Genomic DNA, 72089 nt, shown 5'->3' with positions numbered 1-72089 from the left:
TAATAATAGTCACTTTTTGTGGACAAATATGATAGATTTCTTAAAATATATTATCTCAATTTTCATGGATTAAAAGTGTCAATATGCTAAATAAAAATAAATAAAAACGGTCTAAGATTTATTAAGCGAATGAATCTTGTGCCTTCAACTTTTTTGACCATAGTTTTATACGTATTTTTTTAATTAATTAAAAACATTATTTGACTGGATCCCATAAATTAGAGATAAAAATTGATAATATTTAAATTATATATATTTTTAATCAATTCTTAATATGAATACAATTTTTTTATACTTTGAAAGAATTATGTGGGAGCATGTACATTGTACCATAGAGAAAAAAGTTGCTCATAGTCTGTAAATAGAACAATTATTTATTTAATTATCTTTTTTGCCAACAAATAGCACAATTATTTATAAATTGTATAGTTTATATGTATGTTGATACTGATGTGTACCTTGTAAATATTTATTTTTAACAATGCATTCATATTTTTTATATTCTGAAACAATGTGAACCTCGGGTACGTTTATTGCTGATCATATAAATTTTAATTTTTTAATTTTTATATAAATTATAGTTCTATGGTATTATTTAAAAAATTATATTTATTTAATACTGATATTCATTGAATTTAAACAATTAGAAAATTTACAAATTAAATTTAGATCTACGAAAACTCATGGGATCCAAACAAGTTACAAGATGGGAATAGCTGTTACGAGCGAATATATATAAATTTGTGTCAATTTTCAAAGATTGAATTCAATTAAAAATTAATATCATTATAAATCAATGTACAACTTATTACAATTTACAAGGGGCATTTCTGCAAACCATAAATGATATGAGATCATATTTCGTATATCGTATGTGAAAAATACATTAAAATTGTATCTAGCTTAACAATTTTTTGTACACAACATACATGAATTTTAAAAATGACCTTTTTCACAAAAATAAGAAATAAAATGATCTGATATTGTTTTGTTTTTGTTTTGTGTTTTTTTTTATAAAAAAAGTAGCTTCTCAAACTCATGCGTAAATATGGACTGTACAAAAGTGCCAAGGTACAGTATCGCATTATTGGGTGGCAAAAAACAGGAGAGGTCGGGCCCACAGAGAGACGTGAATCCATTGTCTAATGTTGTTTAATAATTGGCTTCATAAACATATATGCCCCACACTCACAAGACAACTTTGCATGTGAATTCCCATTAGCAAGATGACAATTAAAGACCTTATAAAAAACATATTGATGATAATTAAATTCCTTAAAGTATAGAAATTCAAACAAAAAATCATGTCTTTGGATAATAAAATAAATAAACAAATACTTGTCTTATTCTAAATGTAGGAGTTAGTTAAAGATCAACTTGATTTTGATTCTAAATATAATATTTTAATCTATTTCATTTATCATATTTATTTTTTTCTTAAACTAATTTGTTTAAGTTATAAAAAGATATACTGCCTCTAATCTTAATTATAAGACTTTATTTGTAGTTTACAAACAAGGTTTTATAATTATGATTGGAGGTAGTATAATTTACTATCATATAAGAGTAATTTACAGAGATCATGTCAACTTTTCTAAAAGGATAGAGATGCAATTTTACTGCAAATCTTATTTCTCAAGTGTAATTTTACTCACGATTTTTTTAGTGGTACAATTTTATCCTAACAGTAAGTTAATATCAGATATTATTTCCAAGTGTGATGCGAAATATTTTCAACTTATTTTTCAGCTTTTAGCAATCATAAATTCATTTTAGAATAATAATTAAATCTTAAAATGCTTTAATGACCCAATGTCTTACCTCGCAAAATTTAAAAAAAATTTAACTTATGTTTCAGTTTTCGATAGTCATAAATATAGTTCAGAACAATAATTAAGTCCAAAGCTCTAACAAGTACTATTTTCGACTGGCAAAAAAAAAAAAAAACTATTTTCAAGTGGAAAACATTTTTTCAATTAACTTGTAAGTGGATGGATTAAAAGTATAAAATAATTAAACTTAAAAAAGCATCGACCTTCGACCCCCATATGGGAAGACTATTCAGTAATCTTAAGAAAACTTACAAAATTAAAAAATCTTATTAATTGTTTTGAAAAAAGTAAATTAACAAATAACAAGGCATCACTGCATGATAAAAATGATATTGTTTATGATGTTTTTATATCATATATAAATATATGGATTACTATTTTATTAAAATATAAAAAATACTTTTTGCCATAAAACTATCACACTGTTATGTTATTTTGTAATATACTTTCCTACGGTTTCCATTCTTTATGTAATATAAAAATCTTATAAAACTACAATTTTCATCGTTTATAAACATTATGACACAATTTAAATTTCGTATAAACTGAAAGCCAACAATAATCTAGTAAATCATGAAAATACGTTGGGGAAAAAAATAAAATCATTAAACTACTAAAAATCTAATTAAAAAAAATCTATTGCCCATTTTAGCACTTAATTCCACCAGGATTGAACAGTACCTGTATATGCCTCTCATCTTTGGAGTTCAACAAGTGGACTAAAATTTTTAGGGTCTTTTTTTATTTCCTTCGGTTACCTTTTTAGGATTTAAAAAATAGTAAGTTGACTCGAGAAAATAATTGTAGCTCAAGCATTAAAAAAAATAAAAGTAATGTCTTTACCCAAAGTGGCAGAGGTAATGCTCTAATCAACCAAGATTTCTCTCAATGCAATTTAAGGGACAACAAAACTATAGTGGATTCCACTTGTCATCAATCCAAAACCCTAGTTTGTATATTTTCCCCAGATTATACGGATTGATAGGATTGAAAAGGATACATACTACATGATGTCTTTGGGATTGCTGTGTAGTGCTTTCCTTCAAGAGAGATTATATGGTCCTTACTAATCTCTTTTCTTTAAAAAACAGTTTTGAAGGATAAAATTTTAAGTTTTTAATTAACTTTCTTAATAAAAAATGATCAACTATATTATATGCAAAAAAGTACATAAAAATAACCGCACACCGTACAACAAAATCAAAAGAAAATTTACAATGCATGCCTGCCATGGAAGGCAACTCTGAAGCGAGAAAAGACCAATACATGCCGAAGAATTAAATTAATTACTTAAGTTATATTATTGACAAAAATATTCATGACAAAAGAAATTCAAATATCAATATATTATAAATTTTAAGCATATACAAAAAACGATATTATATATATGCATGATAAAAATATAAAGCATGGGTATGACTATTTTTAAGAACAGCACTAAAATTGTATAATCATTTGAAATAAAAAATTAATATATTGTAAATTAGGAAAAGCATACTATGCTTTCTCACAGTTTTTTTTATCAAGATTTTTTTTTCATCACGTCAATTAAAGTAATAACAATTTAGAAAATTTTGATTGATGCCTTACTATGTATGTGTATGTGTGTAAATCAAATAAACTCTCAATTAATAAGAAGTATTTAAAAGAAAAAATTACAAGCTGTGCTAAAGTGTGAAAACTAGATAACCTTGTAAAGAAGAAAAGTATGACCCGGACAGTAAGTGAAAAACAAACACACACCAATCACTGTTGAATTAATAATAGTACTACGGGGATATATATATATATATATATATATATATATATATATATGACCCTTATCCTACAGAGTTCATAAAAGTGGCTAAATTCCTCTCTTATCAAAGCTCTTTATTTTTTTATTTTATCAAAGCCATTGAAGAGCTCTTCAGCACTGAGATTCTATCACTTTCCTTCACTTTCTCTCCATCTCTCTCTCATTATAAGGACACTCCCTCGTTCTTTCTCTCTGTCTCTATCACTCGCTCTGCAGATTGGTATATACCCAGAGAAGAAGAAGAAGCTGCAGAGAGATCATCGATCGCCATGGGAGGGAAGCTTAGCAAGAATGGAGGAGAAGGAGGAAGGTACTATTACAGCTGCGAGAAGGAAATGATGAATCTGAAACACAGGGTGAAGGTTCTGCAAGAGGAGATAAAGAGCGTGATGGCGGAGAGGGAGAGAGAGTACATGAACTGTGAGAGAGAGATAATGATGTTTGCTATGAAGGAGACTGAGTGGAGGAGAGAGAAGGAGAAGCTGAGGCAGGAGGTGGCGCAGCTGAGGAAGACGGTGGAGGAGAGAGAGGAGAAGATAAGAGAGATGATGAAGAGGGACAAAATGGGAATAATGGAAAAAGGTGAGGATAATAGTAGGAAAGAATGGGAATTAATGGGGACGAAGCTTCTGGTTGAGAAGATGAAGGAGGAAAGAGCAAGAAGAGATGAAGCTGTAGAGAAGTGGAAACAACTTTATCTGGAAATTAAGACTGAGTTGGATGACCTCATTCAGAGAACTTATAATGGTATGTGTATATCTGAATCAGATTCTTTTAGATTTGAGAATTATTATAATTATGTGTAATCGAGTCCGTTTCAGTCTACCCAAGAGATTTGGGCAAATTAAAGTTTTTGCATTTTTAGGTGTAAAGAGATTCAATTAAAGTAGTTAAGGAGCGGCAATTTTGGTTTCTTGAATTTGTTCGTATTTATAAGAGGCACTAATAACTTGTTTGAAATCGTTGGTATCATTTTTTATTATTACCTCATTAATTATTTATTAATTCTACTAAATTAATTATTCATGCTCTTTCACATTCATACTCGCCCTCTATAATTAAAGATGTTTTTGAAAACATAAATTATATTTTTCTTACATATTTCTTATTTTCAATTGATTCAACTTTTTAATTTATGAAGTTCAGTTATTTGTATTTCACAAACACACCGGAGAGAGTAATGTTTCCAGAGCTTAGCTGAGTAATGTTTATGTTGAACTACAGAATTTCTGGAAAGTAATTATATGAGTTGAACATTTGTATGTTTCTTTTTAAATTAAATTAAAAAGGCACACATTAATTAATTGATTGAACAGATTTATAGTATTTGCATTATTTTGTGCTTGAGTTCACCCTTTTAGGTAATAATTTTACTTGGCATTCCCTTAACTATCATTGCTTAATTACAATGGTACGTCTGTTCCTATTAATTTTTTTGTTTTAAAATAACTTTTTCTTTTACGGATTTACATTTTTTTTCCTTTCACTCTATTCTATTCGATATGCAAAAACAACCCAACACCTACCCGTAACTGTAAGTTGATTTTCCGTTTCAACTAATTAAATTAATAAATTCAAGCATTCAGTAGTTGGGAGGTTGGTTGCCTTTCACTGTCCTTCTTTTAAGTTAGCCTTGAAAGAAGAAAATGTACCATTGAATTTTTGCGTGTGTATTTTTCCAGAAGCCTAGATCCCTCATACAGCTTTATATACGAACCATTCAATGTAAGTTTCAACAAAATAAATTTTTTGAAGTAAAAAAAATTAGTTAAAAAAAGGAAAATTAATAAAACTTGGGGGTACGGATCTGATATGACGGTTTATATTAAATATAGATATTTATTGAATTCGAGTCATTCCTGCGCATCTTAATTATTTGACTTTTTGATGATATGTAGGTGATGGATTATGCTGGAAAGCAGAAGAAAATGAGGTGCATATTGAGAAAATGAAGACAGAATTAGAAGATAAGGAAGGAACAATCAAGTCTCTAAAATCTCAATTGGACTCATTGGAGCAAGAAAAGATTAAAAAGGAGAGAGAGTTTGATTTGTTGAGACAAAGCTTGAGAATCATGAATGGCAATAAGAGTTTACTTCAGACGAAAGAGAAGCTCTTGAAATCCAAAATTGTCAGATAATTAAGATTAACTTGTTGCTTTAACTTGTAAAATAAAATTCTCTATAATATTTTGTCAGTTAAGCAAAAAAGTTGGTCCCGCCTATGTGAGATTTACATATGTAAAGGTCAGACTTTACTTTTCCCTTCCTTTCCCCCCCTCCATTTTGCCTTTACTTGTTACTTTCAGAGATCTTAATTCGAATATGTATATGTATTTTTGCATACGTACTTCATGGTAATTTTATTATTTGCATAAAAAAGTGCAAGTGAATTCTATTTTTTAAATTAAAAAAAGAAAAGGGTAATTTATTTCTTGGATTGTGAGATAGACAAGAAAAGGAGAAGCAAGATAATGATTTTCTATTTTTGTTCTTTTTGAAATTTCCCTTACTTTCTTGTGTAGATGCAAACAAATTCATATCTGAGAGAAGCTTCCATTCACCTTATGATAGAGCAATAAGCTAAAAGTGTTGCCATGATTAATAATTAATTGGCCATTTCCACCTAATTCTCTGTTCATCTTTCAGTTATCATTATTATATATTTTTTAATGTGGAAATAGGTAAATGAGGCATTAATCCAACTTTGAATAACAAGAATAAAATTATTTTCTTTAATCAACACTATTATTAGTCAAATAGAAGGGATTTGATATTGTTTTAAAGACTACAATTTATATTTAATCCTTTAACTTTACACAAATATTCAATTTGGTCCATTAACTTTAAAAAATATATTTTAATCATTTAATCCTAAAATTATTAGTATTAATGATAATTTTTTTGGTAATAATCATAATTATTTTAAAAATTAAAGTTAATATGTTAGCATTTGAGAATATTTTATTAACATTCAAGATATTAATTTCATCATTTTCTGTTAATAATTTTAGGATTCAAGGACTAAATATACTTTTCAAAAATAAGGAATCAAACTGAAATTTTTTATAAAGTTAAAAGACTAAAAATATATTTTATCTATTATTAAAAAATTGAATTATAATTTTAGGAAACTACGATAGTTCCAAATATTGCATAATTCTTATAATTACAAAAAAAATCAATATAAATTCTACTAATAAAAAGATGGTTCAATTATTAAAAAAGAGCATGGTTTAAATCGCACAATAATGGGTAATTTATAAGAATTTTGTTTAGCACTTTAAGACACGTCTCCTTCTTTCTTGACATGCCTTTAAATCTTAACTTTTCCAAATCAGTCATCATCAATATTTAAGTAAAGCCCAGGGACTTTCACTGTTTTACTATTAATTTAATTTTCTAATTAATAAATAGTGGTTTTCCAGTTAGTCTAAACAATGCTCCAATCTGACCCTCTCAAATAGTTATATGAATATATATATATATATATATATATTGTTATTCGGACTAGTCATGTTTTTAAACGCAACAATTACTTTTATTTAGTAAAAGAAAAATAAATATGTAATAGTCAAATTAAATGTCAACAGAATGATAGATTTAAAGCAATTTTTCATTGGGATCGCATCCAAATTAAGTAGAGCTAATAATAAGTATTGCTTCAGGGGCAGAAGATGCTTCAATAGTCACTTGTTTCACAAAACAACAAACGAATTATATCTGTCAAGAAGGTCCCATTTCTGATAAAATATGTGTGTGAGGAATCTAAAGCATTATTGCTTCTGCTTTATGTCAATATTTATTTTAACTTTTTTTAGTACAAAATTAGCTTTCATGTCCCATAATGCTTTCTAGCTATCACATACTCGTGACAAGTTTCGCATATTTTGTTTTTTCCTTTTTTCTTTTTGCAAAAGTTTAAAATTCAAATTAACAAATAGTAATTCAAATCTCATTCTCTTGTGTACATATAAAGTAATTGGGGTCATGCTGACATCATTTATAGGGATCTGAAGTTTGACTGTTTAAGCAGTAGCTTAAAAATTAAAAAAAGAAGAAATATGTAAGTTCAATAATTTCACTATATTTTTAATTATTTTTCTAATGTTTTATTTTTTTAACCAAACTTGTAATTTTTTATTTGGTCCTTACAATTTGTTCAATTATAAGTATCCGTCTTTATATTCATAATTTATTAGTGATTTGTAAAAGAAATAACGGTAGTAGCTAATGATGTGCCTCCAACTTGGCATATACTAATTTTGCCACACATGTCCAAATAGAATCAAAATAAATCAGCTTACATATTATTTATGGATATATGGAGAGGGTCATGAGTGTAATAAATTTTTGTATTTTTACGTTGATCATAAATAAATGGGTAAAGTTGCATCAGTACTCTCTGATTTCATTTCCTAGGTACATATAGTATCCTGATCTTATTTTCTTAGTATATACAACATCTTGATATTATTTTTGAGTTACATCTAGTACCTTGATCTTTAGAATGCTATATGCACTAAAAATAATATTAAAGTGCTGTATGCACCATAAAAACAAAATCAGAGTGCTGAATACACCATAAAAAGATTATGATATAATAAATGCATCCAAAAAATAAGATCCGGGTATTGGATTCACCTTTATCCTTAATAAATTTTATTTTTCTAAAAACACTTTATTTTTTATTTTGTCTTAATTTACATATTGCTTAATTAACATTCATATCAATTATGATTAATTGATTCCTTATAATTGAGAAAACCGTAAAGATCTAAAGATCTACAGAAAGGGGAAAGAAAACATGATTAAAAGAAAGGTAAGATTATAAGACCTCATAAATTTAATTTCCACAATGTTATTTTTTTTAACACTGTCCTTAAGAGTATTCAAGGTTTTTATTCAATATAATTCAGCCCTAGTTGGTTTTAGTTTATTGGATTCTTAACACTACTTAATTTCTTGATGTATTTGTCCAAAGTTAATTAAATTTCCCTGTGCCGAAATCTATTGTCCTAGATTTGAAACACAAGTCTAGTTTTTTTTTGGTCAAAAAACACAAGTCTAGTTTATTTAATAAAAGGAAAAATATAATAAGTCAAATCCAAACATATGGACAGCTATCAATTTCCTTGATTGCGAACTATTGGAGGTATATTGGGTGAAAGGGGACATGTGACAACAATAATTACGAATGCCGTGAAATGCATCTTAATATGGACGGCTAGCTTAGTAATAATATTACAAATACTTTAGGGTGTTTTATGAACTTTAACTCAAAAATTCTAATACAATGTGATTTTTTTTTTTATGAATTAATACAATGTGGTTTTAATGAGTAAGGAGGGGGGGGGAATCAAAAGTCCCTGCTCAGCACTGAATGTCATTATATCAGTTGAAACAATGGTTTTTTTTTTTAATTTTGTTTTTTGGTCAGAGAAACAATGGTTTCAGAGTTAAGAGTTTAATCTTATTTAAATCGGGATCAACATAATTATAATTAAAATGATATGATGCCTAAAATATTGAAAAAATTATGTATAACCTTTAAAAAGTGATATTTAAATAAAAATATATTAATTCACAAATAAATAAAATAGTCATTATAAAACCATATATAATCTAAAGATACTGTTATTGAGGGCTGGCTTGATTTTTTGTTTTCAAAACCGTTTTTAATTTTAAAAAATAAAAAAAAACAAATGTTCTGAAAAAACAAACGTGTTTTTGGTTGTGCTGTAAAAAAAAAAAAAAAAAGAACTCAAAATTATCTTTTTCATGTATTTCTATTTTTTGTCTACTATATTAGAGACGAGGCAAATGACATTGTATTTTGAGAAAATTAATCTTTTACTGTATTTTGAGAAAATTAATCTTTTACTCCTTTAAATTTTAACTCATTTATAACTTAATCTCTCAACTATGACTCGGTGTAACTCATTCCATGAACTTTTAATTTGTCTATGACTTAGTCTCTCGAGTTTTCACTTTTTATATTATCATCGTTATTATTTATAATTTCATATGAGGCGGCGAAAATTCTTTCCAATTGAGTTACAACTGAGCTCCACATGTTCTTTTTTTGAAAAATTAAATAAAAGAAGCTTTAAGCTTCTCATAACTCCGATTTTTCGCATTCCATTCTGTTTTATGACTTGCACATCATGAAACCTAGACTTTATATTAAACCTCAAATTAGTTCTTAGTAACTAAGAACCGGATGTAGTATTAAGAAGATAGAGTTATAATAGATTAATCATGGTGTCCTAATCTAACAAGGCATAACGAAATTTAGTTAGACGACTTGGGTTTATAATACTTGCAAGAATTGAGTCATTGTCTGTTAGCCTATTCTTTTTTTCCCTTCTTTTCAAGTTAGAGTGACAGTCATTAATAAACCGAAGTTACAAGTAAGGATAAACCCGAAACTTCTCGCACAAGAGTTTTGGTTTTGATAGCCTACCTATTCTATTCAATATAAGAATGCAAAAGAGGCCTTTTAAAAAAATTATTCACTAATTTAAAACACCACTAATCCAACTATATAAGAGAAGCAGTTTGATAATTATTTAGTCAAAGATTTAAATTGAAATAATTAAGGGCACTTGGGCCCTCCTTCCTTGGTCTTCCAATTGTTATAGCAAGGACACTCTTCCTTGTGACCATATGTTCCTGAAGGCACACATAAACACTTCAGGCAACATTTATTGCAGAAAGTCAAACATGCCTTCTTGTACTGTGTATCTGAACATCGATAGTCACATGCCCCAGCACATTCTGAATCATTCCAAATTAATTAATTATCATTAGTATAGTTATATAATTCGCCGGTCAAAAAGTATAGTTATATAATTCTAATTAACCAATTAAAATATCACATTAATTGAATTTTATCAACATTTCTTATATATATGTAAAATTTTTATACTTACCTTCTGGGCGAAGTGATCCTTCTCCACCAGCCTGAACGTTTTTAAGAAAGGAAATTTAAGAAAAACAAATTTAGATTTGCAGTCATATACAAAGATATATATAAATTGCATTCAAATTTAAAATGATCAATAAATGTAATGATTGATTAATAATTTATTAAGGGTTTCAAACACAATGGATTTAGTAAATGTTTTAAAAGAAGTTACAATTTTTATCCAAAATATTAATAACTAATATGTGTGTGTAATATAATTATTGGGTTGGATGGCAAAAAAAATTATCATTATTGGATATATCATGGCTTAAAAAATGAAACAATAAATAAATTACATATTAAAAGTCCATAGAAACAAATCCATAAATTCTCAGTGGATTTGGATTTAGCAAAAGATGAATAGAACAAAAGAGAAGCAGCTGCAAGATATACAGTAAAAAGCCAGCCATTTGCATTAGTAGAACATTATATTTTACTTTGAGCAATTATGAAAATTGGTCTCTTATCAAATCCAAATCCATTCGTTATTACATGTAAAAAGTTAAAGAAAAAGCCCTAAAAAATAAATCCAAAAATAAATAAAACACTAAATTAAAAACAAAAATGAAAGGAGAGATCACAAGAATGGACTCACATGAGCAACCTGAATGACAAAAGAGGCAGACAGGAATACAAGAAGAAATGTAGAACGAAGAATCACAGAATTTGCCATAATGCTTCAATAACTCAATTTTTTTTGGCCTCTTCAACAAAATTGAGACTTCAAATATTTCAGAATGATCAATTTATAGAGGGGGAATGAATTGAGGAATAGTTAATAAATTCATTGGTATTAATGACAATAGATTTTCAAAATATTATTTGACTTTCAACCAAAAACAAATACAATGAAATTGTTAAAAATGAATTTTTCATTAAGAGCATTAATTACAAGATTCAACTAATCAAGGAACCCAAATAATGACATACACTGAACAAAATATAATGAATCTATGGACTTATTTGTTTTTCTTTACCATTACTTTCAAAGAAAATGTTGGAATTCCTTTTATATTTTCAAAAAAAAATCTTAATTCATTTGATGAATTAATCAATGCTGTCTTGAACTTTTAAATTTGGTGAATATTATTGGAAAAAAATAATAGTTAATGTTCTCCTTCATTAGATAAGAAGTCTTCTATAAGAAAATTTTGGTCTAAAATATAAGAGGTTGATAAAGTAATTAATAATAGTTTTTCATTTTTATTCTTTGTTACGAGAAGGAGAGAGGATAAAATTTTACAATCGCATTCTTTAATAAGGGTAAAATAGGTAACTTTTATCAATTTAAAACACATTTGATGGTTTAACTAACATTCCTTAATTTAGAAGAGGATAGATAATATTATGAACCAGATGGAGCATTTTACAATTTAGAAGAGGATAGATATATAAATTTCTTAGAGAAATAATTAAGAAACGGACGAACAATTTCTCTTATTCAGCACTAATTTTTTTTGCCAGCTCTTGTTCAGTAATCACTCCCCCTCTCTCTATTATAAAGTATAACTTTCGGTCCTTAATATAAGAGCTAGATAACTAGTTTGCGAATATTAAAAAATTAATTAAATAGTTATTTGTAACAAATGATTATTATCTTTTCTAAAATACAATTGTTAATTATGTGCATTAAATTGAAATCTTTTAACATGTGCAATCACTATAGAGACTACTTGAAAAAAAAAAGATTAAATATAGAAAACACATTGAATTAGGTCTTGCATTTAGAACAAAATTAAATATCTAACTAGCTCTTATATTTAAAACTAGAGGTAGTAGTTGTTATGGCTAAAGGAAATAAACATCATAAGGAAACATTAAATTGTTTAATGTCTATTATCACCCATTAATTGTTAATAAGACATATTTGTTGTGTAGATATATAGTATAAATGTTTTTGAAAGATTGTAATTAGTTTTGAACATTGAAAGCTTAATGATATGCACAAGAAAAAGATTAAAGGAATAAATTATATAGAGCCCATAAATATGTGGAGAAACTAAAATTTTAAAATAACAATATTATCCATTAACGTGAACAGTTAATGTCACTATTTTAATACTCAATGTTAGGAGTAATATTACTACAATTTTAAACTTTTGAGGTAAATTTGCACCCCAAAAAAACTTTCAAGTGCCTAGTACTTCTGAGTAAAATTTTTATGACAAATTTACATTTTAACCCTTGAAGAACGCAAATATAGTTTATGATTAACAACCGATATGAAATACAACTCCATATAATTTTTTATATTTTTTACCGACATTTTTCTAATATTCTTTCTTTCCCCATTAAGGGAGGCAATAATTAATAAGGAATAAATTGGCAATAAGGTAAAAAACAGTTGCTTTTACCTTTGTAAAGTGACAACTTGTTTCTTTTCATTCTAAAGCTGGAATTTATATCCGTCTTCCATTAGAATGGTCTGAGCCAGTTGACTGCTATGCATCTGAATGCATCTGAATAATTCCTCTTTCAAATTAGAAAATACCATTAGGCCTTAGGATTTTGCTAGAAACTTACTAGGGTCAGCTGTGAGGTAGTTTTTTTTTTTTGGGTCAAAAGCTGTGAGGTAGTTATAGGCCTTTGTCTGATTCTGTTTTAATTCTTTTTCAGAATAGTTTTATGAAATTGTTTTTTTTTTCAGAATAAGTTTTAAGAAGAAAAAATTAAAAAAATTGCTTGGATGATTGTTCTAAAAAAAAACATATTCATGAGTAAAAATTATAAAAAATTGCTTAAAATAATTGTTCTTAAATCAATTTCAGCATCAAGCAAACTGGAGAGTAGCGAGTTCTAATTTAAAACACGAGAGCTCTAACCATCAAGCGTTAAAAGTAGATAGAACTTCCGTTTATTATCCAATTTTATAAAACAAAAAAAAGATTTTACTGAACAAAAAAATAAAAATTGTTCTTATGTTTTTGTTTTTTGAAACAGACTATCGCTTTTTTTCTTGTTTTAGAAAACATTTAACTGAAAATTAATTATTAAACAAGATTTTTTTAAAAACAAAAGACTGTTTTTAGCTTCTGACTGTACCATCTTAAATTCCTCAAACTGACTCTTCGAATAATAGTTGTCACTCACGAGCACGTACATGCTATTACATGTAATCAAAGTTATTTGTAATAAAGTGAAACAGCGTCCAATAACTTTATCTTATTTTCTAGACGCATGTATCACCCTCATCTTATTTTTTTACGTTTCCAACACCCTGATCATATTTATAATATATTCAACACTTTAGACCATAAATAAGATTAGTGTGTTAAATATAACTGAAAAAATAACATCGACGTGCTGGATGCTTAGAAAAATAAGATCAAAATACCACGTGCTACTTTATCCTTCATAATAGCGAAGTGTTATTTCGCTGGAGCTTCCCCCACCTGAAATTCTTGATGGTAGCTGTCATTCACAAGCATGTACTTATTACATATAAGCAAAGTTGTTACATATAATAGTGAAGATTCAGCGAAGTCCCCATACTGATTTTTGGATAGTAATATTCATTCTCAAGCATCTACTTGTTATTACAGGAAAGCAAAATTGTTATTCCTGATAGTGAAATTGTTATTTAGCTGTAGAATGCTACCACGTTAAAATCACTAACCTGAATTTTTTGAATCTTAGTTGTTGTATTTTTTATTACGTGTAAACAAAGTTGTTATTTGTAATGTAGAATTTTGTTATTGAATTCAAAATTGCTACTGAATGATATTTGCCATACACAAGCATGTACTTGTGATTTCCTCTTACGGAAGCTGTAATCCTTCTTCTGTAATTATTAGTGGCCCTATAGTCAAAATACTTTTCAGGAACGGAAAAGCTGCGGAATCATATTCCACCCACTCACCCAGAACAAACCCTTCCTTAATAATTCTCTAGTCCCCGGAGAGCTCCAGCCGTAGGCGAAATCCGACGGCCAAAATTCAGGTGTTAGTGTCGGAATTTCAGCCGTGGCAGCTCCATTTAAATAAAATAAAGGGCATTTATATAAATGTGGTGAATATTTTAATTCCATTTAACTCCTAAAGATTTTATTGGTCTTAGGCCATTTGGAAGGACTATTTTGTCTATTTGCCTATTTCAGCCGTCCTTATGTGTCATTCTCTCTACGAAATGAACATCGACAAGGAATACAAGCAGTAATGAAACGATATCCCATTATCATATCAACTAAGCACTTCGACTACTAGTTACTAGACTACAAAAAGCATGTCCTGTTGCCCATATTTTATAGTATTGAAACTGAGATCAGTATCCTGACATCTAAACCCTAATAAAAACTTAAGGTCCGCACTGTTCATTTTTCTCACTTAGCAGGATCACTTTTTTGCTGTGGAGCTGCGACAGAAGTGGGTGAAAAAGGATCATAAATCTGGTCAGAAGGATGCAGTGGTCTACCAGAAGTCGCCAAATGATTGTTGCCGAACCTCTGATTTGGAGGCAAGGGGATTTCTGGCCACCTCTGAGCAGGATGATTCTGTCGAATCTGCATGTTTCCGGCCCTTGGAGGTCCAGGACTGGGAAAATTTGCCATTTGAGGGGAAGGAAAAAAATTCCTCATGGCCATTTGTGGGGCTGCAGACCTAGGATCAGGTTGACTGGCAAATGGTAATGCAGTGGGTCTGGATGGGATTGGGAGGGAACCGGGTCCACCTCCAAAGGGACCCACATATGGAACATTTTTAGTTTGATCCACCTGGTTGTGCATTTGTGTTCTTGGAAAGATTTGATTGACGGGTTGATTAGGAACAGCAAACCCAAAAGATGGTGGCCGAGGACCAGAGGATAGCTCTCTTCCACCACCCTGGGTAGCAGTGTTTGGTCTGGAAACCACTTGAAAGTCTGCATTCGGCCGCTGTGGTCGGAAAGTAAAATTTCCAGAATTTGGACCCGACAAAGGTGGCGGATTTCCGGGGTTATGATAAGTGACTCCAGAAGCAGGGCTAGGGATTCCAGACTGCTGAGATAACGGAAGTGAAGTAGGTACTCTAGGCGAAGGGAATAAACTGGATCCCGATAAATGATGTATTGATGAATAAGTTGGCCCTAGTGGCTGCATTGGTCCCAGAGAAGAGGGCAATCCAACGGGAGTCCCTGCATGATGGGGTGGAAAAGTGGTAGAATGTGATGTGCTTGATACTGGTGGCTTAAATGCAACATCAGGTTGTACATGTAGAGAAACCGGTCTATGAGGAGGAACCACTTGCCCCATATTGCCAGGACGAGGAGACACTCCAGCTAGTCCAGAAGGGGCACCAACAGATGTCAGTGACCGGTCAGGTACCGGTGCAGGCAAAATACCAGACATAGGTGGAAGCATCAAAGGCACTGATGTCTGATGTCCTACTGGTGCTGGTTGGCTTCGATTTAAGGGAAACGAAGCTGAAACATTTGTTGGAACCGAGGAAGTCTGCCTAGATACCACAGAAGGATTTCTTGGCGGACCAGTGAGTCCCACAGGACTTGTCTGGGTCATATGTGAATGCTGGAGATGTTCTCTTGCTGGTTGTGATTGCACAAGAGGTCGATTTGGAATAACTGAGTTGAATCCAGTGACAGTTGCATGTTGAGCAGCAAAATTTGAGGTGACGATTGAAGAATTCATTGATTGCGATGGGAAATGGAGGGGCCTTGGAAGGCCTGAAGGATTTGGAGAAGCTACGTTACCAGAAGGAGCAAACGCTGGGTTTTGAGATGAAATGGCTGAAGACCATGGACCGGAGTGTTGAAAATGAGCTCCAAGCGTTTGTGCAACTCCAGCTACTGGTTGTGCCACCGCCATGGCCTGGTTTTCCATTGATACAGAAACGAGATGAGAAGGGGCATGGTTCACGTTTTCACCAGGAACATTGGTGTTGTCCACAGAAACTGACATTGCGGTTGCAGAAGCAGTAGCTAAATTCCCCTGCACAATGGACTGCAACTGTTATTCCGAGCCATAACAATCAAAATAACAGAACAATGTTGAAAAGGATAAAAAAACCATGTTAAACCATAACTAAGACAACCATAAATAGTAAATCATAAAGCTTATCATGTAAAATTGTGAAACTTACAGTAACAGAGGTGATTAGCAGTTCAATGATGGACACTGCTGCATCCACTTTTTCAAAACTATCAGCTGATACAATAACATGCATCTCTTCATAAGTGTCGTGCACATCGTTTCCTGGTTTAATTTCAGCCTAAAATTGAAACAGTTAAAGCATAGGCGAAGTTCTAGTTACTTCTTATCAAGTTAAATTACACAACATCAAAATAAAATTGAAAGGATAAGTGACAAGATAATTTTTTTTTTTTTTTTTAAATATTGTTTGGAACAAACAAACCTTCTCTCCTGCTTTGATCCCATGAACTTCAATCTTGGCCCCAGTTTCCTGCGTACAACAAAGAAGAGTAATCTTTAAATTAAAACATATATCAATTTAGTAATCTCAATCAGTAGAATATACAGCCTGCAGACTGCAGATCATTAATATTACATTTAATGCAAGGTAGCATGAATTATAAGAAAAAGGAACTTAAGGGTGTTACCTTTTCTACCCGCTTATGATTATCACCTTCAGGCCCATATATTAGGCTGATAAAATTGAATCCAGGATATTCTTTTACCTGTATAAATAATATTGCGCATAGAATCGTGAATAACTAGAGCATTAGAACTTCACACTCAGATAACTGAGACATTATCCATTTGACAAATTGCTACAGATTGTTTTCACATCAAACTAGATAAAAACATCCCATTTACATTGGATGTAAGTTTCAGAGTACAAAAAAACAAAAGGAAAGTGTAGCATGTCGCTTCAGAGAAATTTAATAAAATATCGAACAGTTCATAAATAGTAGTAGGATTCAAGTCTAAGCATGTCAAAAGTGAAAGAGATGTCATAAATAGTATCAACTCTTCAGAGCAATAATTATATCCTACCAATAATATTGCAATCATGGAGAAGGATGAAGAAGTTATAGCACCAGCATGCAAACAGCAAGCAAGATCAAGTCAATGAGCAGTCCTTGGTCTTTCAAGATATTATTATCATGCACATAATGACTAATTCTACAGTTACTGTTCCGTTTAAGAGTCCAGCTCAATCACACATACAGCCAAGTTTTCAATATCGCCTCAACTCTCGAGAATATAATAAGCAAAAACATGAACCTTCAAGAAAGCAATCATGGAATATTTATTGTAGATATGGGAAAAATGAATGCAAATAAACTTGCCTACACATCCATGGATTAAAGAATACTAGAAAATTAAGAAATACTCCTCTGGTCCTTAAGATAAGACCTAATTATCAAGTTAATTTTGATCCTAAATATAAGACCTATTTATCATATTTATCAATTTTTCCTAAATTACTCCCAGGAATACTCCCTCAATCATAATCAAGTGAGTGAGAGAGGGAGGATATTAAGAAAGATGATTATGATGTTTTAGGAAAAACATTTAATATTTCTTATAATTAACTAACTTATCTAACTTCCTTAATATAATCAAATTAGTTAAATAGGTCTTATACTAAGAACCGAAGGAGTACCAAGTATTTCAAGAATAATAAAAATACTGTTTCTCATTGACCTTCATATTTCTGTCAATAAAATCGGGCAGTTTATTCAGAAGCAAATTCTTTTCTCCTCTTTCTTTAAATCTGAGAAGGGTGATGTTATCAATGACTTAACACTCTTCACAATACTTATAGCAGCCACAGACGACATGCATGGTTTGAAAAAGATTATAGGAACAAATTTATTATGCCATGCTTGTTACATTTAAGTTGGAGTGACAGTGCCCAAATGAAATACACCAATCCACCGATGTTTAAGCTAGACCAAAACAGTCTCATAGACATGGAAAACTATCTCTAACTAGTCGTTTTCATGAAAATCATCATATCAACTGAGACCACATGAAGTAGTAAAATAAGGCCCAAAGAACCTCTCCCTTGCCCTTAATGATCATAGATTACATAAATTCAAAAATAGAGAAATACTCAGTATCTTGGCAGATCAGTTCAAGGAAAGAGAGAATTATGCAGGCCATGCTAGGCACATAGAAGATTAAAAAAAAAAAAAAATATGGAAATGTATCTTTATTTTCCATCAAAAGGGCAGGGAAACAATGGCATTTAAATAGAAAGAAGATCCAACAAAATTGTTAGAATAGATACTTACAGGCAGCGGGACACTGGCTTCTTTCAGTAATGGTTTAAAATCGAGTGGAGGCTTGTAACTTGGATCTAATCTTAGTATTTCACCTGGATATTATTTAGATCAAGATTATCCTAAATGAACAGCATAGGATTCTAAGGAATATATATATTTATTTAAAAACAAAAAAAAGAAACTCTTTACAAGTGCGTCTGTGTGTGCGTGTAAAGAAAAGATACATTTCAAGGAACACAAACCTATTGCTTCCCGCTTTTCATGCTCAAGCATTTCTGACTTCTTATATAGCTTATTCATATAAGAAAAAAAATACACATCAGTAACTTAAATAAGAAGTAAACAGATAGCAATAAAAATTACAAGCAGAAGAGAACATGGTCGACGTTTAACCTTGTCATCAATTTCAGTATTGGGGTAGCTATGAACTAGATCTTCAGCTCCTAATGATGAGCCTTCAGTATCTTCAACCTCTGACTTCTGTGATTTTAACTGATGTGAAATTTGATCCACACGAATCTAGAAAAAGGAGAAGCAGTGTCCTTATTGATGGTGTAAAAAGAAAAAAGGCTCAGCTGATTACTTATGCTCTCTTATTGGCTCCAACTTGTAAGGAAATTTTAAGAACTAGCAGAGGAGCATTATACATTCTACACTGAAGCATAACAATGAATACATCTGTACCAATCTTAATCAAACCTTTTCTCTTTTTAGCAAACGAAATATTTGAACTTGTGAAGATAACAAAAAGTAACTGATGTAAAGCAAATGAAGTGGTGCAGACAAAGATGTGACTTTCACTCCAATAAAATCAACAAAATGAAATCTCAACCTTTCAAAAATATTATATTAAAGAAACTAATAATGGAATATAAATAAGAAAAATGAGAAAGACCTAATGTCAAACTAAAACAGAAATAAAATAGAAGTTAATAGAAAGAATTCCTAAAAGGACCTTTAAAGCTAAAGTTCTCCCTCTTCTAACAGCAGCATCCTGTGTCAGATCAGGTCCCCATTTTGTTTTCCTATGAATTTGTTTAGAACTTTCTTCTTTGGTAGTTCCAGTGGCCCCGTGATTCTTGGCCCCCTTGAAGATTGGAACTAATGAACCAGATAATTTGTTTTTTGGAATGACAAATCCAGATTTGGCAGCAAGCATGGAAAGCCTTTGGCCACCATTAGGTGCCGCAGATGAATTGAACCCAGACATCTTTATAACATGAGGTTCAGCAGATGTTGAATCAACCTTTACATATATTGCTTTATGCAGCCACTTTGCACGTATGAGTCCAACAAGCAAACCATCGGCAACAAGGGTAAAGTCAACCTGCCATGGCAGCACATTAATTGTCACTTAGGCAAATGCAAAACAGCACCAATCTGAAAAGATGCGCCGATGAGGATTATATCCAGTAGTTCTTCCACCAAATGACTTGCAATGCAGTTTGGTAGATTGTAAAAACAAGAAAAATCTTAAAAATACTGAAGTTGGAGATTTGATATTCAAGTGAGGTTTTGGTATACCACAATTCAGCGCCATAACTTATATATGTTTGGCAACAAGCTCATCTCAGAAAAATCAACAGTTCCCCATGATCAACTTCATCCAAATTCATTTCCTAGCAATTTCTGTAAGAAAACTAGTCATTATTTTTTTTGGGGGGGGGGTTTTAATGTTTGAAAACGAATGCTCATGTTAAAAACGTCACATTAAACCAAAAAAAAAATAAATTTAAATCTAAATTAGAAGACCGACGATGCACAAATCAACATCATGGCTTATGCATGCATATCGTATGGATGCTAGAAAAAAATACTGACAGCAGAAGCAGACAAACAAACAGTCACATTATCAAATCATGTCACAGCAGGCCAAAGAATTGGCACAATTATCATAAGGAATAAGAGTTTTAAAGTTCCTCTTTTCTTGTTTCATTTTAGGTGTGGCACTAAGAAGCTTACAACTAGCGTCTTTCTTAAGCAGCAAAAAGTGTAATAGTCATCGTACAAGGAAATATAAAAAATTTCATGCCTGAATAGATTTAGAAAATAATTAGCAGCAGTGACCATAAAATACAAGTTGTGATTATCCCTATTGGCTCTGGGCTTTAGCACAAATAGAGGGTACAATGGCGATGTTATTAAGTAAATAATGGAGTATTTCAATTTCTTTTAGTATCCTCATGCAGGAAATAGCCTTTCTCGCAAGAGTTTCAGAAGTTCCCTGGAAAGACGAGAGGATCTTCAAGGACCACACTGCAAAATAAGAATTTTTTGGAACTACGAGACAGGCAAGTTAAAGACTCTGATGAAGTCTTAAAGGCTTGAGTATGGCAATTGGAGATGATTAAGGGGCAAAGGTTGTGCTAGGAATCTCAGTGAGATGATTCCTCAGGCTAAACCCGAATAGGGACCTAAATGTAAATTTAAAAAGTTTTACGCTGAAAATTAAGCAGTGATGAAAGCGGGCCTAAATATTTCAAAAAAAATTTAGAAAAATAGGAAATAAGGTTCTAAGACACATATGGGGTTAAAAATAATGAAAATGCCCATTGAGCAAATTGATAAAATTCTTAGGGTTTTTTGACTAATTATGAATATTAACCGAAATTAAATTATTTAAAACACGAGAAGGTCTCAGATAATTAGAAAAAAATGGGAAATAATATTTGAGGATTTATTACAAGTTTTAAAAATGATTTTACCCCTAGAAAGCAAAGAGGTTGGCTTTAACAGAATTTAAAATCTATTTATACGCTATTCAGGAAAAGTCAGAATAAACCGTCAAGAAGTTACTCTCTATCATTCCTTACTTCTCCTCTTTGGCAATTTCCCCTAAAGAACTCATCTCAAACTCTTAACCTTAGTTGGACCAATCCTAGTAACCCATTACTTTCTTAGGTAGAGTTTTTTCTCATACCAAGCTTTGCTTGAACCAGTACTCCGTTTAAGCTGAGAGAGAGTAATAGACAAGGAGAAGAACTAGATACCAGGAGGGGAGATAGAATGCAAGGTCTGCGGGAAGAACCATGGGGATTGGTCATGCGTGCTAGGACAGTATGTGTTATAGATGCAGCAAGCCTAAACACTTCGCTAGGGAGTACACCCGAGGTCGAAACATTTTAGACCCCAGCCTTAGGGATGAGTGTTTGCTCTCGTGCAGGAGGCTCATAAGATGCCCAAGAGAACACAAGGTACGATTTGTATTAGTAATTACCTTATGTGTTTGATGTATGATTTGGGTGCAAGCCACATGTTTATGTGATGTGAATATATAGGGCAATTGGGTCTCACTGTGGTCCCTTGTGGTGTGAATTATTTTGTCCACTCCCTTTGAGGTTAAAGCATGTTTGAATTGCATTGTCCAGTATGATCATTGTTACATTCCCCTAGCTTTGATATGCATGTCATCCCATGATATGGATGTTATTATTGAGTTTAGTTGGCTGTCTTTCCTGATAAACTCTTTGATTGTGAAAGGTGAGACTCCGATCCTTCCTCACAATGGAACAATCCTGTGAATAGAACTAACATTGGATGTTGTGATTAAGGATTGATAGATGTTTGGTGAAGGGTTGCCAAAGAAAATTAGAGCGCTACCAATAATAGGCTACAGGAAGCCGTGTGAGATGGAACACCTGGGAGACAAGAAATAAGGATTTGCCCTAATCCTCAGTGGTTTATGGGACGAAAGGAAAGAGTAGTGAGGAGGTAACCTGAAAAATAGGTAGCCACGCTTGAAGTAGATGACTTTCCCGCGAGAGAAAGGAACGATTGGGTAAGTGAGCATGGTAAGACATGAGTCAAGTTAAGAGACTCCCCTAAAGTGTAACGGTTGAGTAAAGTCATATAGACAGGGGTATGAGTTTGGACTCGAGTTAGGAAGCAGTACGACAGCCTAAGCCTCACGCAATGATGAGTTAGACGCCTGACCAAGATACCACATAGTAGAGAAAATTAAATGAATTGTGCCCGTTGTGTGATGTGACTTGAGTATGATGACCAGTGAACAGTAACCCTAAACAAATTGTAAATTTTCAATCCATGAGCTTGTTTAGTGATCTACTTGAACCGTAACGCTTCTAAATACGTACTACAGGGAGTTTAAGGAACGACATTTCAATCCTTCTCCAAAACACATGCTCTTCCTTCACAATAATAAGATTTCTTTTTTATTAGAAAACTGCACGTTGAAGGTTACGGAATTTCATCTCGCACAATCATTTTAAAAATATGTGCGCGTGTATTACTTTCAACCTCATGTCAATCACCACCACCATAACCAACACTATCACCATTACTACCTCTATCTCCACCACAACCTCCCCCATCGCACGTTGGTGTAGTGCCCTCCTTGCAAAACCACCATTATAACATTAATGTTCTTACTACTACCCCAACCTTAATAATTACAACTGTCACAACCATTGCAGACATTCCAACCAATTCACCAAACATGGTATTATTTTTATATGATAAACAAAATAATTATGTTATCTTTCATTGCCAAGTACAGCCTATACTTCACACAAGTGTCATAAGATTGACTAAATTCAGTTGACCTTGCTTCTTTTTCCTTGACTTGAAGTTCACCTTGCTTTAAGTCATGTCACATACAAAACCCTTGTTTTGAAAGATGATTGTTCTATTTTCTGCAAAAGAATGCCACAGCATCTTGCACATCTTCAGTAAATTTGTGGATGAGAAAAGTTCCTCCAATTTCAATGATCATGAAGCTCACTAAGCATAATGCCTATGACTCTGCTCTCCATGTTTTGTATTTTGTACAAACTCTCTTGTAATGTTTTCCTTTTTTCCTTTTCCAATTATGAACATCAAGGCTCCTAGGGACCACTAAAACTAATTCCATTGAATCTATAACTATTAATCCTCAATGGAATATTTATAGCGGTCATAAAGCCAAAAATTGACCTGTTGTGAGCAACAAGATGATGTTTGGTTGGGACATATTGGAGAACCCTGATTCGAAGTCTTGGGCATTTATTTGCAGAACTCTCATAAGACTGAAGGTAATCATTAGAATGGAGTAGGCCTTAAGGGCTCTGACATCCTAAAGAAGCTAGATTTTCTATGCCTTGATGTTCTACATTATTCCTTTGAAACCACTGTATATAGATAAGCCAAAATCCAAGCAATCAAATTCCAATAATCAGATTCTCATAGGGATGGATATAAATCAGATAAAGCTATCAAAATTCTAAGGAAAAAAGATCTGAGAATAGCTGAAACACAATCCGAATTATGCATCATATTACACACATGCACATGACGTTAAACAAAAAGATTCAACCTTTAGATTTCCAAATGAGTTTTAGAAGGCAAAAAAAGTTAAATTTAGGAGAATACATGAAAAGGGAAAGGATGCTTTCAGAATTTTGACTTCCTATTTTGGATAAAGAGATAGAAAATTAGGGTGACTGTAGGGTGACTATGGTCAAAGGCCCTAAAAGGGTTAATTTGGGGAGTGCAAAAGTCATTTTTTAGTTTTGCAAATTAGTCCCTTTGGCTCAGCAGGACGAGTGGAGAATTTTGAATTGAACTTGGCCCTTGGGGAAGGAGAGCCAACCTCTTGAAAGATTGGCAACCTTGTTCTGTTTTAGAGTGTGTAGTGCCATTGTATTGTGGTCAGTGTTCTGTTTTTTTTTTTTTTTTGGTTTGTAGCTGTTAGTTAATTGTTGTTTGTGTATTTGAGTGTAAGAGAGTGATGTGTGTGTCTTAAATCACCCTACCCCTTGTAATCTGATATAGTTATGCAGTAATATTATAATCAGTTTCATTTATTCCAATCTTTATTATCTATTTCTAGCTTTTAAGTCCTATTACAATAGAAGATCCTATCATACTCCTATGATATTGAGCGACAAATTTGGTGTCACTTAAGATAGTCCATTCGTTGATAAGGAAAGATATCAATGTCTGGTTGGCAAATGTACCTAGCACTCACACAAGACTTGATATAGCCTATGCAGTAAGTGTGGTGAGTCAATTCTCCAACCAAATTGTGGCAAAGTGGGCCTGCTGCCTAAAGGCTCAAAAACCAAATGCTTAACCTAATTTCCTATGTTTTTATTATAGAGAATATTTTGTAATAAATAGCAACGGTCATATTAGAGAAAAATCTGGTCATTATTAGTGTTCCATGATTTTAGGAGGAATAGAATCAAATCTGTATTAATTAGGAGGTATAGGATCAGATTTGTATTAATTGGGTTGATTCCTATTTCCCTTATATATCATGTAATCAGATCCTAAGTGAATATACAGAGAATTACTATTCAGAAACTTTCATGGTATTAGAGCCATGAGAAAGAAAAGCCTTCTCAATGTCTTTCAAGGCTGCACTGCAGGAGCCACCTAGTTTTACTGCCGATGGCAGTAATCTACCTCCTTCAAGGCAAGGTTCGGCTTCACAAGGTGACGGAACAGCTAGGAGTACACCGCTATTAGGTTTGCAGTTGGATGCCTTCTCTCAAATGCCTATTACCCATCATCAAAATGGGAACAATTACCTTCAATGGTCTTGCTATGTTCTCATGTTTGTTCGTGGTCACAACAAGGAGAAATATCTCACAAGATCTCCACCACCACCAGCTGCTATTGATCCACAATTTCCTTCATGGTGTGTAGAAAATATCTAGTAATGGCATGGCTTGTCAACTCCATGACAGTCGAGATTGGAAAAAACTATCTCCTTGCTACAACAGCCAAAGAAATTTGGGATTCTGCAAAGGCCACTTATTTTGTTACAGAAAATACAGCTGCTCTATTTCAAGTCAAACGATTACTTCATGATCTGGTTAAAGGTGAACAATTTGTAACTCAATATTACATAGCATTAATGAAACTTTGGCAACAAATAGACCTCTATGAGGTCCATGAATGGTCTAATCTCACAGATGCCATGTATTACAAAAGGTTAGCGGATCAGGAACAGTGCTACAAGTTTCTACTCGAACTAGATGGTTCCTTTGAAGATGTGAGGGGACGAATTATGAGTCTTTAAACTCTTCCCTCACTTATAGAAGCTTTCAATACTGTCAAGTTTGAAGAAAGTAGGAAGGTATTGACTAATTCCTCTTCTCTTTCTTCCACACATTCTAATGATTCATCTGCTCTTGCTGTCCAGGGCCCCCAAGGGGACACTAAAAACAAAAAGTCCAGCAAATGGTGTGACTATTGTCAAAAGAATGGACACACGGAAGAAGTATGTTGGAAGCTTCATGGAAAACCTCCAAACAGCAAGTAGAAAGGCAAAATAGAAAGCAAGGGCTTAATGGTGGGTTCCTCTTCTGCTGATAGTGGTCTCTTAAGCCATGATGAGTTGCTACTTCTTTGAAAGTTGCTAGACAAGCACTCTACTGCCTCTACAAGTGAGAACCCTACACTCTCTGTTACTCTAGCCCGTGTAGGTACTATCCTAACTCATGCTCTTAGTAGTGTGACTCCATCTAAGAATTTATGGATAATTGACTCCGGTGCCACTGATCATATCACTCGATTTAAAGAGGTCTTTTCTGATTTCAGTCCTTTTTCTGAACATAATATTGTAGAGGTTGCTAATGGGCAGTTTTCCAAGGTTCTAGGTTCTGGAACTGTTATTATCTCTGAACATATTACACTGAAAAATGTCCTATACATCCTTGAAATTAAGTGCAGCCTGTTGTCAGTAAAACAAGTTGCTGATCAATTGCATTGCCTTGTTACTTTTGATAATATTAGTTGTGTTTTTCAGGACTTGGCATTGGGGAAGATGATTGGTGCTGCTAAAGTCTGGAATGGACTTTATTATATCCAAGGATCTTCACTAAAAGTTTCTATTTCTTGCTCTATTTCATCTACTATGCCAACTAATGAAATAATGTTATGGCATTCTAGGTTAGGCCACCCCAGTCCTAGTTATATGCAAGTTTTATTTCCTTCTATCAATAATAAATCTGTTGTTGATTTTCATTGTGAAATATGCCATTTTGCAAAACAAATTAGACACTCTTATCCTCCACAACCCTATACCCCCTCTCACCCTTTTTCCCTTATTCATAGTGATGTTTTGGGGCCATCTAAATTTGAAACCAATTCTAAAGCCTGCTAGTTTGTAACTTTTATAGATGATCATACAAGATTGACTTGGGTTTTTCTAATTACAAACAAGTCAGAAGTGTTTTTTGTTTTTCAAAATTTTTATGCTTTTATCAAAAATCAATTCCAGACTTCAATTAAAATTCTTTGCACTGATAATGGGAAAGAATATTTAAATTCATCTTTTAAAAAATTTTTAACCACCAATGGCATTCATCACCAGACCTCCTATGTCTGTTCTCCCCAATAGAATAGAGTTTTTGAAGGAAAAAAACAGACATCTTTTAGAAGTTGCTAGAGCCCTTATGATAGGGGGCAATATTCCTAACCAATTTTGGCGGGATGCTATACTTACCACTGCTCACTTGATAAATCGAATGCCTTCACAAGTACTGCACTTCCAGACCCCTTTACAAAAATTTCTTGACACTTTTCCAAACTCTTCCCTTGTAACTTCTCTTCCCAAGAGGGTTTTTGGGTGTACTACTTTTGTTTATAATGAACACACAGCATCAAAACTACCCCAACACACAGCATCGAAACTACCCCAAACAGATCTGTCTATCAAGATACAAACCCTTTTGAGCCTCTAAACTCTCTCTGTGACCAGCCTATGGTTGAAACTATGGAAAACCAACTTATTAATACCACAGAACAGCAACGTGACTCTACATCCATGCAGTAATATGACTTTGCACCTGAAATGGGTTCTGAAGAACTTCATTGGCCTATTGCCCTAAGAGAAGGAAAAAGGAGTTGCACTCAACATCCTATCAGTAAGCATGTCTCATACAGTAAGCTCTCACCCCACCTAAAAACTTTTGTAGCAAATGTAGAAAGTTTTAATGAGGCTATTACAGATCTACATTGGAAACAAGCTATTGAAGAAGAATTGAGAGCTTTACAAAAGAATGGAACTTGGAAAATTACAAATCTTCCTAAAGATAAATCAATGGTGAGTAGTAAATGGATATTTACAGTAAAATATAACCCCAATGGAAGTATAAACAAATATAAGGCACGTTTGGTTGCTAGAGGGCTTACTCAAACTTATGGCATAGATTACCAAGAGACTTTCACCCCTGTAGCTAAACTTAATACTATAAATGTTCTCTTATCTCTTGCTGCAAATTTAGATTGGTCTTTACACCAACTTGATGTTAAAAATGCTTTCCTTAATGGGGACTTAGAAGAAGAAGTTTACATGGAGATTCCTTTGGGAATGAGAAACTCAAACAATTTTGGGAAGGTGTGTAGGCTACACAAATCTTTGTATGGGCTGAAATAGTCTCCAAGGGCTTGGTTTGAGAGGTTCTCTCGAGCCATCAAAGGGTTAGGCTATAAACAATGTCAAGCCGATGATACCCTATTTGTTAAACACCATCATGAAAAAATAACTATACTTATTGTTTATGTTGATGATATAGTTTTGACAGGGAATGATGAACAAGAAATCACAAAGCTAAAAAGAGACTTGGCAACAGAATTTGAAATCAAAGATCTTGGCCCACTAAGGTATTTTCTAGGCATAGAGGTGGCGCGAACTCATGAAGGGATAAGTGTATCACAACGTAAGTATACACTTGACCTCCTAAAAGAAATAGGGATGTTGGGAACTTCACCTGCTCACACTCCAATGGAGCTTAACCAAAAGCTAACAATCAAGTCAGATGGAAAGGTAGTAAACAAGGAGCGATATCAAAGGCTAGTGGAGAAACTTATTTACCTATCCCACACAAGACCTGACATATGCTTTCTAGTTAGTGTGGTGAGCCAATTCTCAAATAGTCCTCAAAAGGAACACATGACAGCAGTCTACAGAATACTGAGGTACCTGAAGAAGACCCTAGGACAAGGGTTGTTCTTTGCAAAGGGAACATCTAAAGAAATTGAACTATTCACTGATGCCGACTGGGCAGGATCAAAAAGAGATAGACGGTCTACTACTGGTTATTGCTCTTATGTGTGGGGAAATTTAGTTACTTGGAGGAGTAAGAAACAACCAGTGGTATCAAGGAGCTCAGCCGAATCAGGATATAAGGCCTTGGCCTTAGGTATTTGTGAGGGGATATGGCTTGTGAGACTCTTAAAAGAGCTTGAAATTGAGGTTAACACTCCAATGAAAGTTTGGTGTGATTGTGTGTCAGCAATCAAGATTGCTAATAATCCAGTGCATCATGATCGCACAAAACATGTGGAAATCGATCGTCACTTCAATAAAGAAAAGATAGATGGTAAGGTGATTGATCTGGCTTACATTCTCTCAAGAAATCAGATTGCAGACGTGATGACAAAGTCACTAACTCAAGAAAAATTTGAAGGTTTCAGAAGCAAGCTAGGAATGATTAACATCTACTCGCCAACTTGAGGGGGACTGTGGGAAAGTGGGCCTGCTGCCTAAAGGCCCAAAAACCAAATGCTTAACCTAATTTCCTATGTTTTTATTGCAGAGAATATTTTGTAATAAATAGCAACGGTCAGATTAGAGAAAAATCTGGTCATTATTAGTGTTCCATGATTTTAGGAGGAATAGAATCAAATCTGTATTAATTAGGAGGTATAGGATCAGATCTGTATTAATTGGGTTGATTCCTATTTCCCTTATATATCATGTAATCAGATCCTAAGTGAATATACAGAGAATTACTATTCAGAAACTTTCACAAACAAATAAAGATCACATCACAGCAGTTTTCAAGATTTTGCAATACTTGAAATTTACACCTAGCAAGGGACTCTACTTCTGAAAGGAAGCCCACACCATTTGGGCAAGTTCTACCATGGACAAATGATCCACCACAGGTTATTGCACATTTGTATGAGGAGATTTGATTACTTGGAAGAGTAAGAAGCAACCAGTAGCCTCCTGCAGTAGTGCAGAAGCATAATTTAGAGCTTTAGCTCTAGGCTTATATGAAGGCTTGTGGTTTAAAAGACTCTTGAAGGAGTTAAATATGAGTTATGACTGAAAAATGAAGGCTTTATGTGGTAATATGGCAACAATCAGAATTTTAAAGAATCTTATTCACCATAATAGGATGAAGCATGTTGAAATCAATTGCCATTTCATAAATGAGAAGATGGAAAAAAATTGTGGAAGTGAAGTATATGCCTACAAGACAACAATTAGCACATATACTCAACAAATCAATGGTCAACCCAGTTTGAAGACTTAACCGGTAAGCTGGGAATGATGAATATCAATTCTTAGCTTGAGGGGGAGTGTTAGAGAGGCACCGGCCTAATGAGCCCAGCCCATATAAATAAGTTAGTCAAGTGCACTTTATTCAATTCATCTCCGATTGTATTGTATTATACTTTTGTTTAGGGGAATAGAATCTGATCCTATTTATTTTTAGGATTCGATTAGGATATGATTTGAGTAGATTCGGCTGCTTAACTGTAGCACTAGGCTCTCCTGCGTATACAGCATTCTTTTGTCAATAAAGGAAGCAAGCCACGTCACTATTTCACACAGCAAATAACACAATCCAAGAACACGAATTGAAAAAATAATTACAATCCCCAGAGAAAAGCATTGACAAGAAATAAGGAAAAAATGAATTTACTTTTGTTATATTTTTTATTAGCAAGTTTCTTCCTTGATCAAGGAAACCTTCTGCATAATTGGGAGTAAGTTTGTGTAAAAATGTCAACTTGTGCAAGCAGTTTTACTTCTACAAGTAGGCTTACTTCTTGGTTAAGAAAACCTAAGGTAGTCACTTGTAGACACATGTTGTGGATGATAATGAAATAGATTTCACAATGGCTTAGCTATTCTTTATCTTCCTTGAGTTCTTCATATTCACCCTCCTTCTAGTCTTATCCCCCCTTCATTTCTCTGCTTAAGCCCCCTCTTAAGCTCTGTCTCTCCTCCCCCATCATCACTGTTCTGTCTTCCCCTATCTCCTCCTCTCTGTTTCTATAACTCTCCCCCAAATTCACATCTGTTTGCATTAGAGTAAGTGTGTGAGAGTGTGTGTTGCATCAAGTATCCAACCAAGCCAAGTTACTTTAACTTATGATAGAAAGCCACCCTAAATCTTCAACATCATAATGAAAGCCATATCAAAGGTCTGCATGCAAAAACTAAATATTTCTTTTCCAAAAGGTAAAATTGTATAGTTGTCAAATGTCAAAATAACACCGAAAAATGCAAAAAGGAGTAAAATCCTACTCCACTTTCTTCAATTCCCCCCACACCACATCTAAAAGGGCAGCATAAACCAACAACCAAAAATCTACCTATTACGCATGCTGTTAAACAAGAAGAAAGTTGATTGCACCAAAAAATAAAGGAGTATTAAAAAAATAATAACAGCAATCTACCTTTTACAAAAATTGAGGACCCCAAAAATGGCAAGGGTGTCAATTGTCTCCCATGAATACAACTTCAAATAGAAGCTCATAATAGTGAAATTCATATTCATACTGAATCTCCAGCAGATAATATTCCACTCCACCCCCATCACTATAATCATGAAATAAAAGATAGAAGAAGGCGTCCTTAACATCAACCATCCCATCCGCAATGGACAAAACGAACAGGTTGTTCCAATGACAAGCTCTCCTTCATCATTCAAAATACCAATATTTGGCTGTTTGAGTTTAACAATCAGATAAAGAGAAGACACGGCCTCCAATAAAACATGTCTGCCAAGATAGTCAGAGATTGAAGTTTGATTTGGTTTAGTTCCCCATCGACAAAAATCAAATCATTAAACCAAAAGATCCTTGATTACAAGCAACACAGCCTTTAATATCAATGCCTAAGAAATCAAAATAAAAAAAGTGTGCTCTATAAGCCGTATGAAGTATGATACTACTCAGATACACATTTATTCAAGCCAATAATGATTAATTTGAATAAATTTCAGAAACATCTAGTTCAAAGTCATTTATAGGCAAACACAACACTTAATATTCAATAAAAATAGCAGATAGGAAGAGAGAAAACTTGAGCATGAATGCTAGCAATTGTAGCAAGCGAAAATAAATTAAGAACACAAGGATGGGAATCCAAGAACACGAAGTCTAAAAGGAGGCAGACCTATATTACACTCAGCAGCGCCAACTGCCGACACTGAAATCTTTAAATATATATGGTTGATATAATGCCCTTTTACTTTTTGTTCCAGATACTTTGACACAACTGGGGCCAAGTCATTTACAATACCACAACATAATGCCAATACACAACAAACCCAACATTGCACAACAACACAATCCAAAGCAAACAAATCACTAGAAATGAAAGTGCAGATGGCAGAAGTATAAGACCCAATTAGACGCCATTCAATCAAGCATTAGTAGCGGGAAAAAAAAACTAAACTCAATCTGTAGATATTCCCAAATTCAAAAGTGTCAATATTAAAACCATGAGACAACCAGATTCAAAGCCAAATTAATATGAAATAAAAAACAACCAAGCAGGCAACAAATGGCGCGAGGAACAAATTGAAATCTAGATTCAGAGCCAGATTTGAACAGATCAATCTCACCGGATTTTGGGAGTAGACAAAGCCGGGGCTACGAACCTTCTTCCTCACTTGCTCGAGAACAACCATACAAGGCTGACAACGGAGGACAGCGTCCAGCTGCGTGTGGAATGCTGGTTCGCGGACGAAGAAAAATGTATCCGCTTCGCCTCCTCTTTGCGATGTATTGTCGGGTTAAAGGGCATTTGGTTGAGAGAAGGGCAGGGGAGGGGAGGGGACCTTTGTTCAATAATGTGACAAACTTGCCCGTGCTTAAAACTCTTTCTTCTTTGTCCGATTCATTTCCATATGTTTGTCCACGACCCTCACCCGACATTTATCACAGTGTAATAGTTCAGATTTAAAATTTATAATATGTAATTTTTTTAATAATAATTTTATTTTTTTTAAAAACATGTTAATTATAATATTACTATTATGAATTATATATTTATTAAAAAAATTAATTAAAATCCATAAAAAATATAAATTTAATCTGAATCATCCAAAATTAATCAATTTGAATAGTCCAAAATGTAATGAGTACTCATCAGTGCAATAAGCATAGAATGTGCTCCTGCATGTCACTTGTTTTGTTAGTCATGCACTTAAATACCTGATGCTTTGTAATGGAATTTGCTGGTCAATAAACATCAAAAATTATTTTTAACTCTATTTTCTAATTTTACAATCTCGAAGATAAAATATTTTAAAAAGCATATTAAAATTAATGAGATGGCAGATTAAAATTAATAAAATCATCTTTTAAAATACAATGAAAATTACTTTGTTATGTATAAGTGAGATAATAGGTTTTTGAAATTTAGAAATTTAAAAAATAATAATTTTGATATAAATATGAAAAATGCATACAAAAATATTTGGGCTAATACAAACTTTGGCCTCTCAAATTTGTTTTCATTTTGGTTTTGGTCCCTCATGTTTTAAATCATAGGTTTTGATTTCTTAAGTTTCTTTATATTTAAAACATTGGTCCTTATAACTCACTAAAAACTTAGACCATTTTACCCCTAGAGGGACCAAAACCTATGGTTTGAAATTTGATAAATTAAAACCAAAATGAAAGCAAATGTGAGAGACCAAATATTATATTAACCCCAAAATATTTTATCATATAAAAATAAAATAAGGGTAAAGTTGTCTAGATAAAAATTTCTCTCCTCTCCTCGCAAACTAAACAAGGTAACATTAAAATCCCTCCTTTTCTTTCCCCTCCATCAAAATCTCTCCCTTCAGTTGTACCAAACACACAATCAGTTTAATAGGTAATAACTTATCTCGTATTAATTAAAATATTTCTTAACTAAATAATATTTGAACATTTATATATTAGAATAAACTTAAACAAGTGAGGCTTGTAGGCTTATAGGCCAGGTCTTAACAAAATAGGCCAAAATTGTTTAAACATGTAGGCCTTTCAAAAAGCTTGAGCCTAGCTTCTTTGTTAATAACCTGGTCAGGCCATAAGATGCCTAATAAGGGTGTGGCTTATTTCCACCCTTATGCTTTGCGCTTCTTTATGATTGTATATTGTCGGGGCTATAATTAATTACTTTTTTGCAACCAAAAACTCTAATAACACAATTAATTAGGAAAAATATCATAAAATAACCTCAAAATTTATAGGAAAAATTACAAATAAAGACCCCCAATTTATAAAATAGTAATTAGGGACCTTGAATTTGAAAAATAGCTGCAGAGGACCCGGTCCCAAATTGGAAATATGAAATGTGGGTTAAATGTCTGAAATGCCCTCAACCATCCTGACTCTTAATGAAGGTAGAGACAAGGAATTTTATGTGGCGAGAGAGCTACTAGAGAAGGAAGACCCAACATGTGTGTGATATTGGGATGGAAGATCTTCCAACATTGGCAATGAAGCGAGTAACTTACTAACTAAACTCTTCTTCTATTCTTCCCTATAAGAGTTGCGCATTGTGATATTCTTCATCTTTATCTTTGTTGTGTGGGTGGGTAGGCCGGAGGAAGGGAGGGAATGGGAGGTGTAGTTGAAGATGAAAGATATCACAATATAGAAGGTTGTGGTTAGTTGGAGGTGGGATATATATATTTTTTTTAGTGTGATTGGCCATCTCTCATTTGTAGTGCATGGTGTTAGTGGCAATAGGGAAGGGCTAGGAGTATAGCGGTTTAGCAGAGTGTGGGCGGGATAATAGCTGTTAGTTTGAGTGTAAAGGTTCAGGTGTTGCCGCGGAAGCAGGAAATAAGGATGTTGTGATTTTGGGTGTTGAAATTGTGAAGCCTTAGAGTGAAGTTGTGAAGCCCTAAAGTGAAGTTGGGAAGACAAGAGGTCGCAGGTTTTTATTTTGGTATGTAAATGATTGAGTTGATGGCATAAATGTGTAAATATTTATTAGTGAAGCTGATTTATTGACTAAACATAAATTTTTGCTACAGATTAGTATAAAAAATGAATTTCAATAACGGAAGAAGTTGTGAGAAGGAATTGTTCTGTTAGGTGCACGTTGGTGGACATTTTGAAGCAAATTGTGAAGGGATAGTTAAATATATTGGAGGGAGTGTAAGGGTAACCAGTATAAAAGAATGGATAACAGTAGACGAGTTGTGTGGAATAATATCACAATGGATAGGCAATGATGGTAGTAAATATGAGATTAAGTATAAAGTCAAATTTGATGAGAATACATTGATTAATCTTTGTGATGATGGTGATATCTGCAACTTGTTTAGATATAATGACAGCAGTGCTCATATGTATATAGGAGGGAAAGGGAATGAAAAGGAACCTAGAGTGAGGAATGATCCAGACATGTAAGTGGTTTTGTTTTGGAATTGAATCTTGTTATTTGCTAATATATTGTTGCTAATGCGTACAGAAATGTTGTAACCAAGCAAATGGTGTTGCAGTCCTAAGTTGTAATTTGTAAATGCAAACTTGTTATTCAACATAGTTGACATGTCATTTCCACTTATAAACTTGTCTTTTAGAAATACAAACTTGTTATTAGACATAAGTAGTGGTTTCCATATGTAGACTTGTTATTTCATATACTAAAGTTGTAATTATCATATACGGACTTATTATTTGGATCTGTAGACGTTGTTTTACTAACCAATAGTTTCTGTATAGAGACTTGATATGTGGGTAACTTAAGTTGTAATTACCACATGTGGACTTGTTATTTTAGCAACCAATAGTTTGTATATGTAAACTTGTTATTTTGGTTATTAAAGTGGTAATAACCATATGTGGACTTGTTATTTAGATATACAGACATGTTATTTTATAAAGGAGGAGTTTCCATATCTAGAGCTGTCATTTCACTTACTAATGTTGTAATTGCTACATGTGAACGAGTTATATTCGTAACTGAAGTTGTCATTTTCATTAATATAGTTGTTGCTATGATAATCAAACCTGTCATTTAAATATAGGCGTCCTAACTTGGTATTATGGTGGCAGGAGTGAGAATTTATTGGGACTTTCACAATATATGAATGCATTTGAAATGACTATTGGTGATGAACATGAGCTAGTGAATGTTGAGAATGGAGTTGAATGCCTGACTTTTGAAGGGGGTAGATCAAGTCAAAGAAGCAAATGTAGTGGTTTAGAGAGTTAGGAAACACTGATGGGTGAGATGAATTGTATGAAATGGGCAGGAGTGTTTGTAGGAGTGGGCCAATATGTTCCACATGTTGTTGCCTTTAGGGAAGCTGTGTACATGTTCAGTATTGTAGAGAAGTTTGTAGTAAGATATGTCAGGAATAGTAAGGAGAAGATGAATGTGAGGTGTAAAGTAGAAGGGTATTCTTGGAAGATATGTGCAAATGCTGTTGGAAAGAACAGTCATTTATTACGTGTGACTACATTTTGTAATGAGCACATTCATTCAGCACAAGACAATATGATTGTGACTTATGATGGAAGTACTGTGTTGAAATCATTAGTAATAGTTGAAGAGCTAAGGGACTATGCTGAAAAACGGCCCACTGAGATAAGAAAGATGTTGGAAAGGGAGTATGGTGTGAGGTTTACATATTGTCAGGCCTATAGAGCAAAGGAAAAGGCAATAGAAGAAATATATGGGAAACCAGAATAGTCCTATATGTTAATACCATGGTTATGTGAAAGATTGAAGGAAACTGATAACAAAAAGGTTGCTGAATAGGCCTACAATGGTAATAGATTTGAGTGTGTGTTCATTGTATATGGTGCATGTGTTGAGGGTTTTTTTGAACGGTGCAAGGCCTACATTATATGTTGATGGTATCCATTTAAGTGGTCCATATAAGGGGATGTTACTGTTAGCTTCGGCATATGATACGGATAATGAGATGTTGCCATTTGCAATAGCAGTGGTGAAGGGAGAGAATCTTGAGGACTGGACGTGGTTTTTTCACAAGATTAAACAAATAGTTGGTTCAATGCAATTGACTATTGTGTCAGACAGACATAATTCCATAATTAGAGCTTTGCAAGCAATATTTGAGGGTGAAAAACATGCATACTGTTATAGGCATGTCAAGGAGAACTTTAGCTCTGAATATATGAAATTAAATAAAGGTCGGAGAAGGACAAGTGAAAATTCAAAGGAAGATGCATTAGATAAAGTGGCTTATGCAAGACTTGCAGATGAGTCTGATCACGCCCTATATGAGCTCATAACCATGTCTCGTGAGTTATATGATTGAGTTATCAATCAAGGTGATGTGGATAAGTGGGCATTAAACAAGTTCCCATATAGAAGGTGGAACAACATAACAACTAGTTTAACTGAATCTTTTAATGCTTGGATGGTAAGGGAGAGGAAGCATAACGTGGCCGAAATGATCCATGAGCACTGGGAGAAAGTAGCAAGGAAAATGCATGAATCATATGCAGCAATGACTAGGTGGAGTAATTGTGTTGCGCCAGAAATAGAGGCAAAAGTGTTGGAGCATATGCATTTCAACAGGTAAATGTACTGTGAGAATTATGGAAGGGGAAGAATATGCGTGTACATATCACGTGGAGACCAAAGAGTGGACCTTGGCCTATACCAATACAGTTGTGGAGCTTGGCAAATGTTAGGGATTCCATACTCATATGCTTGTATAGCCATTAAGACCATAAGGGGCAATATTTATGATTATGTTGAAGAGTGTTACAAACGTTCATCCTAAGAGAAAATCTATGCCCGGGGTATGATTCCAGTGATGACAATTGATATGCTTGACCTGAATGACTATGGGTTTGAGAATCTTACTGCCCAAACCTTGCTTTTAACCCCAATCACTACTAGGCCTCCTAGAAGACTAAGAAGAAACAGAAAGGAATCACAATTTCAGAACAAAAAAAATATATCATTGTACTAGATGTCTTCGTCCTGGACATACAAAGAGGACATGTAAAACTCCTAACCTAGGTTAACTTCAACTTGCAAATGGGACAACTAATTTTTTTTAGCACATATAGGGTCTACCCTTCTTAATATTTTGGGAGCAGGGTATTGGTAGATGTGCACATATATTTTTTGTTAGTTCTATGTTTGGTGACAAAGGGACATTAAGTGGAAGATGCAAGTTAATGTGCACTTATCATTGAATGTTGTAAAAAACTTGTTACTGTCAAAGAAATCTGAACTTGTCATTTACTATTTATCAGAAGTGGTTGCTATCAAAATTGTATGAAAATGTTATGGGATCTTGTTATTTTGCATACTTAAGTTGTCATTCGCTATTGTGAACTTGTAATTTCATGTTTATTAGGAGTGATTGCTATCAGAAATGTGCAAAGTGTAACTCTAGCAGAAAAGTATGAAATTGTATGTAATCCTTATCGGAACTTTCATTTGGCATAATAAACTTGTCATTTTTTGTTGTCAAGTTGTAATTTCATGTTTATCAGAAGTGGTTGCCATCAGGAATGTGCAAAGTGTAATTCCAGTAGAGAAAATAAGAAAATGTATGAAAACCTTATGGGAACTTGTCATTTGCCATTGTGAACTTGGCATTTACCATTATGAAGTTGTAATTTCTTGTTTGTCAGAAGTGGAAATCCAGTCATTTCAACAGAAATTTATGAAAATGTATGAAAATCTTATGGGAACTTATTATTTGCCATAGTGAACTTGTCATTTGCCTTTATGAAGTTGTAATTTCGTATTTGTCAGAAGTGGAAATCCAGTCATTCTAATAGAAATTTACCGTTTCATGAAAACCTTATGGGAACTTGTCATTTTCCTTAGTGGAGTTGTAATTTAATGTTTATAAGAAGTGGAAATCCAGTAAATTTACCGTTTCATGAAAACCTTATGGGAACTTGTCATTTTTCTTTGTGAACTTGGTATTTTCCTTAGTGGAGTTGTAATTTCGTGTTTATCAGAAGTGGAAATGCCGTCATTTTAACAAAAATTTACCATTGCATGAAAACGTTTTGAACACTACTCATTTGCTATTGTAAACTTGTCATTTTCCTTTATCAACTGTCATTCAGTGAATCAATGTACAAATTGAGCCATTTTTAATAGAGAATCTCAAATCTATATGAAAGCCTTATCATAAGTTGTCATAGCCCGTAGTGAACTTGTCGTTGGACCTAGTAAACTTGAGATTGGCCTAACTAAAGGAAAATTCGTCATTCCAAATGTAAGTACTATTATAGCAGCAATCCAACCATATCATAACCATTATAATAATTAGCATACAATTTCAACAAATGAATCTATTAGTAAAGTTAGTAAAAGTCACACAGCCTAATTTAAATGCTTTCTACAAAGGCGTTCTCCTTTTCTTGGTCATTTGGCCCTTCTCTGGTTGTGAGATAAGATCGTATGCATTCTGATAGCATTCATTGTCATCATGGTTCACTAGCCACTACATCAACTCACGCCAAAAAGAGGACACATCAGCCTACACAGCAAGTTTACCGCCCAATAAGTCACAGATGGTCACTGTTGATTGCACAATAAATAAGGTCATGTCATTACCTCATTGTATTGAAGGGGAACATTGGGCTCCCATTTCTTAAGCCATATAAGCACATGCACATCGCAGTCCCTCTTGCCCACAACACCACCCTAACAATTTCAGCTCCTTAAACCAACACAGCCAAACAACATATCACATGAGTAGGGTTTATATACTCACAAATTATTTTGCTATGGTATATTAGGCCCAATAATTTCCAACTTATCAATCAAATCTGGTTTGACCATCCAAAGTATGTTTTCAAACTGATTCCTTTCCACATATGCATATTCATCAAAAAGATAATAATATAAAACAGCCGTTTCCCTATCTAACATGCACAGGTGAGGAACGTCTTACACAACCTGTGATGGCCAATTCTTGAGGGTCATATGTGGCTGTCTTCTTCTGCTTAGAGGTGGTTTTCTTACGCTCTAAACTTGCTTGTATTGAGGACATTGAACTTATGGGTCTTTGGTTCGAAAGCAAAACAAAACCAATGCTCCCCAACTAGAGTACGACCCAGAATCAAGTTGCAGTCACCTATATTGTACCCAACGTAATGTAGAAGTATTTGTCATGCATGCTAGTTAGGATCCCAACGAGCTAGATCACGGATCATTATGGCCTGTCAAATGCACAAAACCAAGTTGTTATTCACTATAACACACTTTATTCTGTCATTTCCATTTGCAAACTTGTAAATAAACAAAGTACATTAGTAATACAGAAACCTCACCATGAAGTTTGCATCAAATATATGCCTCCTAACTTGCCTTTCAATTGCCTGCTGCTCTTGCACCAAAGCCTTACAGACTAATGGCTTCACCTAGTTACTCAACTTGTTATTTCTACCATGTGAATGCAGCAATTATCAGGGGATGTCTTCATCAAACATTATGATCAAAGGACTGAAACATATTCAAGTGAGTTACTAGATGTGTTATGTTAACATGTAGTCAACAAATAACATCACATAAGCTAAGATTTTCACTTACATCTCACCCTCATCACCTTTGACAGCTCGACTGACTAAGTTAAAAAAAAAAAATCCTTAGGCTCTATAGGCCCTTTCCCTCTTAATTGTGCCTTCAACTCCAACCAAGGAGACTTGATCCTGCTGAATCGAACCCTAGTAGATCTCCTTAGTTGTTGTGGCTGCACAGATACAGGTTGTGGATCAAGCTCAACATATTTAACAATGGTCAGGGGGTTACCTCCATCGGTATGTCACCCTTTGTATCACACCTTTAATGCTGGGTGACACTTCCTTGGGGGAAATGGCTGCAAGTATGTCACCCTCTGCATCATCACCTACAACGCTGCTTAGCACTTCTATAGGGGAACTGGCTATGAGTATGTCACCTTCCCTATCATAACCTTCAAAATTGGGTGGCACTTCTATGGGGAAACTAGTTGTGGGTATTGTACTCTATATTACAAATGTTTACTTGTCATCACCCTCCCTATCACCCTTATGTTCCCTATCCCCTTTACTCATGTCATCACCATCCCCTTGACCCTCTTCATCCCTCTCTTCATTCTCATTGTGATCCTCCATGTCACCCTTCCCATGACTATCTCCATCTTTACTGCCTCTTTCATCCTTCTCCTTTTCCTTAGTTGTGTCATCATTGTTGTGCCTGTCCTCCTCATTATCTTTAGACTCACTGATATTTGTAGGCACTGTCTCAACTTGAGTCTTTCCTCTTGATTTACCCTTCCCACCATCTCTTTGTCATGGGATCTGCACCTTTAATAGCTCCTCGTTCCCCATTTTCATCAGCATCTTTTGCCCTTCCTCTATCCTCTTCATTAGGTGCTCATGTAACTTCTTCAGCTCCTGCATGCAAAAGACATTTGTCAATTAAGTATATAGAATAACAAGTTCACTATGAGAAATGACACATTCACTATGACAGATAACAAGTTCATTATATTGAATGACAACTTTAGTAAATCGAATCACAACTCATGTATAGCAAATGACAAGTTTACTATAGAGAATGACAACTTTAGTTAACCAAATAACAAGTGAGGTATGGCAAATGATAGGTTCACTATGTCAAATGACAAATTCATTATACCAAATGACAAGTTCAGTAAACCAAATCACAACTCAGGTTAGGCAACTGGCAGGTTCACAATGGCAAATGACAGGTTCATAATCTCAGTATACCAAATGATAAATTCAATATGGCGAATCACAACATAAGTATAGTGAATAACAACTTGAGTTTGCCAAATTACAACTTAACAATGACAAAACTCTATTTCACTATAGCAAATCACAACTTCAGTATAGGAAATGACAACATAACTATGGCAGATAAGAAGTTTAGGTTACCAAATAAAAACTTTAGTTTACTAATTATACCACATACCGGGTCCAAAAACTTTACAATTATCCTCTCTTCTTTCCTCATCACAGCTTCACTGCCTTTTCTCCATACATAATTCCCCTAACACTCTTTCTCTCCTTGCTGGCCAATTCTTTTATCTTCTCATCAATCCAGTATTCAATTGCAATAGTGGACTATCGGCCAATAGGTGTGTTGAGGTTAAAATGCTCACCAAAAAAAGCTGCAAGCCAAGCACATATATATAACATTAATGTTATACACATCAGTAATCAAATGCAAACCCAATAACAAACAAAATAGTAATACCAGAAGCAAGTATGTGCAGCCATCAACAATACTGCTCCCCTACCCTTCATTGCCTTGCCTGCACGCTTTGACATAGTCTTCCATTTCTTTCCAGAGGTCTTTTATAATATATGTAGCCCAATCACACTTTCCAAAGTCATCCATTGTGCAATGCATGACTCTGACCAACTTCTCACTCACTTATGAGCTTGATTTCGGACATAGAAAAGTATCTGTGTATAGCACAAATAAAAACTCAAATATGTGATCCTCCTCCTCTGAAACAATGTCTTTTAGTATTTTGCTAAATGACACTTTCTGATATTCATTTCTCAACTCCTTATACGTAGCATCACCCTCATCAACTTTAGTTTTCATCTCCTCCTCACCGTGATGGATTCCTAAGAGCTCCTCAACATCTTCTGCTCTTATTTCCTCTGATTTGCCCTTGATTGTAAATTGATGCATTGGCAGGTCATATGATCTTGGCATGGTCAGAATGAGATCATGAGGTAGTCTCTTTAATCCAACCTTCAACAGCCTCCCAAAGCTTATCCTCTCAACCCTCTCCCTTAAGTCTTCATTATTATTCACAAAGTGTAGTAATTTTCTTGGCACTCGGGTTAGAAATGATGGAACATGTTTTTTCCCTCTTCTCCCTTTGTGGCCTTGTTTTCTTTGCCTCCTTGGTGTACCTTATGTTCTCTTTAGTGCACAGAGCTTTCTATGCATTTGACGCAACATCTCTCTTTTGCTTGACTGTCATGTTAGGGTCAGCTATTGTGCCCATAAGCTCACTTCTGATTAATAACCAACCATTGTGTGCCTTTTTCAATCCAAAGGCTCATTCTGATGCTATCTTCCTCTTCCTACAAAACATTCAACATATAATCCTTCACAACCACATTTACTAACTAACTATCACCTCTGTTAACCAACAACCTTCTTACATCACCACCATTGACTTCTTATTTCGAAATGTGAACTTGTAATTTCATATAAGCAAGTTGTCAATGTCTCACACTAAAATTGTTATTCTCAACTGCTTCTCATGCTTGTTATTTCTCATCATTAACTTGTCATTTACAATTATCAACTAGTTATTTCAGATTATAAAGTTCTCCAATTGTCATACTCACTTTTGTTATTCCCAACTTGTTATTGTCATTTTTAAACTTGTCATTTCTTATTATTAACTTGTTAGGACCCCATAGCAACCTTATTCCCAACTACTCAATAACTTGTTATTTCCTATTACCAACTTGTCAATTACACAATTGTTATTTTACATAATCAACTTGTCAATCTCCCTACTTCCATGTTGTCATTTTAAACCACACTAACAATTTAACATCTTTTCAAATCAATTTATAGTTGACCAATTCAATTTGCACTTTACCCATTCCCCTGTCATCATTTCCCAAACTAATCTTATCATCCTTCTAACTGATGCTCTCATTCCCTTCCCACCCAAACCCATTCGCACATCTTCCATATATAAGCATTTTTCGCCAATCAATCACAACTTATTCAAGGAAAAAGACATATACATATCCTTACCCTGAACGAATCCCCTCTCCTTAATGTATCACACATGCAGCAACCACCACAAACAAACCAAAGCTTCAAACTTACCACTAGATTTTGTTGCTGAATGCTATTGTTAATTCTAATAGCCATACACAACTGTGATGATGCCTCTACCTCCTCCCTAGCTTTAACAATGCTGACAGATCACTACTTTAGTGCCAATTCGTTCTCCTCTCCCACAGTAAATACACTCTTTTCTCACACAATACTCCTCTCGCTGAAAATATTACTACAAAATAGAAGCAACCTCCTACCCGAAAATGGATAGAGTGCAGAAAATGGAGACACTGGACAGAGCAGAGGGAAGTTATCACGTGTTAAGGGGAGCGCGGACATGTTTTTTGTTTTTTGTTCCAAATAAGTGAGGGGAATTTCAGACATTTAACCCACATTTCATATTTGTAATTTGGGACCGGGTCCTCTGCAGCTATTTTCCAAATTCAGAGTCCCTAATTGCTATTCTATATATTAAGGGGTCTTTATTTGCAATTTTTCCAAATTTATTAATGACAAATCACTTGTCCAATTTTAGTCCATTATCTTAGACTGAAATTTAAAAATGTATATGATTTTATAATTTTGTCCTTACTTAAAAAGAAAAAAAAAAAAGCCACCTCAGCCAGCCACATATCGGCTACTGACAACTTGACCATCTTCTTTGAAATAGTTAGTTAATATGGGACTTGGATATCAAAATATTCAATTATTGTTCAACCACTAATACATCTTGACAAAATGGTGAAAAGATACAAGAAAACTATTAAAGTTTGACCACAAATGATTTACAATATTGTTTAATAATTCATTATACTTCATGAATTATTTAACTTAATATTGCAATTTACTGCACTTCATTTTCTATTTACCATATCAGAATTTTAATTATTATTTTTTTATTTTAATTTTAAACTTGTTAAAATAATTACATAGATAGATACTTCATTTCTTTTCTTAACTAAACTATGCAAAACATACATATTTAATATACAGTTAGTCAAAGTATGAGAGATATGTATTATGCAAATGCTTTAATCTAAAAATTTGATTGATATCGTCAAAACTAATTATATAAGTTATCAAACTTAATATAGACTGGATTACACATAGAAAAGATGGACTGCGCATAGGGAAGATGAATTTTACATAAAGAAAAGTAAGTTGCACATTTTTTGGATATAAAAAAGTTTAGGTAAGTTGGGTCTCTAAGCTCATCAGAACTAAAGCATGCCTGGAGGCCTACAGAGTGCTTATAGAAGTACTTACAGATCACCCACCAATAAAGTTCTCGCACAAGCATCAAGATTCAAACTTAAGATTTTATGAGTTATAAGCTGACTTCTTACCAACTAGACTAACTTTTGCTAGCTATAAACATAATTTTCATATAATGGACTAAGTTACATCTAACAATTGAAACTATGGCACAAGGTATAAACCACTTGTTTTCCATCTTCTCCAATCACTTTGCAAGAACCAATAAATTTTGAAGTAAGTAATTTATAGGAAACGGTTGTAGATGAAGACAAAACTAAGGTAGCACTTGAAGATAGTGATGGAATAGAACTCGATGCATCATTGGGTATTGAATCAATTGAAGATTTTGCACTTGTCATATCCTTTAACTTTGCAAACTCTGAAATAGTTTAATCTTGGTCCCTTTATCCTTACTTAATCTTTAACTAATGGTTTGTAGACTACACTAGTCTATTATGGTAACTTTACTTGGTTGTATTGGGTTTCTTTATGTTTGGTAGAAGGGGAATAGAAGGAAGAAGAGTGGAGGTAGTAACCTCAATTTTTCATTCAATAACTTTTTTTTTGGCAAACTCGCCAACTCGAGCTCTACTAGGGTTCTTAAGTAGCCTGTTTAATTCATTGTTCATCTTGAATGGTTTTTGAAAATCTTCTATCCAATTGCCCATCAAACGTTGTTACTTGAAGATAAATTACTAATTGGAACAAGAGCTATCTAATTTAGGTCCTATTTTTGCCTTCGTGATTTGGTGATTTTAAGGTAAAGCTTGGTGCTTGTGATGCTATGGGCCAACCATTAGCGATTTGTCAACTCTTGTGCTCACAGTTCTAATTGCTTATCATAGGTTGGCCTTTCGTTATATTCATATGAGGATTTCATCTCTGCTCAGTTTTTCTTCAACTTTTGGAGGGATTGAAATTTATGTCTCTGTTTGTACTCTTTACTCTCTTCTTTAGTGGAATCTACTTGTTTTCTTATGGGTTGATCCTTTGTTAGGCGCTATTGAGTTAGCCAACTTTGTCAAATTTGCATGGCTACTTCTTAAAATTTGCTCCTTGCATTACATGTCTCTCTTCTCTAGTCTATTGCCAATTGCTTGGTGTTCTTTGATGAATCATTGCTTTGGATTGGACTTAATGTTACTTTAAGGCAATCAAAGGTTTCTTCACAATTGTATTTGGGGTATTCTCTTAGATAATAAACTTAAGTCAACTAGAAGCTTATAAGTGACTATAAAGGCAGTTTGGCACTTACATGGTAAAGTCAAGGTTGTTGGCCGATGAAAGAACCTTTATCTTATTCATTTTGGAAAGAAGGAAGATCAAAATTTCATTGTGCAAAATGGGCCTTAGGTGCTTGATAACTTATTTTTTCATACTTTTGAATGGAAGCCTAACCAAGTTCTTGATGAACTATGTCTTCAAAAGGTCCCAATTTGGATTCAACTATGGGGTTTACCTTTAGAATATTTCCATTTGGAGGTTGTAGAAATTTTGGGGAATTTGTATGGAAAGTTTTTGGAGTTTGATGCTCATACAGAAGGAGTCAAGAATTCATACTACTTCAGAATAAAAGTTAAGCTAGATATTTCTCTCCCTCTTCCTTTAGCTTTATTTGTTCATCTTGATAATGGAAATTGCATTTGGGTGGAAAATAGATATGAAAGAATTTTTTGAATTTGTTGCAATTGTGGAAAGGTTGGACATGTTGCAAGTAATTGCAACTTGAATTCCCATCAAATGATGGAGGAAATGAAAAAGATTAGACAATTGTTTAAAGAGTATAGATGCAGATTTGCCCACAAAACTCACCCCTTCTTGTCCACAAGCTTGAGGTTTGATTCAAGTTCAAAGACAAATTTAAGGAAATCTCTCAAAATAAGGAGTTATGATGGTATCTTCTCTGTGAAAGACTTCAATCCTTTGAAGCTTCTTCACAACATCTCTCCCCTCACATGTTTGAATAGTCATTTTGGTTATGTCAATCATTCTTATTGTGATGAACATCAATAGTCGAACCTGGTAAATTATTTTGTTAAGGTTGCCCTCTTTGGAAGATGTGCGAATCAAAAAAGTGCTGGTAATAAATTCCCTTCTAATGTTGCTGAATTTGAGGATCATGATAAAGGTATTAAATGGAACAATTCGATTACATATTTTATGTCGAAGAGGAAAAGACCAGATGTTGAAGGCAACAAAGATATTCTTATAAAGAACAAAAAATTATAGTTAGTTGTTTTCACCATTTGAACCACATGATTGATGTGGATCTCACTATTGGTATGGTGAGAAAGAAAGCGTCGAGTGAGGTAGAAAGTTTTGATCATCAAGTCAAATCTTCAAACAAAAAAGATATAGGTCTTCTTCTATCAATATTGACTCCCATAAGGTCATTTCTTCTGGGGCTTCTTTAGGAAAGCATCTCTTTAAGGCAAAAAAGCTCAAGAAAATTGATTTTGAATTGAGGAAGAGAAAGAAAATCCCATCATATGAAAACTATGATAATTTTTCTTGAATCTAAGAAGGTATGTTTATGATTTTTCAACTCGATTCAGGTTGGGAAATTTTGGTGGAAATTATCAAACTCTTTACTTTTCAAAGTCTTTGTTCTCTTTTGACTCAAAATTTTGTCAAAATGGCTAGAAAAGTGACTCAAATAATGCTTCTCTAGTAGCCATGAGGGTCTTAAGCTGGAATTGTTGTGCTTCATAGGTGCAAGTCGCTTTTTTTGAAGCACAAATATGATTTTATCTATCTTTTAGAGATTAAAATTAGTGTGGATGCTGCTTGTTCTTCTTCTTCTTCTTCTTTTTTTTAATTTAGGTTTTACTAATTTCATTGGTACTAATGCTGTCTCCAAGGGTAGTGGAACTTTTATGGCTTGGTCTAATGATTATGTTATTAATGTTATAGACTAGTTCCCTTACTTTTGCTATTAGTTGATCAACAGAAATGATATCTCTCTTGCTTGCTACATTATTTTTGTCTATGGCCCTCCTCAATCAAATCTTAAACATGTTCTTTGGGATTGAATTCAAGATACTAGTTCTACTACTAACACCCCTTGGCTCATTTGGGTGATTTCAACCAAATTTTCTCTGAAGAAGATAAAAATGGCAAGTGGGATCCTCTTCGAATATGTAAATTTTATTGACTGTTTAAATTACGCTAATCTGGTTCCTATTACATAGCATGGTGTAACATCGGTTATCTCCAACCTTTTCAAAATGTAACAGCAGTTACCTCTAACCTGTTACTAACCTTTTTAAACTCCAAATTTAATAACACTAACCATGGTAGGAAAGAATCTTAGTATAATATTTGAAAAGGCTACCAGGGTTATAAAAAGAAATTTGATTCGCCAAGAATGTTAATCTTGATAGAAAAAACCTGAACTAATTATTCAAAAAGTCTATCATGATTATAAGAGTTTTACTAAGCAAATTATATGAATACCGTAACTAATAATATTTCACAATAACTGGGCCTTGGGCTTTGCAAAGCCCAGCACATCACAATTCATCTCTAAGCCCATAACATGATATTTTCAGAATAAAATTTGTCCAAACCAACAGTAGTCAACTACTTTCAAAAGTTATTGTGGGTTCACAGCTTACAGACCCAAGCAACCCAGCAACAAAAGTAACTAAGACCATAAGTCTCGATTAAATCAGAGTATGCAAAAAGAGCTATATGTGGCAATATACAATACTCATCACATGACTAAAAGGAGGCTATACAAGATAAACTTGATAGCTAAGCATTTGCTGCCTTCCCTGACGGACCAGCCCTAGAGCTATTATCTGAAAATGTTAAACCGCGGGGTGAGAAAAAAGCCTCAGTAACCAACAATCCTACTCATTAGGCATACAAGTAAGTGCTTGAGAGGTGTCAAGTGGAACAGTTACTAAAATCATAACATTAACAATTGTCACATGGTTATACATATCAAAATGCAATATCTCACTCTCAATTCCACCTTATTTCCTCACACCTTATTTCCTCTGACTGAACCCATGGGCTAGTACTGTCCCATGTGACTGGTAGTTCAACATAATAAGCTCACCGATCAAGTGATGTGAACAGGCCAAAATTTACAGAGCACAAGATCAGACCATGGGTTCCCCCTCTAGTCCACTAGCGAGGTGTCATACGTCCTACAACACATGATAGGGCCAAAGGATCAACCAGTGTACATCTGGCGTCCTCCCACCTTATTACCTCTATAATATGTACAAAAATCCACCCCCTTATTCTCCCTATAACATGTCTCCCACCAATCAACGTTCACCGTCCCCTCTCGTATTTATACTCATGAGAATAGTCATTTACCAATAACATAATAACTTTCACATTTACCAAAATCGAGATTTCGAAATTTCAATAATCAACATCAATCCTCAAACCATTTCTCAATAAATTCTTGTTCCACATGACAAATTTATAAATTCATAATTTCATACTATTTTTCAATAACATAAAGTATCTCAAGGCAATTTCAACAATGATGCCTTTCCTTGTTCAAATAATAATTCAATGACATTTCAAGAATCTCATATAATTCGAAATCACTCACAAACATCATACAAGCATACATAACAAGTGGAAAGTGGTTACCTTTCACCAAGGCTATAAAAAGAATTACTACAAAGTCAACCCCGTGCTCAAACCAACAATTCAATAATCAATCTACACCATTAATATAACCACAAATTAATATAAGCTAATTAATTAAGCTTATATATATTAGTTAAATTCCTAATTTAATTTAATTATCATTCTAAATTCTCACAACTCTTATAATCCAAAATTAAGTACTTTAGAACTAATTGGTAATTTTCTAACAAGCCAAATTATTTATTTACATCCCTCAACTTATTTACTTTAATAAAAAGAATTTTCTAAAATTTCTAAATATGAAATTAGTATATTCTAAATTCTAAAAATCACATTTAAAATTTAAGCCTCAAAACCGGACCATCAAAAATTCAATAGTGTCTCAAATATTTATATATATAAATAATCAAACCAAGATTTTAATGGCATAAATATGTTTTTTTTTTCATAAATAAGAAACTTTAACTACAATAATTATTTTAAAACCTCTAGTCACTCAATAAATAAAACTAAACCGATTAAAATTTTAAGAATATATCAACAACCCAAATAAATTATTTAACTTAATTTTAATCGGTATAAATATGATATATATATCATAAATAACATATTTTTTAATTAAAAATTAATTTTTAAATACCAAAATCAATAAATAGACAAATCTAAACCGGTAGAAATGATCTACTATAACAGATCTACAATACTGTGATTAACACTCATCAAAACTAAATACTTTCTCCAAACTCTACACCAAAAATTTTCTCTAAGCAACACAAAATTACTATCATTAGGTAGATCTGACTGAGTAGAACAATTTTTATAAAGGAAGTTTTGTAATTAGAAGTAATTTTACTTACCAAAACTATCTGAAACGATGAAGAAAGAAGGGAGAGCAGATGAGCGACGCCTCAAGCAGAATGAACACGGAGAGAGAGAAGGAGAAGAGGAAAAAAACGATGGGAGAAGGTAAAAAGAAGTCACTCGGGGTAAACTAAAGTTAAAGACCCAAAATAAAACGGAGAAAATAACAATTTGGAACCCTTTTTTTTTTATAAAAATATTTAAGTCCGTGGAGTAAAATTTAAGATGTTACAATTCTCCCCACCTAAGGAATTTTGTCCCCAAAATTCAAACAACCATATACAAAAATCAAAACAAAAACAACTCAAGATGCTGGCTAAAGAAACAAGGGTACTGTGACGCATCCGCTTTTCAGTCTCCCAAGTAGCATCAACAGGACTCATGCCGTTCCAAATGACCTTAACATGGCGGATGGTCTTGTTCTTCAATTGTTTATCCTTAACGTCTAAAATCTATTCTTGTTCCGCTTTATAGATCAATTTTCTCATAACTCAACCGTTTCAACTCAATAACATGAGACGAATTCGGATAATACTTCTTCAATCGCTATACATGGAACACGTCGTGTAACCTAGAAAGATATGGGGGTAGCACAGTTCAATATACAATATGTAACATCCACAGGTCTTAGAGTGTAGCTGTAGCCATCCCAGGGTGTCTCTCGTAGCTATTTTCAGTTTTGGTCTAGCCATAGCCACCTCACCATTTGTTTCCCCAATTCAGCCGTAGCCACCCAAAAACGCATCTATGAGGAAGAGGTATTCACATTCTTACAAAGCATACTTCGTTCTCCTCTCTAGCCGATGTGGGATTTCACACAATAGGTCTAATCCGTCCTAAAATCTCATAAGGACCTATGAATTGGGATATAAGCTTTTTAACCTTAATGGATCTACCAACACCTATAATAGGTGAAACTTTCAGAAATACAGGATCATCCAATTCAATTTCTAAAGGTATCCTCCAATGATTTGCATTACTCTTCTAGCGACCTTAGGCTATCACCAATTTCTACTTAATAAGCTTACTCTTTCTAGTTATAATGTTTACTAAATCTGAGCAAATAATTATTCTTTCACTTAATTCAATCCAACAAAGTAGAGATCTACACTTTTTCCTGTATAACGCCTCGTACGATGCTATCTAAATGCTAGCATAGTAGCTATTGTTATAGGCAAGTTCTGCTAACAATAGCTGATTGTCCCAACTATCCTTCAACTTAATAGCAAAAGCTCTTAACATGTCTTCAAGGGTTTAAATCATCCTCTCGTTTTGTCCATCTGTCTGAGATGGTAGGCAGTAGTTGTACTTTAACTTAGCATCTATGTCTCCATGTAAAAACCTCTAAAAGTTCGATGTAAATCTTATATCTCGATAAGATATGATCGATTCTAGCATTCCATGAAGTCAAACTATTTCATCAATGTACAATTATGTCAACTGCTCCCAAGAGTAAGTGGCTCTAAGGGTAAGAAGTGTACCGACTTAATCAATCTGCTAACAATCACTCATATTGTGTCATATCCAGCTGGTGTCCTTGACAAACTAGTAATGAAATCTATGAAAATGCTATCCCACTTTCTTTGAGGAATATCTAAATTTTAAAGTAGTCCTGGAGACTTTTGGTGTTTTATCTTGACTTTCTATCAAGTCAAACATTACATCACAAATTTTGTCACAATTCTTTTCATCTTCTACAACTAATAGTTTCTTTTTAAATCATTATACATCTTCATTATTCCTAGATTCATTGAAAAGTTACTATGATAAAACTCTTTTTTTTTTTTAAATGTCCTTCTTAGTCTCATCATCATTAGGGATGCAAGTTCTCTCTCTTTTTTTTTTTAAAGATTCCTTTTCCTCCAATATCATTATCTGACACATCCCCATTTCCCCATACGTCTCAAATACTCAATAATCATTCACCTTTCATTTGTGCTACCTTCAAATCCTTAAAGAATTCATATTCGACTGCAAAGTATCTGATGTCTCAGGCACCACTTATAGATCTCTCAACCCTACCAAACAACAAAACTCCTCTAACCTCATATGAAACACATACACTGTCTTCCTACTCAATGTGTCAGCAACCACGATAGCTTTACTTGAGTGACACTTTAAGTTCAAAGTCATAGTCTTTAAGGATTTTCATCTATTTATACTATCGTTGTCTAACTTTTCTAGTCTACTTGATACTTTAGACTTTCATTATCACTAAAGAACAGAAATTAAGTACCTGAAGGATAACATCTCTAAATCTTTAAGAAAAACACTATTAATACAAGATCAACCCCTATATCTCACAATCCACGATAACTCCAAATATTTAACTGTCAATCTAATTTCAATTCCTCAATCAAAAGATATAATAATTATTTTCTCTACTTAAATAGTCCATTAAATCCATTAGTCAACCTTGATAATAATCATTCATGACAATCCCCAATTTACATTTAGAACTATTAACCTCGAGCATACCAAATCCCAAAATATTCAGTCAAACGAACATAAACCAATCCTTAAACCTTATTTCAAAATATCATATTACCAATCTCCATAAAGCTTTTCTTCTAATAACAAACCATAACTCCAAATCACCAAAAACCTAAATCACAACAAAACTAAATTGACTAGACATTTTATATAAGCCAAGTAACTAACTTAAATCCATCAAAATTTTCATATTCCGAGACTGCTTGAAATGTTGAAGGATATAACTTCAAATCATCATTCATAATATCTCTAATCCTCAATTAACCTTAATCAAGAATAATAACCCTTAATTTTCACACGAATCTAAAATTTAAAACACAACTATATACCTTATAATTAAACAAATTAGGATATTATGATAATCAACACCCAACCTCAAGCTCTTATCTTTCTTTTTCACAACAACACCTATGAACCATAAGGAGAAACACTAGGTATGATAAACTGGTAGGTTCTCCCTCTCTTTCCTTTTAATGTTTCTAACTTGGATGTTAATATTTCACAGAAAGGACCTTTGAGATACGCTCTATTTCTTATTCCAACTCAATAGAGGACTTCATCTCATGCCCTAGAAGTACACTTAGCATTCCTTCTAAAATTACATCCAGAAATCCATTCAAAATATCCATTTGGTCACTTTTCAAATTGTTGTTGTCAATACATAATCATATGTTGCAATCATCTTTTCTTATTAACAATAGCAATGAACCCTGTGATGTAACACTCAGTTGAATGAATTCCTTCACCTCAATCTATTCAATAATAAACTCTTTATCCCTAAGTGACAGAGAAGAATGTCACGCGTGGTGGCAAATTCCTTAAATACTCTTACGAGTAGACAACCACAATATGAAACCTATAAAAACCTCCATAGACATAGTATAAAAGGAAATCATAAACCTCTTACAATCGAGGATGACATCACTAGCTAACAACTAATCCACGCCCATAATCACATTGACGCCATTAAGCGGCAAACAGAACAAATCAAGCATACAAAAATTAAACTTTTAGTACACTTAACAGATAAAAAGGAATACCTAGCATCCACATCAATAAGATAAAGATATCATGTCTTTGGAGTGAGTTGTACCTTTAATCAGATTAAGGGATTCCTCAGCTTCCTCTTGTGTCATCTTAAGGACATGTCCTGAAACAAAAGAATGATTGCTCTGAGGGATCTGTCTAGCCTCTGGGCAATTATGGACGATGTGCCCTAACTTGTGGCATCGATAACACTCCTAGCATTGTCCTAAATGCATATTTCCACATTTCTGATAGGGTCTACCATCACTAGATTGGGACAAAGAAAAACAATGATATGGGTTCTGGCTTCCCCCAGCGTGACTCTTTTTAAGGTGCTTTCTCTGAAAGTAACCCCATCGTGCAGATTCTTTTAAGCTCTTATAGCGTTTCTGAGTCTGCTTCATCTGTAAGTAACCCAATCGTGCAGATTCTTTTAGATTCTTATGACTCTTATGAGTTTGCTTCCTCTGTAAATAACCATGTCGGGCAAGTTCTTTTTGGATCTCAGTACTATTCCTCCGCGAGCTTCCTAAGTTCTGATTTACCCTCTTACCAACTCCTCCAGTAGGCCCCACATGAGCAGAGTGTTGTCCCTGAGCATCTCTCTACTCAGCCTTTTTGGTACTTACACCATCATAACTAGTCAACCTTCCTGAGTTTTCAACGCTCACAACCTCGTGTCGATTTCTATTAGGGCTTCTATTATTGCTGTTTGCATCCTCTTCTTTCTTCCTAGCCTTGTCCTCTTCAAATTTTCTTATTCGTTCGTCCTCTACGGTAATCCTCATCTTTATCATTTGTGTCAAAGGAGTCTCTCCACTTTGATGTTGAGATTGTTCAAGTGAAGGTGATGCCTGATTTTCAATACGATCAATCCTTCCAGAGCTTACCATCTCTCCCCGCCTAAGGATACAAGCCACCATAAAAGGTAAGCACCGCAACACAAAACAAACACTGCAACTAACAAGGAAGGATATGTATGAACCTTGTATATTGCCACTACATGTAATGCAACACAAGTTACAGAATCTTAAGCTCTGATACCAAAATTGTAACATCGGTTATCTCCAACCTTTTCAAAATGTAACAGCAGTTATCTCCAACCTGTTACTAACCTTTTTAAACTCCAAATTTCATAACACTAACCATGGTAGAAAAGAATCTTAGTATAATATTTGAAAAGGCTACCAGGGTTATAAAAAGAAATTTGATTCGCCAAGAATGTTAATCATGATAAAAAAAAACTTGAACTAATTATTCAAAATGTCTATCATGATTATAAGAGTTTTACTAAGCAAATTATATGAATACCGTAACTAATAATATTTCACAATAACTGGGCCTTGGGCTTTACAAAGCCCAGCACATCACAATTCATCTCTAAGCCCATAACATGATATTTTCAGAATAAAATTTGTCCAAACCAACAGTAGTCAACTACTTTCAAAAGTTATTGTGGGTTCACAGCTTACAGACCCAAGCAACCCAGCAACAAAAGTAACTAAGACCATAAGTCTCGATTAAATCAGAGTATGCAAAAAGAGCTATATGTGGCAATATACAATACTCATCACATGACTAAAAGGAGGCTATACAAGATAAACTTGATAGCTAAGCCTTCGCTGCCTTCCCTGACGGACCAGCCCTAGAGCTATTATCTGAAAATGTTAAACCACGGGGTGAGACAAAAGCCTCAGTAACCAACAATCCTACTCATTAGGCATACAAATAAGTGCTTGAGAGGTGTCAAGTGGAACAGTTACTAAAATCATAACATTAACAATTGTCACATGGTTATATATACATATACATATACATATCAAAATGCAATATCTCACTCTTAATTCCACCTTATTTCCTCACACCTTATTTCCTCTGACTGAACCCATGGGCTAGTACTGTCCCATGTGACTGGTAGTTCAACATAATAAGCTCACCAATAAGTGATGTGAACAGGCCAAAATCACAGAGCACAAGATCAGACCATGGGTTCCCCTCTAGTCCACTAGCGGGGTGTCATACGCCCTACAACACATGATAGGGCCAAAGGATCAACCAGTGTACATCTGGCATCCTCCCACCTTATTACCTCTATAATATGTACAAAAATCCACCCCTTTATTCTCCCTATAACATGTCTCCCACCAATCAACGTTCACCGTCCCCTCTCGTATTTATACTCATGAGAATAGTCATTTACCAATAACATAATAACTTTCACATTTACCAAAATCGAGATTTCGAAATTTCAATAATCAACATCAATCCTCAAACCATTTCTCAATAAATTCTTGTTCCACATGACAAATTTATAAATTCATAATTTCATACTATTTTTCAATAACATAAAGTATCTCAAGGCAATTTCAACAATGATGCCTTTCCTTGTTCAAATAATAATTCAATGACATTTCAAGAATCTCATATAATTCGAAATCACTCACAAACATCATACAAGCATACATAACAAGTGGAAAGTGGTTACCTTTCACCAAGGCTATAAAAAGAATTACTACAAAGTCAACCCCGTGCTCAAACCAACAATTCAATAATCAATCTACACCATTAATATAACCACAAATTAATATAAGCTAATTAATTAAGCTTATATATATTAGTTAAATTCCTAATTTAATTTAATTATCATTCTAAATTCTCACAACTCTTATAATCCAAAATTAAGTACTTTAGAACTAATTGGTAATTTTCTAACAAGCCAAATTATTTATTTACATCCCTCAACTTATTTACTTTAATAAAAAGAATTTTCTAAAATTTCTAAATATGAAATTAGTATATTCTAAATTCTAAAAATCACATTTAAAATTTAAGCCTCAAAACCGGACCATCAAAAATTCAATAGTGTCTCAAATATTTATATATATAAATAATCAAACCAAGATTTTAATGGCATAAATATGTTTTTTTCCCCCATAAATAAGAAACTTTAACTACAATAATTATTTTAAAACCTCTAGTCACTCAATAAATAAAACTAAACCGATTAAAATTTTAAGAATATATCAAGCAACCCAAATAAATTATTTAACTTAATTTTAATCGGTATAAATATGATATATATATATCATAAATAACATATTTTTTAATTAAAAATTAATTTTTAAATACCAAAATCAATAAATAGACAAATCTAAACCGGTAGAAATGATCTACTATAACAGATCTACAATACTGTGATTAACACTCATCAAAACTAAATACTTTCTCCAAACTCTACACTAAAAATTTTCTCTAAGCAACACAAAATTACCATCATTAGGTAGATCTGACTGAGTAGAACAATTTTTATAAAGGAAGTTTTGTAATTAGAAGTAATTTTACTTACCAAAACTATCTGAAACGATGAAAAAAGAAGGGAGAGCAGATGAGCGATGCCTCAAGCGGAATGAACGCAAAGAGAGAGAAGGAGAAGAGGAAAAAAACGACGGGAGAAGGTAAAAAGAAGTCACTCGGGGTAAACTAAAGTTAAAGACCCAAAATAAAACGGAGAAAATAACAATTTGGAACCCTTTTTTTTTATAAAAATATTTAAGTCCGTGGAGTAAAATTTAAGATGTTACACATGGCCCCTCTTTTACTTGGACTAATAATGAGGTTAGTTTAGATATCATTTTAAAGTGTTTGGATATGGCAATTTGCAATATTGGCTAGCTGTAATTATTTCCATCCTCTTTTGTGCTAACATTACCAATAGCAGCTTCTGATCGCAGTTCGATAGTATTTGCAACTAAAAATTATATGCAGAGGAAGAAGATTCTTAGATGTGAGGATATCTGGTTTTAGTTTCTTGAAAGCAAGGATATTATTTGAAATTGTTAGCACACTTTTGTCTAAGGATCCCCTTCATTTGTGGTTCCGATTAAATTAAGCGTAACTCTTCAAACTCTCAAATTAGAGCAGATCTATAGGGAATCTCTCAAAAAAGGTTAATGATATAGAACAAGTCCTTTATGATATTTCTCTGAAATTTGATTTTTCTGGCCAATATTCTAGTGAGCTATCTAATGCTTTTTTTAAATACTAACCATAATTTGGAATTCATCCTAGACTATGAAGCTAGCTACTTGTCTCAGAGAGCAAAACTCAAATGGTATAAAGAAGGAGAACGTAACACTAAATATTTTCAAGCTATTGTTAATAGAAGATCAACCAACAACAAAATTAGAGCTCTTAAAAATGCTAATGGTAGTTTGACTTCAGGCCTCAATGAAATATCCTTTATGGCACATCAACATTTTACCTCTACTTTTAGAAAGGACAATTAAGCTTCACTGGGAGAAATTCAATAGGGGCTTTCTCATATACCTATTCCTTCTTTATCAGATTTGGAAGTTCAACAATTAATGGCTCCTATCTTGAAGAAAGATGTTAAGCAAGCTATTTTTTGTCTTTTGAAGGACAGTGCCCTAGGCCTAGATGGTTTTCATGCCAATTTCTACTAAAAAAAGCATTGGCATTTAATAAGTGATGATATCTTTCGAATGGTCTTACATTTCTAGAACTCAAAATTCATGCTCAAAAGTATCAACAAGGCCTTCATCACTCTAATCCCCAAAATTGTGAAGCCACAAAACCTTAGAGATTTCAAACCTATAAGTTTATGTAATGTGGCTTATAAGATCATCTCAAAGGTACTTAGTAATTGCCATAAACAAGTATTGGGTAGGATCATTGCTCCAAACTAATGTGCTTTTTCTCAAGGATAGATTAATCTCAAACAATATTTTGTTGGCAACAGACTTAATTTCTTAGAAAGAAAATAACAACTTTAAAGATAGATTTTCTAAAGTTTTTGATAGGCTTTCATGGGACTCTATCTCAAGAATTTTGATTAGAATGAATTTTCCAAGTTAGTGGGTGAAGCTAATAAGACAATGTTTATCAATAGTTCATTACCAAATCTTAGTTAATGGTTCCTTAACTGCAGCGGTCTAACCTATAAATGGAATTAGACAAGCTGATCCTCTCTCACCTTATATTTATATCTTGTCTGCTAATGTTTTGTCTCATATGATCTCTCTTTTAGAGTCACTCAAGTTATGGAAGGGAATTAAAATCTACCAGAGAGCACAACTAATATCCCACTTCTTTTATGCAGATGATTCCATTTTCTTTTTAAATGTACTAATAAAGTTTTTTCTTCAATTGAAATGGCCTTGAACATGTTTTGTTATTGGTCTAGGCAAGAATGTAAGAGGATGAAATCATTTCTCATCTCTAGTCCTAATTTGCCTTACAATGCTAAGCAAGCCTGGTCAAAATTTCTTGGCTTTAGATTTGATTCTAAACTTGGCAAATACCTCAGAACCTAGATTGATCCAGGAGGAAGTAAATATCATATTTACTCTCGAGTAATGAATGCAGTTAAGCATAAAATAGCTTCTTGGCAAACCAAACTATTATCTCAAGCTTCTTGATTAGCCCTCATCAAATCGGTCCTTGTAGTTGTCAACATTCATGTTCTCTCCTATGTCAAACTTTCAAAGCACATTTGTGATCAAATAGATGCTTACCGTGCTAATTTTTTTTTGGGGACAATTTGAATCATAGTTGAAGGCCTCATCTTCCTAGGAGGGATGAATTTTTTAAACTAGTTGATCATGGTGGTTTGGGACTGAGACTTCCCATAGTTATGAATAAAGCTCTTGATCTAGATAATTGTTATAGAAGAAGAACCTTCTCCGCTGGCTTCCTCCTTAAGGATTAAAAACATTGATTTGAGTTCTTCTGATCTAATTAAGAAACCTTATAATGCCTCTTGGATTTGGAAATGTACTATTGAAAATGCTTGGTTAATAATATCTAAGCTCAAGTGGAGAGTGGGAGACAAATTATTCATTCCTTTAAATCACCATTTATGATTGCCAATGCAGCAAGATCCAGCACAAATGCCAGATATTTGACATGTTGCTAATCTTTTATTGCATAATGTCTCTTCTTGGTGTTCAGTTAAGTGCAATACTTCTCTAAGTCATCAGTTTTATCACCTTTCAATTGCTAAATCTATTCTATTAACTCCCCTCTCTTTCACAAGTAGCAAGGATAAATTACTCTACCAAGGTAATTCTCTAGGAATTTATAAAGTAAAAGATGGAGCTTATTGTTTGATGAATGTTGATAATCAAATTTTGGATGAGTTTTGGCAATTCTTATGGAAGTTTCCTCTACCATATAAATTACTTTTGTTAGTATAGAAGCTAATCAGGTATGCAATCCCCTCTTGCGATGTGCTTAAGCTTAACCATATGCTTGTCTCTGGTTTAAGTGCTCCTGGTTGTGATATTGAAGAATCCTTGGAGCACCTATTTGTTAATTGTCCTTTCACTGGAGTTTTATGGTTTGGAAGTTTAATTGCTAGAATGGAACAAAACAATTTTCAAAGCTTTGTGGAACGGTTAAAGCAAACTCTTTAGGCTTTTGTTCGAGATGGTCACAAACATATGGCTAAGAGAATCACTTGTTTACTGAATGATTTATGGAGAAAGAGAAATTCCATCATTCATCAAGGAGGGAGAATTTCACTGCAAGATATGCTTAAAGAAACCAATGGTTGTGTCACCTTATACGAACTAGCTTTTTCTCTCTTCAAAATCTTATAATTTCCTTTTCTCAGTTAGCTGATGGAGATTGTCCTTTTCCTAATTTGTTGGGTTATGATATCATTCTTCATATATACAAGAAACATAGGATATCACATTGTTAGAGTATTTATTTGCTTTTAGGAATCTTCGTTGCAAGCTTTCCTTTCGAGAAGTAAAGATTATAAGAGTCAAATGCTTCTCTAGATTTGTTTTTGGGCAACACTTTTATGGCTAATGAGTTCTGAAATTTTGGAGGAAAATGAGCACCACTCTTTGACAATTAGTTGTTTCAATAGAAGCTTCATCAATCAAATTTGGAAGGATATTTACTTCTTTTTATTTTGTTTTAAGGAATTTAATTCTAGGGTAGTTTCTAATTCTTTGTTTTTAAATTTCACTTAGGATAATTGTTGTTCTATTTGTTTTGAAACTTTGTGACACTTTTTCATTTTAATGATATGTTGACTTTTTACCCAAAAAAAAAAGAAGAGTTTTTTGTTTTGTAGTGTATATAAATGTAATTTTGATGTACATGTTGATGGCCCAAAATTTATCATCCACTATCTTTTGTTATGTTAGTCTTTTGGAGATAATTTACTTAATCTTTCATTCGGCCCTTTTCCTGTCTTTTTTCTTCCCCATTTGTACATGTTAGTTAGAGAACTTTCTAAGAGCTGTTTTGTTCTAAATTATGAGTAACATATGACTTTTATTTAGGGCATTAGTTACATCATTTCAATTATGTCTTTCATTAAATTTGGAAGTAATAATTAAGAAAGGTTGAAGTTTAATATTTATACTGGTATTTGTAAAAACAAATCTCAATTTGTGACCCATTAAGGAAGAATAACCATTTTCTTATATCGAAGACCTCCAAATTAGAGATATCCCATATCAATTGTGAGCTTTTCAGTAGTTAGATTAGAGATATTAGAAGATAGTGTACAACCATTGAATTACTCAAAAGTAAGATAATGTGAAGTTAATTCATAATCATTTATAAATACTATACACAAGTTAATACTGTGTGGTCTTTTTTTAGTCCTGCTAATTAAAAAAAAAAAACTTCTACACTTGAGCATTTTTTAAAACTTTCTTTTTATATGCTCGTTAAAAAAGAGTATTTGAGCAATTATTAAAAGCGAAAAACCAATTATTAATTGATAATATTTTTGCAAGTAAATTTAAATTTTTAACATTTATTTTTTTTGGGCAAAGTTTTAACATATTTATTAATCCAACTAATTTTAACTCTATATTTTCTAAGTGATCGCCCTGTCATGTAAACTCTTAAATTAATTAACTAAATTAACTCTATATAGTATAGAGGTCAACCTAAGTCGTCTCTCTCTATAAGGAGCTTTGTTAAAATTTTGAAAACTTTTTTAATTAAGAAAAAAACATGATGTAGAAAAGAAAGTAGTAGAAAAGAAAATTGGTTGATTTTTGTAGGAAAATAAATTAAGAGAAATAAAAGAGAAATAACAATAATTAAAAGAAAGCAAAAGGAACAAAGACTTTACCAGAATGATGCACTTCCCAAAGACATTGATGAGTGGCTATCACGGTTAAAAAAATGAGTAGCTTGTATAAAAGCAATTACTAATTCAAAAGAAAAAACCCTAGATAACATCTGAGTTGTGATTAATTAATTAATAATTATAACTAGAGAGCTAGCGTATAATTACCTTTCAATTAATCATTTAAAAACCACTTAGCTTGTGAATTCAATTAAACAATTATATCTTATTCTTTGAAGAGAGTTATCTATCGAAAACCTTAGAGTATGAACTACTTGTGCAAATCAAAACAGAAATCTATAAAGATAAACACTTATAGAAATATGAGGAAACTGAAAATATATTTATTGAAAACTTCAAAACATAATTGTTCAATTAAAACACAAATCAAATATCGGTCCACAAAGAAATCAAAATCCTAACCTAGGAAATTCACAAAAGCAACATACTAGTGGATTGAAATATGAAAACTAACAAACTCCCTAATATAAACAGAAACCCAAGCCACGCCATCTTGTCTTTAGGAACAAAGAGGACTAGCCACACATATGGCTAGATGACACCATAATAATAAAAAGAAGACAGTGAAACAACTAGATATAAGAGGAAGCCAAGTGTATGTTTGTGCTTATGTAGTGTAGATGGCTTCATTTTTCTCTAAAGCTCCCTTGATCTCCTTTCATAGCGCTTGAACTTATCCTAGTTGGATGAGGAAACCCTTGAGACTTCTAGTTTGATCTTCTATCTTCTTTTATCTTGTAATCTTGATAGAAGTTTGGATTTGAATTCTCTTGGTTTGATGTGATCTTTATGGTAGCCAAAGGAAAAGAGCTTTTAAATTTAAATGATATTAGATAAAAAGATAATATTTCAAATTTGAATAAAGATATGGTAGTAGGATGAATTGGGGTTAGGGTTTAAAAAGAGGATAAAAATAATAATGTGGCTATTTGGAGAATTAAATGGATAATGGAATATGAATGAAATGTTTATTCAAATTCAAAATACGACAAAAGAATTATTCAGAAAAGAAATTAATTATTCAAACTCTTTAATTTATGGTGGAAGATAAAAGATATTTTGGCTGGATATTTTGAATAATTTCTAATTAGATAATTAGAAATTTCTCTTTTAATGCCTTGTGGCTGCAACAAATATAGTTTCCATGGGGTCCATATTCTGCTTGATAGGATACTCCCTGGAATCAAAACAAAGATACCTTTCAAAAGAGAAATTATAGAAATATAATAAAAAATACACTTTTAAGTAATTAATTTATCTAATTTTCTTAATTCAAAATATGAGTATCTTCTGCATTTTAAACCCTTTAAACATTTTAAAATCCCTTAATTATATATAAAAATATATCACAAAATAGGGATATATCAAAGTCCCCCACAATGAATCCTTTGCACTCCTAAGCAAAGCAATAAAATATGAAATTATTTAAATCAACTAAGCAGGTAGAAAGTCAGACAATATTCGAGCACAAAAGCAATAATCTGATCGATTATATCCATTAGATTAGTAAGAGTCATAGGATAAATTAATGCAAATTGATTAAATTGATATTTAGTTAAATTAATGGGAACAAAGCATGAGAGAACACTTAGAATATGTCTGCATCGCTCATCTCTCCCATATGGGGTATTTGTTTCACTCGGTTCACTTGTTTAGCCACCCTACCATAAGCTTGTAGTTGTCCTAATTTACCGCCACCAGTTACATGTGCATTCAGAAATCAAAAGGTCTTTATGGCTTGTAATGTTGGAAATAGGTCATATGGAATGGAATACGATGAACAGTAAGTAATATGCATGTAGAAGAAAATAGATGACATCTTTATGTTATATGTATAGTGTATAGAAAATGAATATGTTGTTAATTATAAGAAATAAAGAGGTATTTCCTTCCTCTTTTTTTTTGCTATTTTTTTTTTGGAGCATTATATTTTTTTTCTTTTTATCCGTTTTTCTTTTTCTTTTGTTGCTCTTTCTCGCTCTCTCTTTTTTTTTTCCTTTTTTTTTTGTTTGTACCTCATAATATATAAGAGCAATAGCAACAATAAAAAAAAAAATAATGCACTTTAGTGAATTGCATAAAAAGATGTCACGAGAATGAGTTATATACAAACATATATACTTACTATAAGATAGAATTTAAGAAAAGCATTGGGCTCAAAGGGGGTAACTATGGATAACATATAAATTTGGCTTGCATTTGAGATAAAAGTGTTTAGAATATGAAAGCCTCAATCATTTTAAAGAATTACACATGAATTAGGCAGCTATAAAAAGAATTAAGACAAGTCCTGAAGAATAAACTAAAACAAATGAAAACACACAAGAAAGAAAAAATTAGGCTCAAAATACCTTCCAATAAGGGTTTATTACTCATGAAGTAATTCACATTAATAAACTGAATAGCATATTAATCACAAGACATTAATTCCCCTATTTCAATTATTGACCTTAAGAATAATAATTAATCAAATTATTACAGCTAACAATGAATATGTAGGATTTCTTACTTGCATAAAGTATAATAAATACTACTATTTTTTTTCCTACTAAAATTGTCTCTCCCTCCACACTTATCCTAAGTAATAAGGCTCAAAATATATCAAAAATAGATAAGAAAAAGAAAGAGACAACCTAGTGCATTTATGCCACTTGAGTGTCTCGAAGTTGAAATTCTCATCTCTATGATGAGAAACATGCTTTTACTCAAGCAGATCCTCTTTTTATAGCCCTCTCTAGTAGTTTGGGGTGGTGGCTCAGAGTCAATTTGTGGAGGTGCCAAAATGTAGTAAATAGAGTAAGCACTATAGAAGTCTCCCAAGTGAAGTCCCTGCAAAGAATTCAACAAATCCAAAGCAATGCCTTTTCCAACACCAAGTAAAGGGCTAGAATCAAAATATTTAAACCCATGAAAAGAATTTAAGCATTCTATGTTATTTATCAAAGTTAAAGATGTGAGATGTTTATAATAAGATAAGCAAAGATAATTCTCTCATCCAATAAAATCAATAAGACTCCCTTCAGTAACAGCCTTGGGTTCCAAATATGTAATTATATCAATAATAGGCATGCTTATATCTGGTGGCAAATCACAAGAAAGAATTTGCTGGAAAGATTCATTAGCATGTGTAAATTGCTTAGGAGAAATTGTAGGATCTTCCCTTTTATGTCACTATGTTCAAGTAATTTCATAGAATGAGTAGGATTATGACCCTCAAGACTATGGGTATTCTCATCTTTATTATCAATATTAGCATTCAAATGAGGCTCAACCTTTTCAAATAATATGCTTATGACTAACAACATTACTAGTGCAAGAAACTACATCATGATCAGGAGTAGAAGCATTTTCTTTATCAAATTCACATGTGAAAATAGTTTCTTTGACTTCAGTACTATTATCATCTCTAGCACTAGGAAGAGAAGCATAGTTGACATTTGGATAGTCATACAAGGATGTGGAGGTAGCATGTTCACTACTAGAAGCAATAGGTATAGCGTTTTTGAACATATGAGGTGACTCAACAACTATTTCCTCATCAACCTCATCTTCACTTGCTTCATTAATTAAAGTAATAATCCAAAAAGGATCAACTTCTTCAAGGATAGGAGATACATTACCGAAAGAAGGAGGAGATTCTTTTGGAATTTGAAGATATACTTGATTTTCCTCCTCTTTTTGCATGCGTATGTCAAAGGTAGGTGTTGGAGATGGATTTTCTTGTATAGTGTTCATGAGAAGCTCAGCCATTTTGTCTATTTCAAGTGCAAATTTATTCATTTGGTCATTTAATTTTTAGATGTCTCTCATCACCACATCCAAAGGAGATTCTTGACATGGCATACTTTCATAAGGTGGTTCATATGGGATAAAAGGAGGTTCATAATGGATCTATGTGGTAGAAAGAGTGGTTAATGATATGGTTTTTGGGCTGGTTGACTCATCCGGATGGTGTATTGGTAGTTGTCTATAGCGGCTATCCCAAAAATCTCCCAAGCTTTGCCAATAGTTAGATTTAACAAGTCTCCTCCTACTCCATCATCTATTATTTTTCGGTCTTGCTCTTTCAATCCCTTATAAAAGTATATTACAAGTTGTTCCTCAGGGATTTGGTGATATGGATACTTATCCAAAACACCTTGGAATTAGTTCCAATATTCAAAAAATGGTTCATGATTATTTTGTGAAATAGAAGAAATCAGCAATCATGCTTGAGCCCTTAAAGTGCTATAATCTGTAAAAGAATAAGAGGGCATAGTTAGATGATAATTAAAATGGTAATTGTTATTATATCAGGCCATGAAAGTATAATTAATTATGTTGAATATACCTAATCCTTAGTAGCTAATGTTCAGGATAAAAAGAGGGGGGAAATGAAAAACAATTAAGACAAACCGAAAATGTTATGAAAACATTTGAATTTGGCAAGTTTCAATCAGACCTAATAGCTAAAGCTATTAAAAATGCTTAGAGCATAAAAAACATGCAATATAAATATTTCTGAATTTTTCTGAGCACGTTCGAAGATAGTTCCAGTAAACAGTAAGCATAACTTGAAAATTATCAAACCGAAAACACTAAGACTCTACTACACATTAAGAAGAGGAAAGAAAACAAGACACACATGCAGATGTAGATAAGAAATATCAAGTTTCACAATTAAAAAAGAGTCAAAAGAAACTTGGCTCCCCGGCAGCAGTGCCAAAATTTGATTGTCCTGTCGTGTAAGCTCTCAAATTAATTAACTAAATTAACCCTATATAGTATAGAGATCAACCTAAGTCATCTCTCTCTATGAGGAGCTTTGTTAAAATTTTGAAAACCTTTTTAATTGAGAAAAAATGTGATGTAGAGAAGAAAGTAGTAGGAAAGAAAATTGATTGATTTTTGTAGGAAAATAAATTAAGAAAAATAAAAGGAAATAACAATAATTAAAAGAAAGCAAAAGGAACAAAGACTTTATCAAAATGGTGCACTTCCGAAGGACATTGATGAGTGGCTATCACGATTAAAAAAGATGAGAAGTTTGTATAAAAGCAATTACTAAGTCAAAAGAAAAAACCCTAAATAACATCTAACTTGTGATTAATTAATTAATAATTATACTTAGAAAGCTAGCATATAATCACCTTTCAATTATTTATTTAAAAACCACTTAACTTGTGAATTCAATTAAACAATTATATCTTCTTCCTTGAAGAGAGTTGTCTATCAAAAACCCTAGAGCATGAATTACTTGAGTAAATCAAAATAGAAATCTATAAAGATAAACACTTATAGAAATATGAGGAAACTGAAAATATATTTATTGAAAACTTCAAAACATAATTGTTCCACTAAAACACAGATCAACTATCAGTCCACAAAGAAATCAAAATCCTAACCTAGGAAATTCATAAAAGCAACGTACTAGTGGATTGAAATATGAAAAACTAACAAGTTTCCTAATATAAACATAAATTCAAGTCACGCTATCTTGTCCTTGGGAAAAAAGAGAACTAGCCACACATATGACTAGATAACACCATAATGATAAAAAGAAAATAATAAAAAGAAGACAGTAAAACAACTAAACACAAGAGGCAACCAAATATATGCTTGTGCTTGTGTAGTGTAGATGGCTTCATTTTCTCTAAGGCTTCCTTAATCCCCTTTTATAGCACTTGAACTTATCCTAGTTGGATGAGGAAATCCTTAAGACTTCTAGTTTGATCTTTTATCTTCTTTTATCTTATAATCTTGATAGAACTTTGGATTTGAATTCTCTGAGTTTGATATGATCTTTATGGCAGCCAAAGGAAAAAAGCTTTTGAATTTAAATAATATTAGATAAAAGGATAATATTTTAAATTTGAATAAAGATATGGTGGTAAGATGAATTAGGGTTAGGGTTTAGAAAGAGGATAAAAATGATAATGTGACTATTTGGAGAATTAAATGAATAATGGAATATGAATAAAATATTTATTCAAATTCACAATATGATAAAAGAATTATTCATAAAAGAAATTAATTATTCAAACTCTTTAATTTGTGGTGAAAAATAAGAGATATTTTAGCTGAACATTTTAAATAATTTCCAATTAGATAATTAGAAACTTCTCTTTTAACGCTACGTGACTATCACAAATATAGTTTTCATAGGGTCCATGTTTTGCTTAACAGAATATTTTCCGGAATCAAAACAAAGATACCTTTCAAAAGAGAAATTATAAAAATATAATAAAAATACACTTTTAAGCAATTAATTTACATAATTTTCTTAATTCAAAATATAAGTATCTTCTGCATTTTAAACCCTTTAAACATTATAAAATCCTTTAGTTATATATAAAAATATATTATAAAATAGGGATATATTACTAAGCTTGAAAATTAGTTATTCGCCTCTTATAAAAAGAACCAAAAGAAGTATACATGAGTCATGGTATCTTTTAAGCTACAAATTCTGTCACTTGACTCTTTCTTTTTTAAACACGCAAATAATATCGATGTTGATGATAGCTTGCTTATTCTCCCAAATGGATTATGTCAGTCAAAATAAATTTTTTTTTTTTGTCTTCCGTCATTTTTATTAAGTTTAACCTACTTTTTTGCCGCTATATTGAGTTTTGATTTTTATCCAGTCTTTGCTGATAGGTCATGTTAGTCAGCTGTCCATGTCAACCTATTTTACGATGTTATCACTAAATAAACGAAGATAATACCATTAAGCTCTTATACAGGTCCCTATGAAACCATAGGGACCAACATTACAAATACATAAAGTACAGTACAGAAAACAATGAAAACTCATCAAAAGTATAACAACATGTTGTGGGTTTAACCCTAACTAATTAATTTTCTTTATCGATATAAACTAGTTAAATAGCTCTTATGCTTAGCACAAGCTGACTTGCCTAAGAGGCAAACAATACGTCGACCTTAACTAGTTAATTATATATATTGAATATTGATATTGTAGTATCGTATTCCTATCATATCATGTCCTGTAGTTATGTCAGTGCTCGTTAGTTCCAAGCAATTGGGAAAGGAGTACAAGGGGCCTTGAGATGAGAATCAACAAGCATCCAGTATTAAACCTCGTGTGCGATTCTTTAAATTAAAGAAACATATACTTTTTGAGACCCCAGTATACTATTTACATATATCAGCAGATTGCAGAAAACAAATCACACATTTCAGGAAAAGAAAAAAGGAGAAGGAAAACAGGAGTAACAAACTAAGTGCACAATGCGATTCCAGGTCCTTAATAATCTTCAACAGATGCTCTTCTGATGAGCCTAATGTTAGGAATCAGCGGTCATTAGAGAAGAAATGGGTGATACACAGGGAACCAGTACCTGCGTTTACCGTCTCTATGACCATCATCAATCATTGCAAGTCCTTCCTGCATCAATAAAAAAGTATTCTTTACCATTCCATGAACTTGGGTTGGTTGATGCATGTTTTAATAAGTTACGAAGAAGGAAAGAAGCTGACAAAATAAAATGGTTAGAAAATTACTTTAAGTAAGGTCTCAAGGGCATCGATAGTGCGACCTGGAGTCCAAGATAGCCGTTCCCCACTTCCTCAACAGTCACAAACCTTGAGCCTGAAGTGCAGAAGAATCCATGGAAATGTCAGAAGACAACAAATCTTTCTGAATTAGCAAACCGATTGCACAAGGAGGCTTTTGCTACACTTGGTAAGTGATCATTCTAAGTTTGTTCATGCTTTCCACATTCAGATATGAATTTTACATAAATTTAATCGAGCCAGTTCAGTGACATCATTTTGGTAATCATGCTCCAGAGCACCACTAAGAATATTTCTCAAGAGATCGCTGGCAATATATTGGATTGAACTTTACATCATAAAATTTAGCACCAATATGACTTGTATCAAAGTTGTCATGATAGGTCAGACATAACCATTGAAGAGTTAGGATTTTCCTTCATTCTTACATCAAAACTTCAGACTTCATTAAGATTATTTTACAAGAAGGTTGGTCATGGATAAATTCCTGATACTGTCCTTTTTTTGGCTGCTAAGAGAATCCTCAACAAGTTAGGTCTGAACCGTTATTTGGTGATGCTTTCAAGTTAATTTAAGAAATCAGATTAACCTCTTTAAGATATTTATCCTATGGACACATTGGGTTTTTACCAAGCATGTTCAAGAAAATTCATGACAACAGCAGGTCAAAAAGTCCAATACTCAGAAGAAACAGTTCTAACCTGAGCAAGTTCTAGAATTTCATTGTGGTCTTTGTTTAGCTCAGTGGGAACTGAACGAACAAGTTTTTTCTTCCCAACAGAAATAACTTCAAAACCACTACCCGCACCTGAAGTTCATGTAACAAAAGTCAAACATCTGCCTACAACGATCGATGCAATGAAAAATAACCACATAGGATAAGTAAAGAAAGGCACAGAGTTAGGTCCTAATGTGACAACTAATCGATTCTTGGTTGGATGTACAAATCAATGAATTACTAAGAGAACATCAAGTTTTTAGTTCTCATGCAACTCTTGTGTTCCTTTATTTCTTTTCCTTTAGGATAAAAGAAGCATAAAGAGATGAGAAAGCACTAGAAGGCTAAGACAAGCTTCTATCAAAGAAAGAAAAAAACAGCAGCTAAAATTAAAAAAAAAAAACAAATCTTTTGAATCATGCTAGATTATTCTTCTTTCAATAGTCCACTATCATAGAAGTTGAATTTTGGAGTTTGATCAACATAAAAGGGGCTCTGGTAGCCTGACAGAACCATATATATCAGTTCCCCTTCTAGGTGTAGGTAACGAGGACATTAGAGGAAATTTATATTATAATAATTTTAGATGTGAATAAAGAGATTAAGTATAGTGGTTAGTGACTTGATATCAACCACAGAACAGGTTAGGAGGATTAGAACAGAAAGGGCTCAAAGGAAAGCTTACAGCCCTACGCTATGACTGGATACAAGTTCAACACAAGAAAAATCAGTAACCAAAGTCTTAATTACTGTATCAACTTTAGATTAATAACTCCAAATATTATCTCAAATTTATGGGCAAGGTGAAATATAAGACCTTCAGCTTACTGATAGCACGCAGACAATCATCCTCAGAAAACAGATCCACGATCACTTTTCGTCGCTGACAAAGTAAACGACAGAGTTTTGCAGGTTGATCAGTCCTCCATTGTGGGCTCGTGCGGGCCAGGCAGATATCCACTATTTGAACTCCTGATAAGCCAAGCAGTTTATCTTAGTAAAGATGTTATTAAATGACCAGCGCTTCGTTTGATAGATTACTAGCAAATGACAAATATTTATACAAAATGAAAACCATAAAACAGCTTTATAATTATAGGAAATTAGATTATATCATAATGTGAAAAGATTTACTGATGAATAGACAAAACATAATTGAGATTACTAATTTATAGATAGTTAGTATGTGCAGTGTAACTTGAAAGCTCATAGTCGGGGATTTACACAATGGTCTCCTGCCACTATATGCTAGCACACGGTTCTTAAACACTGAAAATATTCTTTACATCTCACTCTTTCCCGCAGCAAGCAGCTCTGGAAATATGCAGATTCATTGCTATGTTTGCTACCCCAAGGTGTCTGAATTGGCCCAGTTATGTTTCTTTACCAAAATAAGTTTAGCTAGTAATCGAATTTATATTTTGTTTCTATGATATTCAACATACCCTCCTACAAGTTGCAAATTATCAGAAATAGCCTGTGAAGATTACTACAGAAAACATGAGTAATACACAGAGAAGAAGTATTTGGTGGAAAGGAACCAAGACTAAGAATTTTTACCAAAGTTCATAATAGAAGTCGCCAATTCCAGTAGCTCTGCCCAGAAAACCTTTATTGAAGCTAGGGATCTACTCCAACTTTAGCACACATTCATGAAATTGTGATCTGAACGCAGGGTCTTGCGGATGTCACTCTGAACAAGTAATATTAAATATTATTGTGACTTATTCAATAATACATCATAGAGGATTTCACAGCGAGGCTGCATTACAAGGCCATGGATATGAGGTATAAACAGCACAAGTCATTAGTTAATCATTCCCTTGAAGCTCCAAAGTGTCTAAACCAGTTAAGCTTTCAGGAAAGTAGAAAACTTTAAAGCTGAAGATTCAGAAGGGATTTGATTTATAAAA

At 33.2% G+C, this 72089-nt stretch overlaps 3 protein-coding genes and 1 pseudogene across 10 annotated transcripts in view; 1 reads left to right on the top strand and 3 right to left on the bottom strand.

The window, feature by feature from the left end:
• Positions 1-5973, top strand: part of LOC114756790 (histone-lysine N-methyltransferase, H3 lysine-79 specific-like) — a 13291-nt gene extending 7318 nt beyond the window's left edge. Inside the window, exons 3-4 of one of the 2 annotated variants that reach the window (XM_028945736.1) lie at positions 4016-4377; positions 5529-5973. In XM_028945736.1, coding sequence (XP_028801569.1) covers positions 4020-4377; positions 5529-5770 — 600 coding nt within the window. In that variant the 5' untranslated portion in view covers positions 4016-4019 and the 3' untranslated portion in view covers positions 5771-5973. Of the gene's footprint in view, positions 1-3744; positions 4378-5528 lie in introns of those variants that run through there. The other variant, XM_028945735.1, reaches the window with a different exon arrangement.
• A 4254-nt stretch (positions 5974-10227) lies between these two features.
• On the bottom strand, positions 10228-11272 carry LOC114756782 (gibberellin-regulated protein 12-like). The gene is made up of 3 exons (XM_028945722.1): positions 11195-11272; positions 10565-10595; positions 10228-10409 (listed from the first exon to the last, which is right to left on the bottom strand). Exons 1-3 carry the CDS (start codon positions 11270-11272, stop codon positions 10228-10230), a joined length of 291 nt encoding a protein of 96 aa, XP_028801555.1.
• Positions 11273-14614: 3342 nt separating this feature from the next.
• Positions 14615-32548, bottom strand: LOC114756785 (splicing factor-like protein 1). Of its 7 annotated transcripts, XM_028945726.1 has the most exons (11): positions 32379-32451; positions 31207-31530; positions 20305-20409; positions 19736-20107; positions 19174-19299; positions 19023-19071; positions 18790-18872; positions 17146-17223; positions 16941-16988; positions 16668-16796; positions 14615-16516 (listed from the first exon to the last, which is right to left on the bottom strand). In XM_028945726.1, the coding sequence occupies exons 4-11, from the start codon at positions 19988-19990 to the stop codon at positions 14918-14920; spliced, it is 2367 nt and encodes a 788-aa protein (XP_028801559.1). In that variant the 5' UTR covers positions 19991-20107; positions 20305-20409; positions 31207-31530; positions 32379-32451; the 3' UTR covers positions 14615-14917. The 7 variants fall into 7 exon arrangements, with proteins under 7 accessions (XP_028801559.1, XP_028801558.1, XP_028801560.1 ...); XM_028945725.1 differs by lacking the exon at positions 20305-20409; XM_028945727.1 differs by lacking the exon at positions 31207-31530 and having other exon boundaries at positions 32379-32445.
• An 18635-nt stretch (positions 32549-51183) lies between these two features.
• LOC114756784 (vacuolar protein sorting-associated protein 22 homolog 1-like) lies at positions 51184-71804 on the bottom strand (annotated as a pseudogene).
• Positions 71805-72089: the final 285 nt, after the last annotated feature.

Source organism: Neltuma alba, unplaced genomic scaffold, assembly GCF_004799145.2.
Source record: "Neltuma alba isolate B1F8T4 unplaced genomic scaffold, ASM479914v2 tig00010504_pilon, whole genome shotgun sequence".
Lineage (NCBI taxonomy): Eukaryota > Viridiplantae > Streptophyta > Magnoliopsida > Fabales > Fabaceae > Neltuma > Neltuma alba.
The sequence above is the reverse complement of the archived record's forward strand: the minus strand, read 5'-3'. Positions and strand labels throughout refer to the sequence as shown.

Bases quoted from the DNA above. Each gene is read 5' to 3' on its own strand.
- LOC114756785 (XM_028945723.1), bottom strand. From the start codon at position 32,444: ATGGTTGTTCTCGAGCAAGTGAGGAAGAAGGTTCGTAGCCCCGGCTTT. The intron at 16,989-17,145 runs GTAACACCCTTA...TGTTGTACGCAG, and splicing joins ATCATAAGCGGGTAGAAAAG to GAAACTGGGGCCAAGATTGA. The intron at 16,517-16,667 runs GTAAGTTTCACA...TCCATTGTGCAG, and splicing joins TGCTAATCACCTCTGTTACT to GGGAATTTAGCTACTGCTTC.
- LOC114756782 (XM_028945722.1), bottom strand. From the start codon at position 11,272: ATGGCAAATTCTGTGATTCTTCGTTCTACATTTCTTCTTGTATTCCTG. The intron at 10,596-11,194 runs GTGAGTCCATTC...AAAAACGTTCAG, and splicing joins TTGTCATTCAGGTTGCTCAT to GCTGGTGGAGAAGGATCACT. The intron at 10,410-10,564 runs GTAAGTATAAAA...GGAATGATTCAG, and splicing joins AGGATCACTTCGCCCAGAAG to AATGTGCTGGGGCATGTGAC.